Here is a 72,089-nt window from a genome sequence, read left to right on the forward strand (position 1 = left end):
TCGTTAACATGTAAATAAAAATGTTTTCTTAAATGATTAACCTTGCTACACTTGCTATTGATATTTTTGGCTTGTTGAAGTTATGAGATGTTTTTTAAATATGTCTTTAAAAATAAAATAACTTCTTCCAACGATAAAAGCTTGTCGCCTTGTGTATTCCTGGCGGGGGGAGTGTGGGCCGTTTTGGAGGCCTCCGGATCCTAGGGAAAAGCGCCCACACCGAAGTGGGGGGGCGCGGCCCATTAGGAGTCGGGGCCTCCAAGGCCCTGGGGCACTCCCCCTTTTCCCTTTCGCCTACATTCTCGCCGGGAGTACATTGGGGTCGGCCGGGTTTCCGCCCTCGTGCGGCGTTGGGGCAGAAGTCAGTCCAGCGGGGGGCATGTCGTGGGGCCGACGTTCGCTGTGGGCCGGATCCGGCCTCCGCATACTGGTGGGGGGCTATTTAAGGGCCCCCGCAAGAAGGCTAGTCCTTCTTTACCTGTGTGCGGCGGCCGGACCTGCGCTGCAGCCCGCGATTGTCCCACCGACCCTCTCCTTTATGTTAGCAGTTTAGAAGGAAGGTTGAAATTGAGATATAAATGTGACTAGAAACAATAGGAGGGGGTCCCCAAGGTGGGGCCCCCAGGAGGACATCTGGGATAGGATCCTGAAGTTCTGAGCCAACCAGCGGATGTACACACCAGATCAGGGGGTAAGAGACCTCAGATCGCTGGGGGAGAACATGGGGCTCCAGCTCTTGGCTCCCCCATTACACCCCAGGGTTGATTGGTGTTTGGAGGGGGGGCGGAACCCAAAACTTGAGGACAAGGTACCATGTAGTCAGGGTAACCGTCCCTCCTACGGATACAGGTGAGACATGGGTCACCTGTGTGGTCCAAATGGTGGTTCAGGACAGGAAGGGATCCTGTCAGATTGATTTATGGTCATAAGAATTAATCGTTAACATGTAAATAAAAATGTTTTCTTAAATGATTAACCTTGCTATACTTGCTATTGATATTTTTGGCTTGTTGAAGTTATGAGATGTTTTTGAAATATGTCTTTAAAAATAAAATAACTTCTTCCAACGATAAAAGCTTGTCGCCTTGTGTATTCCTGGCGGGGGGAGTGTGGGCCGTTTTGGAGGCCTTCGGATCCTATGTAGTTATGGTTTCTTTTGTTGCTGTGGGGCTGGGGCTGCGGGGAATGCGGGGGACACTTGCATTATCTGAGCCTCCTCGTCCTGATATAGAATCAAGCCAGTGCATTGCTAGAACTCACTCATTCACTAGGGCGAGCTACCACACAGTAAGCGATACAGAATCCACTATCAGATCTGTGAATATGATAGTTAACCCGCCATTTAACTAACAGGCATGAGCTGTGGTACAGGCACTCTGGTGTGTTCATGTGCTCTAGAGTCCACACCTCAAGCACCACTGATACATATAGGTGAGCTTCAGAAACTGTCTCAACTGTACACTGCCACAGCTCTGACCTCTAACCTGTGAACTTCCTGCCAAGGTTGTAGAGCCTTGAACGGTACATTTGTATCCAAACCATCCTGTGATGTGTGCACCCCTTCAGATACTGAACTACGTCATTGTGGTGTTAGTTTTCTGGAGGTGCGCTGGGGGCATGGCTTGTTCAAATATATATGCCCATATTCTTCATAGTGGAGCTTTGCAGGGGGCTACTTTCAAACAGGGATCAAAGGCACAATGCTTTAGTGTTTTCCTCATCTGCTCTTCATTCAATGGGCATTCTGCTTCTAAGTATGATACAACCTTTGCACTTCCTGTTTCCTGATGAAGTACCCCACTACTGGGGAACATATGTTATGGTGTAACACATATTCACCTTAACACAGTGGTGTAGGATGTTTATTGCCTGTTTATCCCTTATTAAGGAGGCTGTGTATACAGCCACGTGGGAGAAGGAGCTCCCTGCTAAATGGATACGATTGGATGATGACTCTGAGGAGCAGGAAGCCTCTAGAGCAGGGGTCTCCAACCTTTTCTGTAGCGAGAGCCACTTCTGGTCAGTGAAAATCATTGTGAGGTACTGAAAGCTAAACATCTTGTGCATTATTACCAGACACATTATTACTGCAGCTTCCTAGACTTTAAGCCTAATGTCCATAGAGCCAGATACCATGGTTTGAATAAAATACTTTGACTAGGGGCGCTATGGCAAGGCTGCCATGTGTGTCAGTGTGTGGTTGATCTTTGCGAATGTATGAACATGTGTGCATATCAATGGATGTATGGGTAACTGAGAGCCTGTGTTATATGTACTTGTGACACAGGACATACCTTTTGCCATATGTGGCACCGTTACATATATAACACAAACATACAACCATTTTGTTAAATGGGAGAAATTTAAGGTGCAAAAATAGTCATAATTATGCACTTTAAATTTCTCCCATTTAAAAAATTACTGTATTTTTCAGTTATAAATATGGCAGTGTTCAACTGGCCACCGGGAGCAAAAGGCCTGCTATTTGTAAATGCAACACTTTAAAATAAATTGAGAAAATTAAAAGTAAACGTAATTATACAGTAACTTTTCATTTTGATTATGTGGGATTTAAAAGTATTGCGAAAACTCATTTTGTTCTAAACTCAAATACTGAGTTGAGAAGGACTTTTATTTGAGAGTTAAATACCTTAGTGCTTCAATTCTTCAACTTTGTGCCCTGGGTCATAAATATGACTACAGCACTGCCCTTATCAGGCCCTTCTATCTGCAGCCTGATGATAGTGGTGTAAAATAAACACAGCCTTCACTTAACATTAAAAGGAAAATCTGACTCTGTGCCTATTTAAAAATGAACTCCAGGCTGTGAGCTACTCTGAAGGGGTCTGTGAGCTACACTGTAGCTCACGATCGACTGGTTGAAGATACCTGCTATAGTGGCAGCTGTATTCAACCAGGTAAGCTGAAAGAGGCTCTAGCTCATATAAGAGACTTACTGGGCTTTGCTACTCCATCTTTTGACAAGGAAGAGTTCCTGGCACAATATAACTCTATTATTGTAGACACCTTATCTTTGCACAATATCATCCAATCTCTGATACACAGAGAATGGAAGGACGTTGATAAGGCTGCTGTACCCAGGTTTCTCGACAAACGTTATGTATTGGAAGGGTTTGAGGATCAGTTTCCATACAATCCAAAGACTAACACTACATTGGCTTCTATGTAATCTTTGGTTTCAGTGGCTGCGTTATTGAATGATCCTGTGGATAAGAAAGGGGAAATGGCCTTGAAAAGAGCATATGCAGCTTTAACTTATGGTATCAGGGCAAACACATGTGCGGTATATGCTACTCAGAATCTTCTCAAAGATTTTCATACACTTTTTAATTGTCTCCAGGCTAAAAATGATCCTACTGCTCTTTTGGCCAGTATGAAACTAGTGATTCAATTCTTGTCAATTCTAGCTCATACTTTCCTAATCATAGCTGTTCCTATATATGATATTCACTGTGTTCTTTCCCATGTTCCAGGTAGAGTCATACGAATAGTGGTATTCATACACACATTCCACCACCTGGAAGAGGGTATGACCAGGTATTTAGAAAAGGGTTGATGGGTCCTAGTAAAGGGGTTTTCACACATGTTTTAAAAGGTAAATCACTGTCTTGTTTAATTTACAGGAGAAACTGAAAAGACAGTGGGTGACCCAGAAGTAGGACATGCTGGACTTTGGAAACATCTTCTTCTTTTCTTTCCCGACCTTCCCCTTTTCCCCAATGGGCAGGTTTGACTTTGACAAACATTGTTGGGTGTTCCTGACTGACAGGGAGGTTGGGACTTATCCTTGGGACCACATTTCACTCCCATGAAAAATATCCGGTAAGATCCTGACAGTATGGCAAGCCCATGTGGAGTTTTTGCCTGAGTGAAATGGAGGCACGTGAAATTTCCTTGATAGACTTGGCTCATATGATAGGTAACTTGCAGAAGAGACTCAGGCCTTAACACAAAGTTGATGCATTTTAGGGAATAGGAAAAGCAGGTCCAGGTGGTCAAGGAGTTAGATCATCAGTAGACATGTTTACTACTTTTTCTCCAGGGAGTGCAAATCAGGGTTCTAGGACCCCTAGCATTCAAGTCACAACTCCTACTATTCCTTTGGCTCCTCCTTAATGGTTTTCTGGGGACCTTGCTAAATTTGACACTTTTGTGAAACAGTGTCAATTAAATTTCATGTTTAAACTAGCATGTTTTTCCAACGAGCAGTCAAAGGTAGCCTTTGTATTATAATAATTGGTGGGGCACCGCAGCTACTAGGTCCATTCCCGTAGTGGACTATTCGGCCTTTAGGGCTGAACTAAAGTAAATGTTTTATTGTCATTCTTTTATTTAATCTGCGTCTACCAAGCTGTTAAACCTACGTCAAGACAGTAAAGTTCCTATGACCTATATATCCACTTTTAATAGACTTGTGGCAGAAGCAGGGTGACCAGAAACTAAAAAGAGCTCTTTATTTTATCAAGGACTCAAAGATGAGCTAAAATATCTTTTAGCTCAAGTTATAGATCATGAAACCTTTTGTGATTTAATAGATTAAGTGGTGAAGCTAGACCACCATCTTTCTGAACGTCGACAAATAGGGGGAGGTATGATACTAGAGTTATTGTGTTTCTGGAAAGATGGACAGACCCAGAAAAATCCAGTAATGAATCTGAGCCTATGCAGACAGGGAGTGCCAAAAGCCCTTTAACCGGGGAAGCACAACAAAGGAGTTGTGACATGAAACTATGCTTATACTGTGGAGGGGAAAAATATGTCATTTGTTTGGAGAATGTCCTCTAAAGACAAAAAGAAAAGGGGAGTCTGGAAACTAGTTGACCCAAGACCTTTGGAGACAAGGGTTTCGACTCCACCATCTCCTAGTTTTTGCCTAGATTACTCCAATCCATGTGTACCAACATTTTTATGTCACTGCTCGATTGACCTGGGATGATGGCTCTGCGTGATTTCAGTTAATTGATTCAGAAGTGACTGGAAACTTTATTAATAAGTCCTTGCCCGCTCACTATGGGTTAGAAATCCTGCCTAAGGACCACATGGATGAGGATAAGAATGTAGATGGTAGTGCTTTGAAGTCTGGTTCCAATACACACTCCACTGGTGAAACGTAGTTCTGTATTCAGGAGAGACATAAGGAAAACATATGATTTGATTTAATCCAAGCCCTGTAAATTCTAGTTATATTGGGTATTCCTTGGTTGGAGACTCAAAACCCCGACATTGACTAGGAAAAACATTCTATAACTTTTCATTCTAGTTTATGGAAGAAGCAGTGCCTATCTCCTGTCCCTGAATCGCAGGATATAAAAATCATGAAGACAGCTGCGGAAACAACCATCCCTCCCTTGCCCTCCTGTTATCAAGATCTGGCAGATGTTTTTGACAAGCAAAAGCCAACTAGTCTTTCACCAGATTGCCAGGCTGATTCCCCAGGGGCTCACATTTCTTACAGTAGAATTTATGCATTAACAGAAAAGGAGAACCTTAACCGTAGGGAAGTGGGCTTCAAACTTTTTAATGCCGCACCCCCCCCATTGGAAAAAATAAATCATCAGGGCCCCCCCCTCAGAATTTTTCATAATTATTCTATTAAATTGCCAGTGTTTAAATATGCCTAAGCTTGTTTAAACACTGCAGTTAAGTTCTGTTATCTTTTTTTTTAATGCAATCGAATACATTAACAAACATACTATTCTGGTCAGACCGGCCTTACTAAGGTGTAAAAGTATCCACAGCATAATTATTAGAAACGGGGGTGTTTTTTTTTAAGGGTATTTGGAGTCCTTTCCCTTTTGACACATATTCAAAGCTAGAAAATAAATGACAGAACATGTTAACGATGGACCATTACAGAGCCATTTGGTGCTGATCATTTCTTTCAGCTTGAAAAAAAAGCCATGTTATCACCATAATGCCTTTTTTTGGCCAGAGTCTGTCCCTTTCCCTCCCCCCCCCCGGGATCACTAGAGGCCCCCCTAGAGGGGCCTGCCCCTGAGTTTGAAGACCCCTGCCTTGGGGTATACTTAGATGAGATGCTTTGCACTGGGTTCATCAGATCATCATGTTCTCCGGCTTCTTCTCCCTTGTTTTTGTACCAAGACAGGGAGGAGATCTGCGAACGTGATCAACTATAGAACACTCAACGAGGTTGCTGTTAAAAACTGTTACCCCTACTTCCCACTTTGTTGGATCAAATAAAGGATGTTAAGGTGTTTACGAAATTGAACCTTAGGGACGTGTACCATCTAGTATGTGTTCTGTACTAAGTAAGGGTTATATGAATATTTGATCATGCCTTTTGGGCTGTGCAATGTTAATGCTGCTTTTCCATTTGTTTTAATAATGAGGTCCTGGGATAATTTTCAGATATCTATGCAGTGGCATACATTGACGACATATTAGTATATTCTTCCTCTATGCCAGCATATTAAAAACATATCAGGGCTATCTTACAATGATTAAGAGACTACAAACGGTTTGTGAAATTGGAAAAATGTGAGTTTCATGTTCTCAAAGAGTCTTTTCTATGTTACATCTTGTCAGCACAGGATGTTAGTGTGGACTCCCAGAAGGTATCAGCAATCACTCAATGGAAGACAATGGATGTTAAAGTAGTACAATGTTTCTTGGGATTCACCAATTTTTATTGTAAGTTCATAGACCACTTTTGTACTCTGTTAGCTCCCATTACCAAGTTATTAAAAAAGCAACTACGTTTCAACGGTCCGAAACAGCAGAATGAGATTTTCAACAGTTGAAATATGCATTTATTAGTGCACAATCCTGCAACATCCACACACCACAAGACCATTATATTTGAAGGGGATGCTGCTCAAGTGGCACTGGGGAGGGTTCTTTCTCAAAGATATCCAGAGACTGGGCAACTCCATCCAGTAGCATATTTTTCCATAAATCAAATCCAGCAGACGTGAACTGCTCCATGGTGGAAGGAGAGATACTGGCCTTTAAAAAGGCTATTGAAGAATGGACACATTACCTTTTGGGCTCCTTACATATAATTTCAGTTGTCACAGACCACAGAAACTTGAAATTTCTAAAGTCAGCTAAAGCCTTGTCCATGTGACAGTTGCATTGGAAATACCTTTTTAATTAAATTTCAATCTGCTCGTCAACATGGCAAAGCTGATGTTCTTTCCCGACTGGGTTAGGAGGTGCATGAACAAGTGACTGGCCATCCTTCCATGATCCCTACAGAATGAATCTTGGGGACTGTGTTTTCTGAAGAAAGCTTTATAGCAGAGATAGCTAAGGCACAAGCAACTCGAGAAGCCAAGGGCATTGTTCTCAATCATAGTAGTAAAAAGGTGAATGATTCACACTACCTACAGGAAGGGCTCCTTGTGACTACAAAATCTTGGCAACAACAGGCCTTAAAATGGCATCACACACAAGTTCAAGCGTGTCACCCTGGGGAAAAGAAAACAGGTGAGTTACTAAAAAGATGCTTCTAGTGGTCTTCGCTCACTGCCGATAAAAAACAGTTCATACACAAGTGTAGAATTTGTGCTCAGAGTAAAGAAAATGATCAGATGCCCACAGGTTTATTAATCCCTCTTCCCACTCCTTCTGTCCCATTGATTTCATTGTGGAAGTACTTAAATCAGAACAAGGGAGCACCACAATCATGGTTATTGTGGATATGTTGACCAAGATGACACATTTCACCCCTTTACACGGTTTACCTCCATCTAAGAAACTTGCAAATACTTTTCTACAAACTATTGTAAGCTTACATGGTGTTCCTTCTGTTTTAGAGTCTGCTCATGGTCCTCAATTTGTTTCTAAGTTCTACTTTGTGAGGTTTTGCAAATCGAAGTCTGATAGTCCATAGGTTACCATCCCCAAACAGATGGACAGACGTAGAGGATGAACCAATGTCTTGAACAGTACATAAGGTGTCAAGTATTACATAATTCCTCACATTGTGATGAGTTTATATGGGCAGCAGAATTTGCTTATAACAATGTTATACATAGTTCTACTAGATCTTCACCTTTCAATTGTAAGTATGGTTTTCATCCTTGCTTTATGATTATTTCTTCCTTTCCCAATTCTGGTGTGCCAGCAGTTAAAAAACATCTTGAAACACTAAGGGAGACACAACAATTGACTCAAGACAATTTAAAACAGGCCAAGGATACATACAAAAGGAATGCTGACCGGCATCACAGGGCTAGTCCAGACTATCAAATTGGGGATGAAGTGTGGTTGTCTACTAGACATATTTCCTTAAAAGGACCTCATAAGTTTCACCTGAGATTTACTGGTCCTTATAAAATTGTGAAGAGGATCAATGAAGTGGCAATGAAGCTGGATCTACTTCTTAATATGCAAATTCATCCTGTGTTCCATGTATCCTTGTTAAAACCAGTCACCCCCGGTACCATTTTCCCTGCAAGACCTCCAGCCATTGTGATCAATAATGAACCTGAATTTGAGATTGAATCCATTCTAGATTCAAAATGGATACGACACTGGCTCCATTGCCTGATATACTGAAAGAGATATAGGGGGTCATTCTGACCCTGGCGGTCTTGGACCGCCAGGGCCACGAATGACGGAAGCACCGCCAACAAGCTGGCGGTGCTTCAATCCCCATTCCGACCGCGGCGGTAAAGCCGCCGTCGGATTGCCGGGGCCGGCGGTCATCTGCCGTTTTTGCCCCGGCTGGGAGAATCCGCCAGGGCAGCGCTGCAGCGCTGCCCTGGGGATTCTGACCCCCGTACCGCCAGCCTGTTTCTGGCGGTTTTCACTGCCAGGAAGAGGCTGACGGTAACGGGTGTCCTGGGGCCCCTGGGGGCCCCTGCACTGCCCATGCCAGTGCCAGTGGCATGGGCAGTGCAGGGGCCCCCTAACAGGGCCCCGGCCTGCTTTTCACTGTCTGAATGGCAGACAGTGAAAAGCGCGACGGGTGCAACTGCACCCATCGCACCACCTCAACACCGCCGGCTCCATTCGGAGCCGGCTCCTGTGTTGCGGCCTCATTCCCGCCGGCCCAGCGGGAATGTCAGAATGGGGGCTGCGGAATTTTGGCCGCATGGCGCCGCCCGCCAGAGTTGGAATCCCCCCCATAGTCCCGAAGATTGTACCTAGAAACCTGTGGGCCATGTGCATGCCCCTTGCTTGCTACGTTAATTCCATCGAAGGTATCCGAATAAATCCATACCTAGGGGAAGAAAAGGAGCTGTAGGAGGGGTGTACTGTTGGGCCAGCCCTGATAATGGGCTCAGTACTCCATGCGCAGTACCTGGGCAGAGAGTGTGGCCTCTAAAGCTGCGCAGTCCACCACCGGACCCATGACTTCCTGTTACTATGTGCCTGACGTTGCTCCGTCCTGTTCCTCTGCTTCCTTGTGGTCAGCGCTGGTGTCTCGGCATTCTGGCATTTTTCTGGCATCCTTATATTTCTCCGGCGTTCTTGGATCATTTGTTGAGGCTGCATCATCGGGTCGCTCTCTGTCCTCATTTCCTTGCGACGCACTCCTGACCTGGAAAACTAAAAGAGACAGGAAAAGAACTCACCTTGTGAACCATTCCTTATGTAATGCACTATGTGCACTCAGTATTCTTATTGAACTAAGAGACACATATCTGATACATTTTCATGGTGACTGCAATACTGATTCCTTGTTCCATGCTTTAGGTCTGTAAAGAATATCAGCGCATGACCTTTAATGTATGCAAGACAATATGATTCACAAAATTTACAGAACTGTAATGCTTACCTGAACTTACTGCGTTCTGAGATGTGGGATATTGCAGTACATAATTGTTTCTGATATTTGATGTATGAAGTAATGCATATGATTGCATAGGTTTATGTTTTTTACTGCTTCAACTTTTCACCTTGCAAGTTTCTAGATGATTTCCAATTAAGCTTATTCAATGATAATTTCGGTATGCTACATTATTTTTTAGCTCCTACTTACCTAATCATACCTATTCCTACATATGATATTCACAGGGATATTTTTCATGTTCTATGTAGAGTCATACAAACAGTGGTATTCCTACACACATTTTACAAGCCGGAAGAGGGGATCATCAGGGTTGGGGTAGGTTTTAGGGTTCAGGGCAGGGGGTGATTTTTAGGACAGGGCAGGGTAAATTTTAAGGTTCGGGCAGGGTGGGTCAGGGTAGTTTTTATGACAGGGTGGAGTAGGTTTGGATCATTTTCACTAACCTGATAAGACACAATTGGTGAGGGGAATTGGATGAGCTAATCCAAAGTAGTTGAAGTCATCTTTAGTTTAAATAACATTTATTTGGTTATTTTGTAGCCCTGATAAAGCCGTAGGTTACCAGGTGTGTGGAATTTAACAAATTATCTACTTGTCCACGGGACAGGTTGTTTCAAAAATCTACTTGTCCTGTAAAAAAATCTGCTTGTACCTTTGGTGCCATGTAGTGCAGCGACAAATTATGGCAGCACTGTCATTATGTAATAGCTCTGATAATAGCCTCTCTGATTATGCCAGGGCTAATACTGTAGTAGGGCTTGAATGCTGGCAATTTCAAGCCCTACTATAGCAATTTGCTTATTTTGCCACCTTTCTGCCTATCTACATCCTTGGGCTGGAGGAAGCAGTAAGCAATTGTTCCAGGGCTGGAATGCCTTTGAGTCTGTGCAAACCTACTAACTTGCATGTTTTAAGAATTTTCACCAGATCTTCCCTAATCGTTTCCCCATACTGAGAAAAGCTTAAAATGTACTTCTGACAAGGTCAGAAGTAGAAGTTATTTCAGTGTTGGCAAAAATGTGGTTGGAGGGAAAGTGAACTTGCAAACACACAATAGATTCTTGCATGAGCTAATCTACACAAGCTCATTTGCTTGTGCTAATATACAGTTCACAAATAATTTCTAAGTGTACAATTTCCTCGTCTACTTCTGTAAATTCATAACAGCCACTAATGTAAAGACATACACCATTTTAAGAATTAGGCCACTAATTAGGTCTGGTGTTAACCAAGACATTTGTTTTTTATTAAAATTCTATTTCTCTCTCAATCCTTCTGATGGCTGGCTTTACTGTGAGTGACAGCATCCTGCTCTCCCACAAGAAGCATATTGGCACACAAAGTAGTTTTTTTCAGTGCCAGAAACTACTGTACCAATGTGCTTTTTCAGACCCAAAATGTGTTTTTGCTAATGTCTGGTACAATGGCGAGGGCCTGGCAGCTCCCACGCCAATAAAGTGTTACAAAAGATATGTAAAAACAAGACACGCATTGACAAAACCAAAAGACTGACCACCAATGTCGGATGGGTTGATTTTGCCAGTAATTGCTTATTTTCATGTTTCCCATAATCTTGTTGAAAACGGTTACACTGATTTTCCATTATGAATATTTCTTGAAAATACTAGCATGCATCAACACATTTTACTAAATGAAGCTTCCAAAAAACCTCCTTCTTGCATTTTTGTCTGAACATCTTATTTTGAAAGGAGATCAAACTTGCTTACAAGCTTCTGCAAACATTTGCATCTAATCAGAGAGCATTCTGGGAGCATTATATGTAGCCTCATAGTGTTAAACTTTTCAAACGTGTGTATATGCCTTTTTACTGGAACCACTGTCAGTAGTGCAGTGTGACCTTACAACGTTCATTTAGAGTGCTCACACTCATAGTAAAGGCTTTGCATTAATGAACCATAAATACAAGTTTGAACAGTATTAGCATATGAACACATATCTCAACTGCAGACAGTTTCCTTTCTTGTAAACTGGAAACCAAAGGGTTTGTGCTGTAGAGGGATTAGGTCTACTTGTCCAAAGAACAAATTAACATGAAAACTTGTTGTCCTTGACCCCAAACAATATGTCCTGGGTGTACTGTATGTATTGGTTACATTGTTGTATGTACAATCAAAAGAATGGAACTGTATTCCCACTCCTTGGGATATACTGCTGTAATTGGAGCAGGACTGTGTGGTCAGAACAAACTATGGCCCTCATTCTGACCTTGGCGGGCGGCGGAGGCCGCCCGCCAAAGTCCCGCCGTCAGGTTACCGTTCCGCGGTCGAAAGACCGCGGCGGTAATTCTGACTTTCCCGCTGGGCTGGCGGGCGGTCTCCTTCAGACCGCCAGCCAGCCCAGCGGGAAAGAGGCTTCCACGATGAAGCCGGCTCGGAATCGAGCCGGCGGAGTGGAAGCTGTGCGACGGGTGCAGTTGCACCCGTCGCGTATTTCACTGTCTGCGCAGCAGACAGTGAAATACATGTAGGGGCCCTCTTACGGGGGCCCCTGCAATGCCCATGCCAGTGGCATGGGCACTGCAGGGGCCCCCAGGGGCCCCGCGACCCCCCCTACCGCCATCCGGATCTCGGCGGTCCGACCGCCGGGATCTGGATGGCGGTAGGGGGGGTCAGAATCCCCGCGGCGGTGCAGCAAGCTGCGCCGCCGCGGAGGATTCAATGGGGCCGCGGTACACTGGCGGGACCCCGCCAGTGGTGCCGGTCCGACCGCGGCTTTACCGCCGCGGTCGGAATCCCCATTGGAGCACCGCCGGCTTGTCGGCGGTGCTCCCGCGGTCCTCCGCCCTGGCGGTCAAAGACCGCCAGGGTCAGAATGAGGGCCTATGTTTCCTTTTGGATCAACATTATAAATAAAGGACAGTTTTACAACATTTATGAACCTATGAATGTTATGGTACTGTTTTGGTTGCTCAGAAGGCTGAATTACTTTTCAGGAGCAGTTGAAAGGGCAGAAGGTTGTGGTAAGGACGGACAATCGAGTTGTGAGAGCTTATTTGAACAGACTGGAGGGTACAAGGAGGAATTACCTTAATCAGAGATGCATCTTTATTTTGTGCTTAGGAGGAGGCTCATTTTCTGGAATGCAGGGCCATTCACATTCCGGGGAGGATTTAAACTTCTGGTCAGGCAGTCTATGCAGGAGCATGTCCCCTTCAGTGAGGTACACTTGTCCTTTCCTCGGTTCCACCTTTTCTGTCACAAATATGGGATCCAGTGGTTGAACCTTTTTGCTTCCCTGGACAATGCATTGTGTCTCCTTTTTTGCACAGGCACACTGTGACCTCAGGTGTGGGCAGTGGATGCACTGGCAATCCCTTGGCCCCTGGGGTTGCTGTATGCTTCACCCCCACATCCCCCTTTTAAAAGATCTCCAGAAGATCAGATGAAGTTGGCTCATGTGATCCTGACTGTGCCTTTTTATCCCAGGCATTGTTGGTTTTCTCTCCTTCTCTCTCTGTCCAGGGATTGTTTTTTTTGTCTCTATCACAGTCAATCTTCCCTTCAGTCTCCAGGGTCATTCCCCCTGTTCAAACTGATGTGTCTGACAGCTTGGCTGTTGAGCGAATTGGTTTGGAGAATTTGGGTTGCTCTACACAAGTTTCTCTTGAGATTCAGTCTGCTCATAAGCAATCTACTTTAAGGTCATAAGAAAATACCGGAACTCTTTTTCCAAATGGTGCTCATATTTCTATGTGAATCCAACAATGATTGATTCCTTTAAATCCTATATTTTTTTAAGCTGTAGATTTGTGTAGGGATTGGCACCTAGGATAAGTTCTACTCATGGTTTGTCCACATTTGCTCCCTTGGATTTAGGTTATTTAAGAGTTCCAGATTGCAGGGACCTTCAATTTGCAAGAACATTCTGTCTTGAGATTTGTCAGTTGTTCTGCTGGCATTGCAAGGTGTTCCCTTTGAATCTCTGGAGGGGGCAGAGTTGTTGTGGTTATATGCTAACGTGGTATTCTTGGTAGCCATAACTTCAGCATGGCGATTGAAGAAATTGGGTGCGCTAATGTCAGCTTTTTTTTCGTATCTCAGATGCTTCCATGATCTTGTGGTTCTCAAAGTGGACCTCAAGTTTATCCCTAAGGTCGTTTCTTCCTTTCGTTGTGCTTAGGAAGGTATTTTGCCAGTACTTACAGACCCTTCTTCAGATTCACTACTCTCTACTTAGGATGTCAGGAGGGCTCTTCTGATTTATCTGGCACACACTAAGCCTTTTGTTTTGTCTAACTACGTTTACTGCCTCCATTGGGGTGGTCTGCACCTCCTTCGCTAAGGCAGTGGGAGTTTCCTTACTTGACCTCTCCTGAGTGGCTGCTTAGCCCTTATTAAACATTATCGTCTTTTGTGTTTATGATGATTGGCATGGTAATTTTGGTTCCAAGGTTCTGACTATAAAGTCATTGTTGATCTTCTAATAAACAAAAGTTGCTTGTGTATGGAGTGGTGCAAGTTTTTTTCTTTTTTTTTACTGTTTGGATACACCCTCAGGACTGGAGTTGGGAGATCCTGGGGGAACACTAAAACACGTAGGTCACAGGGCATTCAGAAACCTGGTGTTTCCAAGGTCTGGGCACATATGCGCACATTCTTAGTATTTCAGTTTTCTGGGTTCAAGAAGAAAGTTCTCTCACCTCTCAAATGTGATGCTCTACCATGACCACCGTTTCTAGATCCTGGCATCTAGGTAAGAGTTGGTCCACAGCTGATCTATTATTTAGAGTTTCTGCTTCTCTTAAGGCACATCTATTTGACAACTTTCTCCTCTAAACTTGGTCCGAACATGTATGTTTCAATTTTACATTCAATTCTGTACATATGTATATTCGAGTCGCGATTGTTCATAACTTCATTTTTCTACCAAATTTACAGCGTTCTGATATCAACTTGACGCGATCTCAAATCCATAAAGGAAATTAAATGTGCACAACCCCACCCTCTAGTAGTTCGTCTGAACCCTCCATCATGGAGCCGAGCCCATGGATGTCCCCTCCCTGTAGTCGTTTGTGCTTAGACCTCTGAGCTGGGTCCTCCTGCTGCGCTGTCTGCATCGATCCCTTGAGCCTGCCGGGCGGTTATCGAGCTGCTTGTAAGAGGCGATGTTCCTCTGCTCTCCTGTGATCTGTATGGATTCGTAGCCTGGGGCTTCTTGGCGCTACCGTGAAGGAGATGTACGACGGCACAGAATGGGTACTATCACTTACTTCAACTGGGCTCACTCAGTGGGGCTGGCTGGATCGAGGCCCCCCCCCCCCCCCCCCCCCCTCCATCCCTCACTTTCAACAAGCACGCAGGTGGGATTGGCGGGTGTGTGACTTGTGATCTCACAGTACCGTACACATCCCCCTAAGCCTGCAGCTTGACCCCAGACACAGAACGGTCTAAGACGTACAGCTCAATAACGCTGTTTCTTATATACAATAATTAATTAATTAATAACAACGCTTATATATTGCAACACCTCATTAACAGACCGGTTCTTACGCACACCACCTCCAGTAACTGACTGTCAACATGTTGATTGTAACGTAGAGCATATAATTAATAAGGCATTCCTTGCCTACTTAGAAAACAGGCCTTGCTTGTAACGTTGAACATCAGAGACAGACCGCTCATAATGGAATCTTAACAGGGGAGCCGCGTGATTTGGAGGCCTGGGGATAGATCCCCGCACTGCCCGGGGGCCACAGACACTGGTCTTGGAACACTAGCTCCCAATTGGAGGGTTCACTTTCGGCCCCTGTAGCCGGTTCCGGTTTTGTGACAGTGGCCCGGAAGTAATGCGTGGTTTTGTGGCGTATTAAGTTGCATACACAGGTGTAAATTATAAAGGCCTATTACGGTGGCCTTTACCCCTCACAGGATTGCGTGGGTGCGTTTTAGCGGTGAATCTGAGGTTACTAAGGATTGCCGCTAAGCGTGTTCTTGGGGTGGCACAGCGATTTAAGCACAAATCTCAATATTCAGTTAATATTTTCGAAGAACCAAGGGTTTTCTCTGGCCGCTTTAAACATATGCAGTATGCCGTGAAATATCAATGTTAAGTTTAAATAAGAATTGAGATTTCTGTAACTGATTTTAATTTACCTTGTATTAATCGGGGGCAGTGTTGTGCAATTATAGAAGTTGTCGCTGTATTCTTCGTGTCAGGAGGGTGTAGGAAACCTCAACGGGTCATAGGTACATAAAGTACCTCATTAACGAGCCACTCTCTATATACCGCACCACGTTGACAGACAGATCGGTTCTTATTACTGCGCCTAATTTACAGACAGGCCCTTACTTACAGTAGCTCATAACTGAGGAGTGTCTTACTTAAAGTGCCTTGTACAGAAAATCTCCCTAATAGACAAGCGCTTTCTAACTTAATCGGCACCACATTGAAATGCCGGACTTTAAATACTGTTTTCTCTGACCGGGTCGTCCTTTCAGTGTGTTATCAGCAGAGCGGCCCTTGCTTAGAGCGCCGCGATCACAGCGGCCCTGGAAGCAGGTGAAAGCTGCCTCCGGGGTGGACCCAGGCCTCGTGCACTCACTGTTGCCCTGAGTGTGGCTTTTGCTAAGTCCCTGACCCCCCTACCTCACACACACACACGCACAGACACCGCTCCCACTCTGGGATAGGCAGCCGCTACACGGGCCTTCTGCCCTCGGTGTCAGGCGATTAATCGAGATATGCGGACACTGTTCTGTCTGATTTGACAGACCCTCGAACGTTCTTCCTTGTCTCAGCCATGTTTGTCAGCATACACGAGGGGTCGGTTTAAGGGATGTAATACCTACACATGAAGAAAGAGATCTCAGGCAGATCAGCGGGATCTGCAAACTGCTCAGGGTGGCGTTGGGGAGTACCAAGATCGGAGATCCTGTCAGTGGCGCCATAGTTTTTAAGAGAAGGACTTTGCCCTCATAATTTCCATTAATGCCCATAGTATGCTTGGGTTAGGGGGAGGCAGACTAGCTTCACTTTCCCAGAGCCCTTACTGCCCACCTGCCTGGATTTTAAGGCCCTGGTGGCAGAGACCAGTGGAAGCCCCCCTGACTAGCTCCACAGACTGATGCCTGTTGCCCAGTGCATACCGCATGCCCGACTCTTCCACAGCCTGGTGTCCGGTGGGTGATCAAATCAAATCAAATCATTAACATTTATAAAGCGCGCTACTCACCCGTGCGGGTCTCAAGGCGCTAGGGGAAAAAGGGGGGGTTAACGCTGCTGGAACAGCCAGGTCTTTAGGAGTCTCCGGAAAGCGGAGTGGTCCTGGGTGGTCCTGAGGCTGGTGGGGAGGGAGTTCCAGGTCTTGGCCGCCAGGAAGGAGAAAGATCTCCCACCCGCCGTGGAGCGGCGGATGCGAGGGACAGCAGCAAGTGCGAGGCCAGAGGAGTGCAGGTGGCGGGAGGGGATGTAGAAGCTGAGGCGTCTGTTGAGTTATTCCGGTCCCTTGTCGTGGAGGGCTTTGTGTGCGTGGGTGAGAAGTCGGAAGGTGATCCTTTTGCTGACTGGGAGCCAATGCAGGTGTCTCAGGTGTGCGGAGATGTGGCTGCTGCGAGGTACGTCTAGGATGAGGCGGGCCGAGGCGATCACCTGCCTCACTCCCCTAAAGTCCGCGGCCTGCCGTTCACCTCCATGACTCTCCCACAGCTTGGTGCCCACCGTGTGCCAGCCCTCAAACTTCCCTCAGCCTGGTCCCTGGTGACCAAGGGATCCAGGCATGACTTTCCCGCATCCTGGTATCACACCTGCTTCACCCTCCCACAGCCTGAGTCTCCCACAACCTGGTGCTCAGCAGGTACCGCCTGCCTGATATCCCTCACCCTGATTGGTCCCGGGTGTCCACCAGCTGTGACTCTCCCACAGCCTCGTGCCCGACAGCTAGTCTGTACCCTGCTGCCTGGGCGCCATTCTTTCATCAGCTCGACGGGTAGTGGAGCCTCTGTCTGCGCTGTACATCGCTGATTGCGAAAACACAGGTCTTCTAGTGTGTGTTATCTTCCGAATTGTGCCTAGCTATTCCTAGGAAAGGCATTTGCGTGAACTTGAAAAGAATTGTCGTCGTCGCAGGAGCCTTGATAATTCGAGGTTAAGGCGCCCCAGAGATACTTCAGAAAGCGCCAAAAGGTCAAGAGCGCGGAAGAAGCGCACTTTCTTGCCAGCACATTTTCAGCCATTATGGCCGCCCGAAGCACTCCTGTGGGCGCGGATTATGCCAGTTAGTAAAGACATTATTACTACTATTTACCCAGCACGGACACACGCACCTATGTGCTTCATATAGCATTGCGCTTGTCATAAAACGCGCTTCGAATCGGTCAGTAGACACGCAAGTACCGCGCAAAACACCGTGATTGACAAACGTGTGTGTTTCTATAATAATATTACACACTTCTGTTTGTGTATACAGGGACACGTATACTGATGACGTCTGTGTGCTCTACTTACACATAGATAGGTATATAAGTTGAACACTTGCTGCTGAGCTGTGCGGCGGTCTGTCGGTCACAAATTCGAACCTCGGCATGGTCGATTTAGCCTTTCGCCCACCTATAGTCTGCACATTGAGTATCTTTAAATTGGCTAATAATAATCTGTGGTTTACAGCGCTTAGATGTAGTAGAAGAACGCCACGAAGCGCTGCATACATTATGATTAGGTTCATTAACCGAGAGGTATTTACTGAGATGTATTGCACACCTCTACACACAGCAGCTCACATACCGCAAGTGTATTGCCACAATGTACGCGCGCACGCATCGGTTTCGAGCGTAAAACTCTCAGTCCCGGGACGCACAATCTGCAGTCATCGTCAGCACTGCGCGCTCCTCCCCGTGGGACACCCCGTCAATGGATGTCTGAGCCCCCCCGGGCTTGTTATCAGAATTAACCAATAAATCCTAATCGATCAACCCTCTGTGCGCGAGCTTGACACCTACACGCCCGTGCGGTCGTCATTGTTTTCGCGCCTGCGTCCCTTTTCTGTTCACTGCTGATATTCAATGAGCTATACAAGTATCCCTCTTATTTAATCGGGATGACGATTTATTATTAAGAGTCATTTATTGTGTTTTTTTCTCAGCAATTGTTGGCACCCGACTCTACCTCGGAAGTCGGTAAAAATCTCACGTTATAAATAATGTGCGTGCTATTAATGAGTTACAGTAAATGTTCCTCATATTAAATTCTTCGATTCTAGATCCTGAACTCGCTGATGAAACAACGAAACATGCATTCTCTTCCTGCTGCTATTTCTTTGATGCTATTGTCTTGCTAAAGTATGTGGCACTTTGCTTATCTACTAGCTGTTCCCAACACCCTCCCGAGATAAAAGATATTTACTAGCAACAAGGGAAAAAGAAGATTTCTATCAATTGGGCGAAAAAAAAACTTCCTTTGAGGAGACAAAGGGTCCGGTCTTTTGAAACAAAAAGAAACAAAGATATTTGAATCATACAAGCCTTTGAAAAAATCGCGATCTACTCAGATTTAATTATTTTATTACCAATAATAATATTTTTTTCACAAGACTGTTTTTCCTGTTCAAACGCCATAACTTATAAAACAAACGAAAGGCGTGGGAATAAGTTAAACACAACATAGGAGGAATGTTCTACAGCTGAAAACTAAAGAGAAAAGTCCCTCCTGTTTTCCGTAGAAATATAAAATAAAAATGCGATAGAACCAGGCAAAAATAAGGAAAAAATTGAACTGGCAAAGTTATATATTTTCCCTTTTGTGTTGTTGTTTTATTTTTACCTTTCCGATAAAGAGAACACGAAAGAAAAGACGAGGGAAAAGCAGATGCAGTCTTTACTTATTACATTTTTTCTCCCTCGCCTGGAATGCGATGCTAGTGTATTTTTGGTCCCACTAAAGTCCAGATATGAAATCCATTATTTACAGAGAACGAACAACGGGCAAATAAATACGAAATGTCTTTTTACGTGGTCATCTTCCTGTGTCTCTTTTAGGGCTGTTGAGAGGTTCTGTACACTTCGGGGTTTGTTCCCAGGAGGTAGCAGCTCTTTGCCCCACAAGCGTTCCACGTGTTGGGGTACAGCCTTTTTAACAGCAAACGAGGTGCGGGGATTTAAGGGACCCTCGCGCCACACATTTGGGGTTTCAGCTTGTTGAGCAGCGATCATGGTGTGGGGGGTAATAAGAGTCGATGTAGTCCTAAAATCAGGGCACAATTGAAAGTAATGTTGTTGGCTTAAAAGTTGTGAGGAAGTAACAGTCCTGTGCCAATCACATTTGGGGTACCTATTTTGAACGGAAACGTAGACTGGGGGGCAGGGAATTCATGGGTTACGAGGGGACCAGAGCCCGGCCAGGCAAAGTTGTTGAGGTTGACGGGTTTATTGGGACGCTCTGGTCCAAGCATGCGCCCGTGGTCAAAATATCTAAGGGGCCACGAGGATTTTTTGAGGGACTCTCTGACTGTCTGAGCGTGTGCAGGGAGCTGAGGTCATTAGGGGACCCCGAAGGCCAGTGCTTCTGTCTGCTGTTAATGCAGATGTGTGAGGGGGGTGGGGGTGAGGCGGGCGTTCTCTTACAAACAATACTCCGTTTTTTTAAATAAAATATGAGGTACCCCTCCCAAGTCCTTAGACTGCTCCAGCTGTGGATGGGGTGAAGGATCGGGATGTACCTTAAAATCGGACCTGCTCCAGCTATTGCTGGAATGTTGTGCGTGTGTGTTTGGGGGAGGGAGGGTGTCTCGTAGTGCCTGACCTGCTGTAGCTGAGATGAAGAGGGGCCGTAGTGCCTGACCTGCTGTAGCTGAGGTGAAGGGTGGGCCTTAGTGCCCGACCTTGTGCATTTGTAGCTGGGGTGTAACATGGCAGACTCCCTTAGTGCCTGACGTGCTGCAGATGGGGTGTACGTTGGGGGTCCCCCTTAGTGCCTGGCCTGCCAAGGCCGTTGCTGGGGTGTGGTTCTTGGGGCTCTCAGGGTCTGCTCTAACTGTTCAGGGGTGTGCGGCTAGGGCCTGATTAGTGACTGCTCCAGCTGTTGAAATGGTGTTGCTCAGCGCCAGGCCCGTCTTCGCTGTTACTGGGGTATGAGTGCTACCGGCCCCTCTCAGGACCCAGCCTGCTCCAGCCCTCCATTGGTGAGGGGCAATGGGGCCTCTCTCAGGCCTGCTCCAGCTGTCCATGGGTGTGAGGCGTTGGGGCCCCCCTATGGCATGCTGCGACTGTTCACGGGGAGTCCCTGCTAGGCCCCATCATGGCCGGGCCTGCTCCAGCTGCTGGTGCTGGCTCCGGATGGCGAACCTGCTGACGTGCACGGGGATGGGCACCACGATTTTGGGGTTACGAGAGGGCTCCCCGGTCTTGGAGTTTGCGTTTCCCGCCTTGACCCTCTTCCACTTGGCCCGACGGTTCTGGAACCAGATTTTGACCTGCACCTCGCTGAGCTTGAGGGCGTGGGCGATCTGGGAGCGCTCGGTCAGGGAGAGGTATTTTTTGCAGTGGAATTCTTTCTCTAGTTCCAGGAGCTGCTCCGAGGTGAAGGCAGTCCGCCGCCTCCGGTTCTTACCACCGCCAGAGGAGGGTGGCCCGGTCCCCGGCGGGGCCTCCTCGGGCCCGGGCTCATCGTCCTTCTGTGAGGGCTGGCATGGCAGGGTGTCGTCCGAGCTGTAGTCCAGCTCGCTGTCCATGGAAAAGACTTCCTCCCGGCCTTTGGGGTCCTCCTCTGCTTTGGGGTCCTCCTTGGCCTGGTGCCCCCTGGAGACTCCTGGAGGGAAAACAGACAGATCGTTAGAGAGGTGCAACGCTGCAGCAGCGGCCATTACTGAACACAGGTGACATGACTGAAGTACAACGCAAGGCAACAGCAAGTGACAGTTCACGTCTGTGGAGCCGGAAGTCGTGGCTTAGCCAGGGAGTAAGGGACCGGAAGCTGTGGTCTAGGGGCCCACTTGAGGACTGTAACATTAGAGACGGTTTTAAGGAGCTACCCATTGTGGAACCGGAAGCTGTGGTTTAGGGGCTAAATTGGCAACCAGGAACTGTGGCCTCCTGGCTGAGGTGATGAGTGTGAAACTGGAAAATGCGATCTAGTGTCTAGACTGCAGAGAAAGAGCTGGTTCCAGTCCCACCTGCACAACGTCCCCAAAATTGTAACATCCAGGCGAGTCGCCTCATCATTTAGTGCCTCTGATTCCATTTTGTACCAAAATTGCGAGTTATTAGATTAACGCTAAACCCAGCGATTCACTGCTATTCTCTTTCCGTGGGTTGCTTACAAGCAATGCAGTTCAAATTATGCCGTACACGAGTCTACTCATTCACGACAAATAAATAACTATTTACATGTAACTTTTCACAGAGGCACAGACAGAGAACCTCGACAGGGAAACAGCACATCGCATACACGTGCAAATACATAAAGGTGCATCCAGAAATATATATTTGTGTGTATACGTAAGCACACCTATACGCGGGTATTATTTCTCATGTACAGATATACACACCCCAGCTATGTTAGCACGTGCAGTGCCATTTTATGTTAGACGAACTAACACATTTATGTAATGAATTGTATTTGTGTATTCAAACGCATGTAATTAAATACATTTAAATGCTCACATACATATGCGCGCGTGCACACTTACTGATGTATATTTTATATTAAGATATGTGGCATGTATGGGATATATATATATATATATATATATATAGCCTCATAAGCAAATACAGGTAGCTGCACGTCATGTATGTATATATTGTTTTACATCTATCGGTGTATACATAGACACATGTTGAAGCAAACAGCTGCCTAAGCATAGACCTGTATGTGCGCTCATATGCGGATTCGTATGCAGAGACAATTGGAACTGTTTAGAGGAGGTCATCTGCCAGTATTTAGCGCTAGTTAAATAACAGGAATGTATGTGCCTTTATGTACATTGTACGTTCACAGTGACATATACCTGTCTATGCATATGCAAACGGACACGCCACCATGTGTAGAAACAAACAGCGCGTGGCTTGTATGTAACAGCTAATCAATTCTACACATATTAATAGGAGTATACGCTTCTTCGATTGAAGTTTCCCGTTGTAGCCGCTCTTCTAGCGCCTGCGTGAAATGAACATCTGTAGGACGGAAGCCTAGCACGCCCACTGTTTAAAACATTCCTGATGTTTGACAGCAGTGACGTGTTGCACGGACAGATGTTTATACAACTCCGAGTTTACGGGGCACATTAGTTCAAGTGTTTGACAAGTATTCGCTCTTCGCGAGGCACCTATAGCAGGAACATTTAGGGGCTCACGGGATGTATTTGTTGTGTAGAATTGCATTTACATTTGTCTCCGTGGAACGAATCGCTCGCTGCTTTTATTCACTTACAAAAATACAAGTGGAGTCAGCGCTCCTAGTACCGAGGGTTAGGTGGCCTATAGGAGAGGATAACATATGTTTAGGAGTGGGCGCGGAAGTATTAGATTATTCGCTTTTGTATAGCGCTGACTGGCATTGTTTTGGCTTCGTGGCGCATCCTCTCTGTGGGCGCATTTTCGGGCTGATTTGAGAGACCCATCTCTCCATTATGTCTGATTGTTTTGTGCTCCGAGGCCCGAGCGATACAGACAACGCGCTGAATTTTACGAGCCGCACTTTGTTTTTCCACTTTTTGCTTTGTGTGGTGTTCAGTCGGGAAATGCAATCGCCACTGTGTCGGTGTCTTATATTTACACCTGCAACATCCTGCCCGGTTACAATCTTTGCAATGGGCGGGGGAGGGTAGATGTTGTTTCTTCGCCAATGGAAATAGCGAAATGTGTGTTTCTTGTAAAAATAGACCCCTGCCGACATTTAGGTGAGAGCTGAGCAGACATAGAAGCCCCTAAGACGGCGTTTCAAAACTTTTATATTTTGTGTTTATATTTCGCGATGCTTGGGACATGTTTGTCACACACAAACACAAACGAACAAAGTCTCGTTCTCTGGAAATGACGGTGAGTGTCAATCAGACAGAGGGCCACGGGTCAGTCTTCTATGCGCTATCATTTGGCCCACTGTCAAATTCCATCTGTTTAGGTACAGCTGATCTGAGTGTAACGCCCGTTTTCTTTCTCGGTAGTTTAATAACCTGCCCCAGTCCTTCTTATTTATAGCGAAAATGCGCTATTTAATGGGGTTCACTTTAGTTCTTCTCACGTTGGGAGTCTTGCGAACTTTTCGCTGGTGGCCTGTCGCGCCCGGGTGTTCGCTGTACCCCCTTCTCCCTGGAGAGGAGGACCCTACCCACCACCTCACAGCTGGACCGTGGGATGTAGCACCTATTCTGTACAGGCGCAGACTCATGCACAGCACTATGTAGCGCGCTGCTGCAGACAGCGGCCACCTTTCCTGTTCTGGGGGAGTCTGAGCCCCCGAATCAATCAGAAAACACAGTCCGTGGGTGTCAGGTCTAACGTCGCACCCAGGGCAGCCACAGTGTGTGATTATACAACACATATGGAATACATTTTAATGTCCTGCTGTTGGCTGTCCCAGGGTGTGCTCCAGGACTCTCTGATCTCCATATCACAACACCCCCGTTGCGCTATGTGCCCTGGCGCATAGAAAGACCGAGCTGCTCTAAGGCGTTCTACATATCGCCCCCACTCAGGTGGGGCCCCTGGTCCGTCTGCACTCTGGGAAGGCCAGGCGGTTGGAGACTGTCACCCACAACACCCTGTTCTCCATATGTCCCACTCAGAGGTATGTCCCCCTGTAGGGACGCCTGCCACGCTGGACTGCACTCTTAAAAGTTCGGGCTTTCTGGAATGTGATCTAGAACACATGGTTCCCCACAGCCCCCGCTGAGGTGCGCATCCCGGGAAAGGCCGCCCGCCCCGGGGGACTGCCCCGTAGGAAGTCGGCTGTGTTTGGTTGCTAAGAGGCACAGTACCTCCCCGGTGTCAGACTATGACACACGTTTGGAGTTAGAGCCTGTTTTACCCCTCCCTTTCTCCCTCCTATCTGGGCTGGGACACCGCCTCTGGAATCACGAGCTCCATTCAAAGTACACTGGGGATCAAGCACCCCGCGTTTGTACCACCGAGCAGGTTCGGTCTGGAACTAAGATGCCCCTTTAGAACATTACCCCAGCCCCACCCGGCAGTATCTGCCATGCACATGCCAGAGACTCCATCCAGTACAGGAGACCGCTTGTTTACTGGGGACCCCCAGCGATGTGATGTCGAGTCGCACACGTGTATCTCTGACTTGAACATACCACGTGCTGCGACTCCCCTGAATCCGGGAGACCGCTTGTGCACCGAAGACCGCCCGGATGTGATGCCGAGGAGCGCGCGCACACACACACATAAATATATGTCATGAACATGCACTGTGCCGGAGGCTCCATCCAACATAGGAGACTGTTTACCGAGGACCCCCCTCCGTGTGATGCCGAGGCGCACACGTGCATATATGACATAAACATGCACAGTCCCGGAGACTCCTCGTGAAGCCTGCAGACTCGTGTTACATGTTGCAGAATGTGACATAAATATGTACAGTACCAAACACTCGCTGAACACGGTAGAGTGCTTCGGTGTGATGCCGAGGAGCACACTTGCATGACATGTGACATCCACAGCCACGGTGCCGTGCCGGAGACCCCCCTCTGAAGCCTATAGACTCGTGTACCGTGATGCTGCGGTGCAGATTCAGCTGTGAACCCCCCCCCCCGTGCAGCCCCTGAAAGTCAGGCGACTCCTATAAATAACTGTTGGGGGGAAAGGGGCACATGTGTACAATAACTAAGAGCTGTGGCTACCTTAATCCCCCCCCCGCAAGCCAGGAGAGGGATATGACACTGGGGAACACATATTACAAGTTAGAAAATCTGATGTAAACAAGCAGTCTCACGCGCCCGGGAGACCCTTTGGATGTTATGTTGTGGGTGCATGGGTGTCATAAAACGCACAGTGCCGGACTCTCCTTTCGTGGCCAAAAACATAGTATTATTTGTGAGCCAGAGAGTGGCGACTCTCCCTGAACCCAGGAGACCCCTCGTGATGTTCACAGTCACACTGCTCAATGTCTACCACCCAGAATCCCGGTACCACCCAGCCAGGCCCCTGTTAGATGTTGAGGATCACACATTCAGAAGTGTTCGCTTACTTACCCAGGGCCGCCTCGGCAGAGCTGAAGGCCAGCATGGAGCTTTCCTTGCCCAGGTAGGTCTTGCCCTCCTCGCCGTCGCTCTGCAGCGCCTCGGCCCGGTCCAGGGCCCCCTGCAGGCTCTGGGAGCCGAACTTGCGGAGCGCCTCCTGGTGCTGCTGGGAGCCGGGGAACCCCCCGGGCAGGGAGGCCATGAGAGTGGAGGTGAGCGCCATGCCCTGCGCCAGGCTGGAGCAGAAACCCGCAGCCAGGCTGGGCATCTGGTGGTGAGGGTGCCCGGCATGGGGCAGGCTGGGTGGGGGCGGGGGCGGCGGGGGCAGCACCACCGGCCGGTAGGGCATGAACATGGGGTACCCGGTGTAGACGAAGTGCCCGGGGCTGGGCTGCGGGGGGCTCCCTATGAGAGAGTCTATGCTGAAGGCAGAGCTGCTTCCGAGGGGGCGATGCATCATCGTCAGGGGAGGGGGGAAGGCTGCACTCATAGGGGGCCGGGGGCGAGGGTAGCTCGGAGAACAAGCGGGGGGCACGGCTTCAGCCTCTGCGGCCGACCATCGGGGGCAGGAGCGCAGGCAGCAGTCAGGCGAGGGCCATAGGAGGCAGCGGAGGGAGCAGGCAGAGGGGGGTCCTGGGTAGTGCAGGTGCACCAGGGGGCAGTCCTCGGGGAGTGCTGTAGAGCAGTGCGGCAGGCAGGACGGGCTCGCGAGTTTCCTGGCCTGCCTTCTTTCTCCAGGTGCCTGCGGTGGCCACGGGGATCTCTGCCCCTATCAGCCCTGAGCCTCAGTGGCCCCTGTTCAGGCGCTAGCCCCTGCTCTCTGTCCGTGCGCTCAAGCACCTCTCAGCCCCTCGGAGCAGGCGAGCCCTGGCGCCTCCGCAGGCAGGGATGTCCTCTGAACCGTCTGTGCAGGCAGCGGGGGCTTCCCTCGACCACTAAGTGCAGGCAGCGACCTTCACTTCGGAGAGCCCCGGCAGCAGCAGCCCCTCAGTGCAGGCAGAAGTCCTTTCAGTCTGGGGTGCAGGCAGTGCCTCTTCTGTTTGTCAGCTCGCCCTGGCAGTGGATGTCTCCCTGCTTCAGTCTCGTCTGTACAAGAAGCCTTGCTCCGTCTCAGCCCCCGTGGACGGCAGATAGTGGTCAGCTCGTGTGCACAGTCAGTGCTCTTCCTCTCCGCCTCCTCCGTGTACGAGAGGTCCGTGCTCTCGCCCTCCTGTGTGTACAGGCAATGAATGGACAGTGTGTGTGTGCGCAGGCAGCCGCTGCCCTCCCTCTCAGCCTCCCCCGTCTACGAGAGTCTGCGCTCAGTCGGTGTGTGCAGGCAGTCAGTGCTCGAGCAGCCGGCGTGCACTCTCTTCTTCCAGGACGTCAGAATCGCGCTCCTTTTTTTGCAATCACATTTTGACAGTTTTCAGATCTTTCCCTGCCACACAGGAGCCCCTCTGCGCTCGCGCCTATTGGCCAGCTCGAGAAGGGAGGTACATGTGTAATGAGGGCGGGCGGAACCACGACAGAAGCCCCCACCTCCTCCCCGAGGGGAGAAGATACAAATTAAATGAGAAGAAAGAACGTGTGTACTGTTAGACAATTATTAATAACACACACGCATGAACACACACTCAAAGCTGAACAATATTGGCCATGAGATGAGTAATTTGATCACATTAGAAAATTAGATGTGACTGAATGGGAAACTGTTCTCTATGGACACGAAACTCTAGCACGCTCTCAATATATGAATACCATGCATAGGTATAACTGTGGCGCGATAGCTTGTTATTTGGAGTAAATGTGCTTAAACACATTCACATATTTAGTACTGCCGTGCAAAGATCAAATTCCATGTTATTACAATTGTATTGTGTGTCCCTGACCGAAAGAAACAAGGCTTACGAATAAACAAATGCATGTTAAAATACTTTACAAAGAAACAAAACAACCAAGACTTATTCCATGACTATTTCTCGGTGCTTCAATTTAAACCCTTGCATCCTGGTTCCAGAAAATACGTTTGTTTATAACTAATATACCTTCACACAGACTTGCAAAATACGGAAAATATTTCACTTGTCCCTTTAAATTATGGTTTCATCACCATAAGGACAGCCCCGAACTATTTCATATAGCTTTACCACTGTTAATCATTTAATATATATTTTCATTGTTGAAAAAAACACACGTTTTAGGCCCACATTAAACATGTATTTTAAGAAATACACAACAGGTAACATGTAGGTCCATTAGTACCATTACAGGGTTTTGGTGACACTTACAAACCACTCAGCTGTTTTTCACATAAATATAATTTACCAAAAAACATAGTATTACATCATTGTTGTTGACACTTGACATAGTGTCACATGTGCATTGCCTTCACCTAGACCTAAAATGCGAGTCATTTTTATTAGATTTAAAAGCAGGCACCTGTAAATATTCTTCTCACAGCATCAGTCTCTTTATAATTTCCTACATCCCTAGCCATACTTTTATCTCTCTCTCACTGTGTATGCATGGTACATGCATATGATATGGTAAACCCTACTATATGGGGCAGTCGTAGCATGACATCTGGCAGTTTATTTCTGGAGTGCCTTTGTGTGAGGGCATTACATCATACCTGGCTGTCCAGTGCTGTTGAGCCTCTGAGTGAGGGCATTTCATCACCATGCACATGCACAGTGTTGTCATCAATGATGTAATTTCAGATGTTGTAGACCAGTGGTTCTGAACCTTCTGACTTCTATGGACCCCCACTTGATCATTACTGGAACCCGGGGACCTCCACTGATTCATTACTGGAATCAGGGGACCGCCACTGAGTCGTTACGGGAAGTTGGTGACCCAAGACTAAACACTGTTGATGATTTGAACCGCAAAAAAATACATAAAATACAGATACTAATTTAATTTTTAGCTTCTAATCTCAAGTTCCTTGACATTTACAGTGCATTTTTAAAATTGCAGTTGTACATTTAGCCATTTTATTTATATACATCTTATTATTCTGTTAATATTTGTTAATTTTTTAAGCAGTCACAGACCCCCTGAGGAGGCTTTGTGGACCTCAGGTGTCCCTGGACCACAGATTGGGAAACATTGTTGTAGACATGTTATCAGTGATGTCATACACATGTCATGAGTGATGTAATATGTGAAGTAATTAGCAGTGCATGACAAGGGCCTAGTTATAGCTACTTTAGTGCATAAGTTATAGTTACTTGACATAACTATAAGTGGTGAATTTCAGTGGTTTTGTTTGTTTAAAAGAGTATGTTTTAATAGAAATTTTCACTTGACTATAACACCCCTTTGTCTTTTGCTTTTTTCAGTAAATTTCTAAGTTTTTTATTATAAAGTAAGATATTATTACAATTCCTAACTATAACGTCACTTTCACCTTAGATTTTTTCAGTGAATTTCTAAGTATTTTTTTAATGTAAAGTATGATGTTCATCACCGTGCATGGTGTGGAGTTGGGCACCAAAACCCCAACCGCACATTGCATTTGGCCATATGCAGCATGGGGCTGGGTGCACAGTCCCCTTATTAAATGTGTTATTGTTCCGTTAGTCCACTGTGATGCCCATTATGACACTCTTGGGGATTTGCTCCAGATCTGTGGATCCACCACGAAGCCTGAAGGATGTTGCACGGGGCATCGCTTTGGATCAGTGGATCCACAGAACCACCACAAGTTTTGTGCTTTTTAAAGAATTTTAACACCCAGTGGGGGTGAGGTCCCTCTGGGAACACCCCATAGGGCTGGGAGGAGGGGCTCACGGTGTCCCTACCCCGATCCTTTATATCTTAATTTGTTTTATTTTTTAGGGTTTGGGGACTGAGTCCCCAAGTCCTAAGATGACATCTACAACTTTTCCTTCAGGCTGCAGCCAGCCAGTCACAATACGGGGGTTTAGCTCTCGGATCGACCACGGCGTGACATATCTATATTTTTTGCACCTTAATTTCTCAAAAACTATTAAACGGAACTACACCAAATTACAAAAATAGCACTTTTTCTTTACCAAGATCTTGCTTTCTGCCAAAGTTGGTGTCATTTTGTTCAGCCTTTTTTGGGTGTAGCTGTCTGTAATCTTTCTATGCAAAGTGAATGGGGAAAACGCATTTTAGGACCCACCCCTTTTTTCTTGGCCCCTGCCTGACAGATCACTCAGAAACTTTTGAGGAAGGAGCTGAGGTGGATGAGAGTTTTTTTTGGAAACTTTTGTGAAGATTTGTCAAATGGTGCTAAAGTTATTTGCTAACCAAGAATGCTTTTCCTATGGAAACATCCTTCTAACTATAACTACCCAGTGGTGATGGACAAAGGATAATACTATAACTACCCAGCGGCGACCGGTACTGGGTAATTGGTTTACATATATATATATATGTAAACAAGGCGTTGAGGCAGCAGCATGCCGGTGTGATGTTGGCTGTGCACCAATAACCCTTTTGAGAAGTACATTTTGCCCTGAGTGAGCGTGTTTTTACTTCTGTGGATGTGTTGCTATTTTTTGCTGGGTAACTTCCCCAGCATGACACCCTGGTGTCCAGAGTTGAAGAGACAATAGAAACAGTAGCTGCAAAATCTACTATCTGTAACATGACAATTCCACATTACTTTAATATGTTTGAGTCTACTATTGGTATAAATGAGTTATTAGAAGAGGCTGAGGTCTGTAGGCAGATTCCTACAACGTAAGTAACATATAAGAAATAAAGACAGAGAGAGGTTGGTTTTGGGAGGAATTGTCAGCTTACCCACTTAAGATGTGTAAATGACAGGTTTGCTCCAGACATTCCTGCAAGTACTAAGCATTGTGCCCATGGTAGAGGTGAACCTTTGGACTTTATTTTTATTCTAATGTTGATCTTTCAATTCATATTCTTATTTACCATATTCGACAGCAATAAAGTGATCATAGATAGCAGTTGATTTTTGTTAATTCAGTGAAAAAGAAGCTTTCTTGTTTACAGATGGTGGGAGAAATGTTCGGGCAAACTGTACTTAAGAGAGTAAAATGGTCTGTGAAACTGGAATGCCATCTTAAAACGTGGAACATCATGGCTGACCAATAGCTACAACATACATTGTAAATCGCTACACAACTTGTGTCATGGTACAGGATTCTTGAAAATCTGTTGAAATTCTTTCACAAAATAGCCCAGTATTAATTTAATACTAGGAACAATAGAAATAGATGAACCGATTTTTAATCTTGGTTTATACCATCAATGGGGGAAATATGCTTAATTTCCAATACCTGAAATAAATAAACAACTTTTGACTTTAGCTGGTAAGATCACAGAAAACATTTTTAAAAAGAGGGTATTATGGTAGCAAAGAAAATTTGTATTCTAATGGATAGTCTATGTACTAGAACAAACATACTCTCATGATACTAAAAAGTTTGGGACTTAGTAAACCATTTGGATGGGAAAAGTAATACCGAACACAATAGCAGAAGACACACGAGTGCAACATCCATCAACATTATACTTTTCGTAAAAGACACCTGTTTGGGATCCTTTTGACAGAACAATACAATATGGAAAAAAATGAAAGCACACGTTCTTCAGGTGCCCATGGACTGAATGTTTTTCCTATCGCAACCCTTCAATTGGACTTCCCCATTTGGAAACAACCATTAACAACACTGGTTACAGCCTTTCTGCAACTTAGATTAGTATACATTTATGGCATGGATCTATCTTGCTATTTCAAGGAAGGAGATTCAAACAACCCCCTTGTATACAGGGGTCTTGTACTTAAATATTTGAATATAGTATAAAAAATGACCACGTTGCCAGTGTAAAAAAAGCTAAAATAATAATTTATGCTAGACACAATAGGACTGTTAGATGGACACTGTGTGGAGAAAGAATTGAGTTAGGTGATTCAGACAACTAATTGGGAGTATGGCTGGAAAGGTGAGAAAGCTTCAAAAGACATAATTGCAATAAAAACAAAGGATTCTTATCTTCAATATACAGTATAGAAACTGTATAAATTGGCCAACAAAATGTGTACTAGTGGCTACTTCTGGCGCTTTGACATGTGGACACAGGATGACTGTTCCATTAGAAAAGATATTGGGCAACTGTCACAAATGTATTTTCTCTTCCAATATCATGTGTTTTAATGTAATTAAGATTGGAGCTTGGTTTGACCAAAGTGGTGTTGATCTTGGACTTCCTTTTTTTAATTAATTATTGTTACTGATTGTGGCCAACACCACAAGGTACACTTAAGTCCTTTCTGTGGTTGGAATTAAATGGGAATAACAGTTACACCACATAGAGGGCAGGGTACTACAATAGAAAGCCGATTCCCCTAACTAGAATAGAGAAAGAAAGTCATGATTTCATTAACGACAGAGAGATTAAAATTATGCTTAATTACAAATTTTATTATAGCAGTCCTGAATCACAAAAAAGCACTCTCCCAGTAAACCTGTGTCCCAAACTAGAGATTAAAGGGTAAATTTACAAGAAAGTCACACATCAGCTATGAAGCACCACTTTTCTTGTGCACCCCTAAAGTCACATGGTAGCACTTTATTTTCAATACAGCGCACCATGGCGCATGTTAGCGTAAAAAATGTTGACGCTATTGTAGCGCATTGATCTACGAGTGCCAAAAACTATGGCACTGGTCCAGCAATGCATGGGGAGGCCCATTGGAATCAATGGGTGCATCACTTTAATGCCTGCCTTGGGCATGTGTTAAAAATGACAGGAAAAGTGCGCGGTGAAATCTCGTACATTTCACTGCGCCATTTTTCTAGGCCTCATAATGAGAAAACGCCCCTGGCATACTATGCCTGGTTCAGGCAAAATGTGGCACAAGAGGTTACAAAGTGCTGCAATGCCACGTTTGATACAAGGTTTTCTGGTTTCAGACAGTACTTAATATGAGCTGGTGGTTTCTGGTGTGGGACATGGCCCCTTATTTTTGAGGGCCGGCACTTATTTTTTTGACTCAAGCATTTACTACGAGCAAAAGACACGTATGGGAAAGACAGAAGAAGAGAAAAAGGAAAAAGCGTCACAAAGGAAGAAAGCTAAAAGCTGCAAGAGTGAGCTGAAGGGGCAGGGAGTGGCTGTAAATGGACTAAAGAGGCCAAGATCGCTTCAGAATTACATTGCCTCAGTATTCTCTGCTCCCATATTTCATTGCAGAAACCGTGTGTTTCAGAGAAGAGCTTTGGGCACCGGCACGTTTTTATGTACAAAATAACCACTGATTTCACAGTGTGAATTTCAGCGACTATATCACTATCTTGTTCTTCTGTTTTACATCAAAGAGTAATGCTTTGGCTTTCAGTCTTAGTGCTTAAGTTTAGAGCTGGATGGCAGGCAGAAGCCACACGAAAGCTCTGACAGTTTTGGGCTCGAATGTCCAAGAGGACCACATCCTGAGCCCGGCATCTGGCACCAGCCTGTTTCGAGTTTTCAGTGGTTCACCCACCTCTACATAAACCTGCTTAAACTACCATCTATACACCAATAGTGCATGCTTCCTCTTCTTCTTTCCCACAGGCTAAATTGGTGTATTGAGGTCTCAGGGTCACGCTTAAGTTCTACCATGCCATTCATCTGTTGTCCCCTAGTATTTGTTGTTCTATCCATTTCCCTAAACAACCGCATACACCCAGCTCCACCACCTAGACCTACACAGCCACTTATACTTTACATCACCAACTACACATTACACCTGCTACACCTCACACTACAATGTAGGTCCTCCACATACACCACTAGATTACCCCTACATGGCCACCTACACCAAATAGCGATATTGCCTAAAAGCACACCCTACCCTAGCACTACATAACTTCACAGCAAAAACTACACCAATACCTTCACTCTACTGCCCTACAGGACCATTTACACTATCATCTAGATCCTTCAGCACCTACACCCTAAACAACCACCCACATACCAACCTCCACCACAAACGACACCTTATTCCACCACCTACACCCCCCACAGCATCTTTGCATCCTAAATCACCAGCTGCATTCATCTCTTACCCCCTGTGAGAGCTGGGTCGGTGGGGAGAGCTGTCAGAGCAGTCAGGTGCTAATGGACTCCAAAGGTAACAAACTGAGTTGTTTACATCTGCTGGCATCCTTCCTGTTTGAACACAATTAGAGACCAAGTACACCCCTTTAGAAGATGTAATAATTGTACGATAGCCATACCAACACAATACAACGAAGTACAAATCCTAAATAAAATATAGCATACATTTCCAGCACATTTGGTTACAATAATACCAAAAGCTACATAAAAAGACCGGCCTATTTTAATGTATGTATAAATATATGTGTGCACAAGAATGTATCCCATTGCACACTTTGAACCACTACAGACCAGCCTTCACCATTTAGCAGCACTGTTTGTGAGGTCGACGTGCAGTCACAGCTAATTTTCTGAGTTTAGTGTCTAGAGCTGCATATAGGTAGAACAACACCCAGAGTGCATAGGGTTAGGATCACATCCAAAGTTGCACATTGGTAAAGTCAACTGAAAGCTGCACATAGTTAGAACCACATCCAAAGCTGCACACAGGTGGAAATACACACAAAGCTGATGCTCACACCAAAGTCACATACAACTTGAGCCCCATCACTGGCCTCCCTGACTTGATACATATTGGTGAAATATGCTAGGTAAGACAGTTAAATGAATGCAATAATTAATGTCAACTCATTGGCCCTTTTCAGTCAGGTTTTTGATCAGGCCACAGAACAGAAACATACCTTTTCAAGATAGCTGATAACACACTCCAACTAGCTGATAAAGGAAACTCATGCTTGCTCGGTCTACTACATCTATCACCAGCCACTAACTTGATCAGCAACGTCATTCTCATATCCCTCATACATAAGATATGTACCAGTTGTATCTGTGGCCCAATGTGTGCCTCCCTCTCAAATTCAGTTCTAGAGACAACATTGAGCAGAAGAGGAAGCAGAAGGAAATTAAACCAGAAAAGCGAGGACGCTGAGTTGATGTTACCTTTAAAAACGAGCTTCAACATCTAGACATTTTACCTTGAACACATAACGGCATATTGATGTGCCCAGTATGGGCAGCTTACCTGTAAATGGAATTTTCTGCTGCTCATACCCCAGAAATGGTGACGTCACAGACATACGTCGCTGCATTGCCAGTGTTGGATACGTGCTCACGCAGAAACCCCCACCGAAGCTTCGATCGTCCTCCAAATTTCTCAAAAACAATCATTTTTTCAAGCAGCACATCGGGGACTTGGTGAATGTGTCCCGAGGCCCAATTTACAAATGATTCATAAGTCGTCCCAACAGAAGGGTGCATAGTGTTTGCCGAGCACCTTCAGATCTCAGGAGACGAAGAGCAGTGCTCTGTAGTTCGTGTAAGTGGCTCAGGGTACTAATTGGACATTTTTTTTGCCTTAGCACTGGATGCTTCTCTTTTTCTCTCCCTTTTAATATCGACCATTCTTCTGTTCATCTCAACTTCCTCCTACCCTTTTGCCTTTCTCCATGAAACATAGATGTCATTCCTTTTTGTTTTTACATGACAATGTATGCTACTTTGATCTTTAAACTTGTTAAGGATCCGTGTCGGACTACGAAAGAAAATAGTCCCGGCACCAAAATAAAAGTGCCCCCATTAGTGAATTATATATCTAAAGATGTGGCTTAGTTTGCAAATTGAGACAGTTATGAACTTGTAGAGACATGTTGTACAGCGCTTAAAAAAATATGGAACACTGCAAGGATTTGAGCATACTGTTAGGCAATATTTATTTTACTATCAAGGAAATCAACAATAAAAAGCAGCCCGCCAGACCATAAAATCGTCCACAAGAGGCCCACACACTGACCAGTCAGACCACCCTATCAGTCACTCCCTGACTTCCCTGCAGGCCAGTCCGATCCCATTAAAAATAACCCACCAGAAAAAAGGGCTGCTACTTTAATGCAAAAACATTCAGATTCTCAAAAGTGCACTTCCGTGACATTAACATTACAATTCAAAACCTTAAAACTAAAACTAAATGATATGTAAGGTGGCTTTTGCCATTTTTATTCTGAAAGACCCTTGTGTCTCTTGATACAGGACAAGCACATTATCCTTCTTGTGCCTTGTTTTGATTTTTATCTGCCTTCTAATTCCATTGTAACTGAATCTACTGGAGAGGCTAGATATATTATTCCCAGTCTAATCTAAGGAAAAGTCGAGAAAGTGTTGACTCAGGAAACATTGGATTTATTAGTCCCACTCCAATCTAAGCAATATTAGGGAAACATGATGGACTTTTGGAAGGGTTAAATTTACTATTCCCACTCCAACATAAGCAAAAGCAGAAAACAAATGCTGGACTATGAAAGGATTTGATATACTATTCCCACCCCAGTTTAAACATCATTAAGGAAAGTATTGGGCTTTGGAAGGATTAGGTTTACTATTTCTAGTCACACATAAGTAAAACCAGTGAAAGTGTTGGCGTTGGACTTTGGAGGGGTTCGATTTAGTAATTCCACTATAATCTAAGCAAATACAGGGAAAGTGTTGGGTTTTGGAGGGATTATAGTTACTGCTCTAACTCCAATATAAGCAACAGTAGAGAAAGTGTTGAACTTTGATGGTGGGGTTTAGATTCACCATTCTTACTACAATCAAAGCAGCAATAAGGAAAGTATTAGACTTTGGAGGAGTTAGATTTACTATTCCTACTCCAACGTAGGCAAGAGCAAGGAAAGTGTTGGACTTGGAAAGGATTAGATATACCTTTCCAATTCCTAATCATTTTTTGAAAAACAATTAAATACCCAACAACATAACATTTTGAAAACATTAAAAATAAAACAGTAATGATATAAAAAAGTAGGAAAATACCTCTTTTTGAATGAGCATCACAACTGTTTTTACTGCTAATGCTTTTTTTTTTTATCTACGAGACTCTTCTAACTGTGCCTCAATACATGCCCTCTGTCCCCTAAACATGTTGAAACTGGCTATACTCCTAATTGGCAAATTTAACTTACCTATAAGTCCCTGGTATTTGGTACCAATAGGACCCAGGGCCTGCAAGTTAATGTCACTAGAAGACTTCAACATTCATTGTGCCACCCACTGCAGTGAGAGTGCATACATGACTGCAGACTTACCACAGTAAAGGACAAGAAAAAAAGGGGGAATGGGGGTAATCAGTTCTAGCACATATATTCCCTCTTCTATAGTGATTAACAAAATAATAAGCCGGGCAGGGTTAACAACAATTGTATAACCTAACCAATCACGGGGCAGATGGGATATTGAACAAATTGGTGCAAGAGCCCTCACCCACCTCTAGGGGTGGCATGCTTTATCATTGATCAAGCTCCTTGTTGGTCAGCACTGCAAGGAGCCAGGAGTCACCCCCATGCACAGGTGAGTGCCAGGCATAAATATGGCACCCCTGGACACCCTTTTCAGAACTCTACTGTACCTGTGGAAGACAGGACTGTACCTACTATCGAGAACTGTAAGGAGACCTGAAAGGCTGAACTTGCTCCCACTTGCACCTAAGACAAACGAGTGGGCTCCAAAGGTCAATTGGCTGACCTCCTGTCAAGCTACAGGGACACTCAAGTCTGCTGGAGGCCCTTTTCCTGAAGAGCCCAGTTGACTAGTTCCAACGGGACCTCTCATGGGCTCTGCTGGTGGATTATACTTGAGTGAGTTTTGCCTCCCAATTGCTGTTCCTGAGGTCCTGGAAACCTTGGCTGTGTCAAAGTGTACTCCTCCTAATGTCCTGAAAAACCCCGGACTTAGACATCTTTTGGCTCCAAAGCAGTGCTTTAAATGGGCTGGTACTGTCTGGTACTGAGTAACGGCACTTTTTTATTTTGAGAGGAAGAGTACCTGAACTTCTCAAGAAAACATAATAATTTTAATTGGAAAGTACTGGCACTTCTCAGAAACAAACAGGTACTCTGGTACAGAATACCTGCACTTCTATTTTTTCATTTCAAGCACCGCTCCAAAGGCCTCAGAAAGACTGGGATAAACCTATCAAGTCAAACTGAAGAAGGTGCATTGCTCCTGGGCCAAAGATTCGGGTTGTTTGCACCTGGAGCTTTTTTGCATCTAAAAATCCATTTCAGTGGGAAGTCACACAGAGAGTATCCGGCCTCGTGGAGTCCTGTTAGGCTACATATTGCAGGCTTGCTCTAGTGTAGGATTTGGAGTTCCAAAAAAGTGTTTAAGTCCGAATGTAGAAGTCTTTTCAGGGTGAAGGAGCCAAAAATATCCGGCCAGCGAGGGATCTTCCTCTCAGCTTTTCCGCCAAAAGTTATTCGGCTTCACTGCAACCTCATGCAACATCTGTCCCACAACTCATGGAGCCTTCTTCCCTCCAGCTTATTGCTTTGCCCCGCTGAGGATTTCTGACTCCCATTTCAAAGCTAAATCAAAAGGTAAAACATCGGGTACAGGTTGAACCTCGTTTCTGTATGCTGCTGGGTCAATCCTGGTTGCGCTGTAACACAGTTGACCTTAAATTGTGCCTAGATACTGGTCAAGGGCAACCAGATGTCGGCAGTTGGCTTTTAAAACATTTTGGCACTGTTTTGAAATTTAAACTTAAAAAATTCATATCTAAGATTCCCCTTGTTAGATTTTTCTCATTTTTGTGCCATTTTGTGAATTAAATTACTCTCTAATTTTATGTTGAGCGTGCAAGCGATTTGACCTGTTGTTATTATTGTGGGCGTTTAACCACGCCCATCGCACGTCCATCACTTTCACTCGTTCGTAGGCTTGCCTTTCAGAACTTACTTGATGTCATTGGTAAATCCTTTACCTGTGTCCCACCTTGAGGCTGTTTTTGTCACGCCTTGCAGTTTGCCCCCATTAGATGGATAATTGCACAATTGCCGATGTACAGCAGCATGGGCAAACTATTTTTTTTCTTTTGTCTCACTGCTTCTTACTGCATGGCGGTCAAGGTGCTCACAGCGCGAACAGGCATAACAGCGTGAACTCGTTGTATAAATCCTACCTGTTTATTCAGAATATTTTGTAAGTAGACAATGCACTTTTAATTTTCCTTCCACCCTCATGAAAATAAGATACGCCTCTTTATTCAGTATACTTTTTATGCTGTTACGCCCTTGGGGGGCCTCGAACGTGTTATAGAGGTTCACAAAATAAAAATAAAAACAAAGTGCCTGTGCCGTCAGCTGACACAAAGCATAGCATAACATAACGTAACACAATATAACACAATATTGCATAGCATAACATAGCATAGCATAACATAACGCAACATAGCATAACACAACATAGCATAACATTACACAACATAGCATAACACAACATAACAAAACATAGCATAACATAATATAACACAACATAGCATAGCAGAAGATAACACAATATAACACAACATAACATAGCATTACATAACACAACATAGCATAGCAACACATAACACAACATGACACAACACAACATATCGTAACATGCATAACATTTTAACACAACATAGCATAGCATAAGGCAACAGAGCATACCATAACAATATAACACAACATAGCATAACAGAACATAGCATAGTACAACATAGCATAACATAACAGAACATAACACAACATAGCATAAGATAAAACAGCATAGCATAACATAACAGAACATAGCATAGCATAACATAACACAGCATAGCATAGCATACCATAACATAGCATAGACTAGCATAGAATAGCACAACATAACACAACATACCATAGCATAACATAACAACATATATAACACAACATAGCATAGCATAACACAACATAACATAGCATAAATCAACATAACGTAGCATAACATAACATAACACAACATAGCATAACACAACATAACACAGCATAACATAACATAACACAACATAGCATGCCATAGCATAAGATAACACAACATAGCATTGTATGACAAAACACAACACAGTATAACATAATACAACATAGCATAGCATAACATAGCACACAACATAGCATAACATAACATGACACACCATAACACAGCCTAGTATAGCATAACATAACAGAACAAGGCATAACATAGCATAACATGGCACTATGTAACACAACATAGCATAGTATAACATAACATAACATAATATAACACAATATAGCATAGCATAACACAACATAACACAACATAAGATGGCACAACATAACCCAACATAGTATAGTATAACATAACACAATATAACATAACATAGCATAGCATAACATAACCCAATATTACACAACATAGCATAACACAATAAAACACAACATAGCATAACATAACACAACATAACACAACATAGCATAGCATAACATAACATAACATAGTATTGCACAATATAACACAATATGACACAACACATCTTAGCATAACATAACACAATATAACACAAAATAGCATAGCATAACTATCACAATATAACACAACATAACACAGCATAACATAACATAACATAGCATAGCATAACATAACATAACACAACCAGAATAGCATAACATAACACAACTAGCATAACACAACACAATATAACACAAGATAGTGCAGCATACAATAGCACTAAACAGCATAGCATAACATAACAGTAAATAGCATAGCCTAACATAACACAACACAACATAGCATAGCATAGCATAGCCTAACATAACAAAACATAACACAACATAGCACAGCATAACATAACATAACACAACATAGCATAGCATAATATAACACAACATAGCAAGCATAATATAACACAACATAGCACAACATAGCATAGCATAACATAACACATCATAACATAGCATAACATAACACATTCTAGCATAGAGTAACACAACATCACATAACGCAGCATAGCATAACATAACAAAATATAACATAACATAACACAATATAACATAACATAGCATAACATAACACTACATAGCATAGCATAATATAACACAAAATAACACAACATAGTATAGCATAACATAACAAAACATAACATAATACAACATAACATAGCATAACATAACACAACATAAGATGGCATAACATAACTTAACACAATATATCATAACACAACATAACACAATAAAACACAACATAGCAAAGCATAACAACACAATGTAGCATAAGATAACACAACATAGCATAACACAACACAACATAGCATAGCGTAGCATAACATAGCACAATATACCACACCACAGCATAGCATAAGACAACATAGCATAGCATAACGTAGCACAACATAAAACAACATGGCATAGCATAACATAACATAACACAACATGGCACAACATGACATTGCATAGCATAGCATAACAATATAACACAACATTACATAGCATAAATGACATTAACATAGCATAACATAACACAACATAGTATAACACAACATAACACAGCATAACATAATGTAACATAACATAACACACCATCGCATAATGTAGCATAACATAACAGAACATAGCATAGCATGGGATAATACAAAACAGCATACCATAATACAACATAGCATAGAGTAACATAACACAACATAACACAACATAGCAAAACCTACCATAACATAACACAACATAACACAACCTAGCATAGCATAACATAACACAACATGGTATAACATAGCATAACATAGCACAATGTCACACAATAAGGCATAACATAACAAAATATAACAATATAGCATAGCATAACACAACATAACATAACATAACATGGCACAGCATAACACAACATAGCATAGTATAACATAACAGAATATAACACAACATAGCATAGCATTACATAACACAAAATAGCATAGCATAATTTAACACAATAAAACACAACATAGTATAACATAACACAATAAAACACAACATAGCATAACTTAACACAACACAACATAGCATAACATAACAATATAACACAACATAGCATAATACAACATAGCATAGCATAACATAACACAATATAACACAGCATAGCATAACATAACACAATATAACACAATATGGTATAGCGTAACTCTCATAATAACACAATGCAGCATAGCATAACATAACAGCATAACATAACACAAATAGCATAACTTAACACAATATAACACACAATAGCATAGCATAACACTAAATAGCATAACCTAACACTAAATAGCGTAGCATACCATTACACAACATAGCATAAAATAACACAACATAGCATAGCATAACATACAATAACATAACACAACATAGCATAGTATATTATAACACAACATAGCATAACACAACATAACACAACATAGCATAGCATAACACAATATAACACACCATTGCATAACATAACACATTATAGCATAGCATAACATAACACAAGATAGCATGACATAACATGGCATAACGTAACACGCCATAGCATAGCATAACATAACATAACACAACATAGCATAACACAACATAACACAACATTGCATAGCATAACATAACAACACAATATAGCATATCATAACATAAAACAACATAGCATGGCATAACATAACACAACATAGAATACCTTAACACAACATAGCATAGCATAACATGACAACATAACACAACATAGCAAAGCACAATATAACACAACATAGCATAATGTAACACAACATAGGATAACATCCCACAACATAGTATAGCATAACATAACACAACATAGCAAAACATTACATAACACAACATGTCTTAGCATAACATAACACAACATAGCATAAGATATCATTGCATAACATAACACAATATAACACAGTATAGCATATCATAACATAATATAGCATAGCATAACATAGCACAACATAGTATAACGTAACACAACATAGCATAACATAACATAACATAATGTAACATAGCACAGCATAACATAACACACCATAGCATAGCACAACATAACACGATATAACACAACAAAGCACAACACAACATAGCATAGCATAACATAATACAATATAACACAGCATAACATAACACAATACAACACAACACAGTATAGCAAAACATAACACTACATAATACTACATACCATAGATTAACATAACACAACATAGCATAGCACAACATAACATAGCGTAACATACCACAACATAGCATAACATAACCCAACAAAACATACAATAACATAACACAACATAATATAACACAACATAACACAACATAGCATACCATAACATAAATCAACATAACACAACATAGCATAACAAAACAAAACATGGCATAGCATAACATAACGCATCGTAACACAACATAACACAGCATAGCATAGCATAACATAATACAACATAACATAACATAACAAAGCATAACACAACATAGCATAAGGTAACACAACACAACACAGCATAGCATAACATAACACAACATAGCATAGCATAATATAACACCTCATAACGCAAAATAGCATACCATAACATGACATAGCATAGCATAACACAACACAGCCTAGCATGAGACAACATAAAACAACATAGCCCACCATAGCATAACACAGCATAAGACAACATAACACAACATACAACACAACATAGCATAACATAACACAACATAGCATAGCATAACACAACATAGCATAATATAACACAATACAACATAAGACAGCATATCATAACACAACATAAGATAACATAGCATAACACAACACAACTTACAACATAGCATAGCATAGCATAACATAACACAACACAGCATAGCATAAAATAACACAACATAGCATGGCATAACATAACACAACATAGCATAACACAACATAGCATAACATAACACAAGATAGCATAGCACAATATAAAACAACATAGCATAGAATAATATAACACAACATAGCATAACATAACACAATCTAGCAAAACAAAACATTGCACAACATAACACAATATAACACAACGTAGCATAGCATAGCATAACATAACACAACATAGCATAGCATAACACAACATAGCATAGCATAAAATATCACAATATAACACAATAGCCTAGCAGAACACATGACAACATAGCCTACCATAGCATAACAGAACATAAGATAACATAGCATAGCATAACATAAGACAACATACAACATAGCATAGGATAACATAACACAACATAGCATAACATAACACAACATAGCCTATCATTGCATAACACAACATAAGACAACATAGCATAACATAACACAACATACAACACAACTTAGCATAACATAACACAACATAGCATAGCATTACACAACATACAACACATCTTAGCATAACAACACAACATAGCATAGCATAGCACAACATAAGACAACATAACATAACACAACATAGCATAACATAACACAACATAAGACATAGCCTAGCAGAGCACAACATAAGGCAACATACCCTATCATAGCATAGCACAACGTAAGACAACATAGCATAGCATAACATAACATACAACATAGCATAGCATAGCTTAACACAACAGAACATACCATAACATAACACAACATAACCCACATAATTCCACGCCACACCACATACATCCACTCCATTTCAAACCAAAAGACATGGGTAAAAAACATTGTCATTTACAATGGCAATAGCTCTAACTCTGACAAATGCAAGACCGATTACATTGCAAATAATTGTTATAAATGGGAATGTGATTTTTAGTGGGTAGTATTTTTGACCTTCTAACTGTTTTGGTATTTCTAAATGTTTTATACATTTGTCTAAGTTAAGCCGCTGTGCTGCAGGTACCAGGGTTTCACCTCAAGTTTCAATGGCTGAAACCTTAACTGGACCTGACAAGAATAAAGACCTTATTACTTGAGGTGGACTACTTCCCACCCCAAACTAATAATCACCTTTCCCACAGTAATTAAATAAAACAAATGGAATAAAAGATACAATGCATTTTACAAAAGGAATTATTCAATACACTCATCAATGAATTAACATTGAATTACAAGTTAATAAATAATTTACATAACCATTAAATAATGTATATATTTAATTACAATTAAATATTTAATGAACATTAAACATAAATTTGTAAAAAAAATGTAAATATTTATAATTTAAATAACTTACCACCTACACATCGAACAATCTACTACTTAATTATAGTTCAGTAATTAAACTATAAAAAAGAATTAAACTACAGAAACAACTTAATTAAAAATCACAAACTGCGCTTAAAAATTCAAATACCAATCTATTATTCTAATAAACAATTTGTGCAATAATGATTAATTAAGTATTAACTTACCTTGGAAAATATTTCAAAATAAAAAAAATGAAAAATAATATTTTATCATTGAAATAATGTCACACCCAAACACAACCTACTTCTAAATTACGAATTACAAATTAAATGCTAAAAAAAAAAAAAATTACACATTAAAAAGTACAAACAATACTAGAAAACAATATCTTATTAATAATATTAATTCCTAAAAATAATATCATAGCTACTACATATAAAATTAATTTAAAACAATATTTAATACAGCTATATGAAAGCAAACAACAGTACATGTAACAATATGTTTAAAAACAATATTAAAGACATACAAAATCGATATTCTTGCATTCTATATTCTGTTCATTGATATTTTATGGACAATATTTTTGACGCAATATTTATGCCACACAATATTTTTGAAGCAATATTTTTGCCATTCACCACCTGAGTTTGGTACAGAGGCACCTGATTTCAGCGCCCATGAAAGAATGTGAATAATAACTACCTTGAAGGGTCGTTTTCTGCTGACAGGGCACAAAGTTCAGGTAGACTTCTGGGTAAGTATATGAGGAAAGTCAAATCTCCACTCACCCTGCAAGAAAAGATGTAAATGGACATATTCATAAGGGAACGGAGTAGAACGTAGTCATAGTATGCTGGCCCTGCTGACAGGGATCTAATGCGTGTGAGTCCCATTACATTCATATGGCCCTTTGCTGCCATTAGAGTGCCACAAAGGTATTGTTGCCATGCCCTCAAACCCCACGCTTGTGCTTCCATGGGTGGATCAGAAGGAGATTGGTTCATGGAGCCCTTGTGTTGGAGAAAGAGTTGTTGGCGGTGGGGGTCTAGAGAAGTGATTCAGTTGCATTTAAAGGCGGATTTAGGACATAAACTGGTGGGTGCACGTGGGGGAGGAAGTGTGGAGAAGCTGTATAGGTTTGTAGCATGGCATTGATGCTGCAGTCTGAGTCATGTGATGGACGTGTGCAGTGATGTCAAGCAGGCTATATATCTATGTTTAGGGGATGCGCATGAGGAACAAAGACATGCTCCAATCAAGGCACTGTCACTGGTAGGTCAGGTATGTCAGTGCGAGGTATGTGTTGAATGTCTTCCATAGTAGTCCAGGTTGTTTGGAGTGTTCTTGCAGTGGCACACAGTTAGACAGAGAGAAACGGATCTTCTGTGTATACTGGTGCATATGAGTACATGACCAAGTGGTAAGGCAACCTTGCTGGTTACCCAGTGAGCGAAATACGCTCCACTGAGCAGCTAATGTGAATTTTACTGAACGTGTGGCCTTTATCTCATAGACCACCAGACAGATTACATACTAGCTACTCTTTAGCCCACCTGCCAGCCCCTTAGACCTAGCTAGCACTTGTGTAGTCTCTGTGCAGGGTGAAGAAATATGAAAGGGGCAACTTTGGTGTGGGGAGGGGCGTAACATATCAGCAAGAAAGAGAACTGTGGCAGTGTGCTCCGAACTTTCATCTTTCTTGTGATTAAAGAAATTAGCGTTTTTCATTTTTTTTCCCTTGAGGAACCCTAGCAATCCATGCGGGCTGAACATTAGTTTGCGTGCTGTATAGCCAGACTGAGGTTGTGATGTTGTGATGTAATACCTCCGAATTGATCAGTAAGTCACAAATTGGAAGACATTATTTTACTGGAACAATGGAGAGATTATTGATGGCTCAGCAGAGGAAGTAGAACTTACTGCTTCCTGACTATAGGCATAGGATGGATTGCAGGCAGCTTTTTCAGAAAACCCCAGGTCTAACATACTTCTGGAATTACTGAATGATGCACTCATAACACAGAGATAATTAGCAGTCTGTCTGAAAAATCTGTGCATTGCACTTTGTCATACCACGTAAATGTATGCATAAAGAGTGAGCAGGAGAACATTCTTGCCATGTGGGTGAATGAACCTTCTAGTCTGTGAGGAATTCTTGTTGTATAATTCTAAAACTCGATATGGACAGATTTAGGTTCTGCAATGACTACATGGAGTTTGAAGGGTGTCACAAAGACAGACGCCCACCCCCTTCCTGGGGATGATGGAATGAGTGCACAGTTAGGCGGTGGCATCATTTTGAACGTTTTGGACCTCACAAGTGGATATCAGTAAAGAGCTCTGGCAGCCATGGCCAAGGAGAGGTCTGTTTTCTGCACTCCACTTAGCCGCTATCAGTTTAGCATGCCATGCTTTGGGTGAACAATGCAACCTCCACTTATTGGCTGAATAATTATCAGGGCTTGCAAGTGCAAATATAGTGTGGCTTCTCTGGGTGATATGACTGGGTTTGGTTCTAGCTCATAGGAGCACTTGTAACATAGAGACAGTGAACTCCAGGCATTTATGTCAGGAAACCCTACCATATACGTCTCAAGTTCCATATGACCCAACAACACCAGGTCATGGCTCAGCTTTTCCAGATTGGAATATGGAACGCTGGTCAGGGCTTCCGTCAATATTAGTGACTGTTACCTGTGATATGTATGCCTTGTTTTTGGGTCTTTGTTTACCTTTTTCACAGTTGACATTCAACAGTAGATCAGTCAAACGCCTCTCGTTCTTTGTAAGATAGTACTTCTGCTTTAGTACGATTTTCAAAGCTCTTGATTTTACTTACATGTTTTTTAAACTTGTGCTTCAAATACTGTGCTGGGGATTTTTATATCACTTAAGTCTTGCCAAGGCTAGGTGGAAAGGGGCTCTGTTGGAAAATGGGTTATTGATAAGGGCAGGTAAGTACCTACACTTAGCAATAGGCTACTAATCTCCACTTATGTCCAGTTAGGTCTCAATAAATTAAAACCAGCTCAACCCTTGGTAGCTTGGCAACGAGTGACAAGGCTTAACTTAGGAGACATATGTGTAAAGCATTTAAAAATCACAAAACAGTAAATAAGTAAAACAGAAAACACAAAAAAATCCAAAACCAATTCATAAAAATAGATTATACTTTTATCTTTATAATGACACCAAAACAAATAAAATTGGATAAGGGGAACCGGAGATATGAATTTTTAAAGAATGAATGCTTTTTAGCGCTTCGAAACGAACCTCGCCAATCTGGTCATCTGATCGCACCTCGACTGGGGCAAAGTCACAGTTTAAGGCTGACCGCGATGGAGCCCTGCTAGGCTACAGCACGCGGGAGGCCTCAGTCAAAAGTTTACCTTTGGACTTAGTTGTTTTCTTGAAGGTTTTCTTCAGCGGGACCAAGTCACCAGTCCAATCCGACCACCTGGAACTCTTCCTCGGATACATGTTGCTGGAGTCCTCTGTGGAGATTTTTACCTTTGGACTTAGTCGTTTTTTCGAGATGAAAATCCTTCGACCGGGGCACACCTGCATCTTGAGCCGACGTCCTTGGAGCCCTCTTTGAATAGACTTCCTGGGAGGTCCCGGTCAACTTTCTAAGTTCGGACGTAGTCACTTTTTCGGAGATTTTCTTCACCGGGATGAACCTGCAAGTCAGGCCAGGACGCGGTTGAGGCAAGCCGGCTAGAATTGCCTCAGCGAGTCGGTCCCTTTCTGGAGCTTTTTTTCCAAAAGTTATCCAAGCTTCTCCAAATTCTGGATCTTCTCCTAGATGTTCTTTTAAGGTTTGAGGTCCACAGCTCACCCCAAGGTTCCAGAAGCTCTGAGAAGCTCCTTGAGGGTGCGTACTACGACTACCAGAATGCACCTGATGCAAACTCCAAATTAGCCACTGGACGGTGGTCAACTGGTCAGTTTCTTCATGAGTTGGTGCAGGGGACTCTGGTTAGCAATTTTCCACTTGTAGCAAACAGGGAGTCCCTCCTTGAACCAGTTGAAGCCAGGCAAAGTCCTTCTTGTGGTGAAGCCCAAGTGTGCAGCTGATGCAGTCCTCCAGAGTGCAGTGTCCAGGTGCAGGTCAGGGGTCCAGCAGGGCAGTCCTTCGTCTCCTGTAGTTCCAACTTGTTGGAATCTGGTAGGGATCTGAGGTGTGGGTGCAGCTCTGCCAGTGTTATCCTTGCTCCTGGGTGAAAAACAGGGAGGTCTTGGTTCTCCAATCAGATTCAGGGTTCCCTCTGTGACAACCACTTCCTGGGAAGTGTGGCAAAAATCAATCCCAGGGAACAACATTCCTCCAAAATCCATCATGGTTGAAACTGATTTTTGGAGGTTACATCTGGCTGAGCCCACCCACTGGTGTGGCTAAAAATCTTAAACACACCCTTCTCCTGTCCTCTCCTAATCTACTCAGGGGGGCACCTAATTGTCTGGGTTTTCAGGATGTGAGGGAGTTGCTGGGTTGCTCCAAATGTCCTTCCCTGCCTTTGAAGACAAGTTTGGCAGCCCTCCCCACTTCCTGCTTCTCCATCTGCTGGGGGAAGTTCTCCTCCCCCAGGCACATATCTTTGTGTTCAGCCCAGGCTACTTCACACCTCATCAAGGCTGCCTGGCCAGGCTGCCAGAGGCTGGCCAATCAGAGCAGAGCACTATAGGGCTGAAGTTGGTAACGTTTTAGGTAGAGTTTCAAACTCTTTACCTGAACAAGTTATATTAACTCCAACAATTGTAAGTTGTGGGATTTATTATAACAATTAATTTGATACCAAACGTGTGGTGTCTGACACTTAAGGGGACTTTATAAATTAAAATAAAGTGTCCCCATTCTATGGAGGCCATTCGCTACAATCAGGGAAAAACAAATTTGGCTGTTTTACCTCACCAGTGCTTCTAAAATTATTTTTATAAGGTTCCTGCTTATAGTTACATGGCACCCAGCCCTAGGGGCACATAGGGCACACCTAGGGGTGACTTATATGTAAAAAAATAAGGTAGTTTAAGATTTTGGAAGTACTTTTAATTCCAAAGTCAAATTTGCATGGAAGTTTAATTTAAAAGCAGCCAGCAAAGCAGGCCTGCCTTTACAATGACACTGGCACCTTAGCAGTGCACCCATGGGTGCACCACAAATGCTGGGGTCTTTAAACCTACATGCCCTCCCCTATACTAGGGACTTATAGGTAGGTTGACTTAGCTAATTATAATTGGCTGAATTTGCATACTCATTTCATACAGACCACAGGCCCTGGGACTGGTTAGCAGTATCCAGGGTACCATCAGAGTCAGGAAAACAACAGCAAAAAGTGAAAAATGGGGACAAAACGTTAGGGGGCCTCTGCAATCAGCCCTGTTTTCTCACAGGCCCCATGTCATGTGTGTCTTCTTCAGCCAATGCTGTTGTTTGAGCTAATGACATATTAGATGCTGAGATATTTATGTTCACTAAAAGTATAAGGCAGCCTGAGAGTATGATGTATCACATCACACGGGGACGCTTGACAAGCATGCCAAGGGCAGTGGAACTTTGTCTACACATTGATGTTATAAAAGCCACATCAGAAGGCGTTTGAGACTGGTTACTATATAAGAAGTTTTGGTGCATCTTGTTTTACCATATTAATATCACATTCACCTAACTGGGAACAACTACAATAAGTGTCAATTAGTGAAACAGGAAAATAACAACTAAGGCAAATAAAAGTTACTTTAGTTCCCAACTATATATTAAGAGGATGTTGCTATGATATAACATTAATGTGACCATTACAGGCAAGGGGCACAGCCATATTAGGCCAGATGAAGCCACCCATGCTAAGTTGGAGTACTATTCCAAAGTACAGACATTATGGCCCTCATTACAAGTTTGGCGGTTTTTGGGAAAGACCGCCATGTGAAATGGTGCCACCATACCAACTGTGGTGGCGGTATAGCGACCGCCGGATCATAAGTCATAAAACATAAACCGCCCAAAAACAGACACAAACCTACACCGCCAGTCTAACCCATGGCGAAATAGTGACTGAACAAATGCCGGACCGCCATGCCGACACCATTTCGACCCCCAGCACATCGGTACATGTACGGCAGTAAACTGTAGGCGGTTCGCACCGCAGCGGTACGAAAAGGCACAGCTGAAAGTAGCCAACACCACATTGGCCAGTTTGAATATCCCACACCTAAAACTCATACACACACCACGCTCACCTGCACACGCCACCATATAACACCCCCACACACACACCCACAATCTCTAGCGACAAATACGAGCAGACACACTCGACATGAAGCACACCCCAAACACAACAAAGACAATCACACTGCAACAATTGCACACATTTTCAACACAGCCCACCAGCACCCACAGCCAAACATCCCCACATCACCACATACCCCACACTGCACATACCCACTGCACAACATGTCACGCCAGAAGCACCCACGTTTCACCGACAATGAGTTGCAGGTCATGGTGGACGAGATCATCAGAGTAGAGCCACAGCTCATGGGAGTCCAGGTACAGCAAACATCCATGTGTAGGAAAACTGAGTTATGGGAGAGGATAGTCGACAGGGTCAATGCAGTCGGCACCTACCCACTCACAAGGGAAGACATCAGGAAGAGGTGGAATGACCTCAGGGGGAAGGTCCATTCCATGGCATCCAGGCATCAGATAGCCAGCGACAAGACTGGCGGTGGGCCCCCACTTCCTCCCCTTTACTTGTCATCCTGGGAGGAGAAGGTCCTGGACATCATGCAACCCAAGGGCCTGACTGGCATCAGCGGAGGGCTCGACTCTGGTAAGTCAGCATTAACCCCCAAGCACCAACCACCCTTGCCCTGCATGCCTCCGCACCACCCTCCAACCTACTACAACCCACCCCACTGCACCTGTCCCAATCACCCCAGGCCCCTCCTCTGCATGCCACCCCACCCCACTCCCACCATCCCCACTCCCTCACTCCTAATGCACGGATGTCAACCACAATATGGAGAACCACAGCTCCCACAATCCAGCTCAACCCACACTGCAACACATCACAGACCCACTGCACAGTGGAACATGTGCATGGACAACCATACCACAGCCCACACCAACTGGCTGCCACAACTTCGTCCCAGCACATGACAATGACAGCAATGCCAACCACCATCCATAACCTCCTACGCCACATGAAAACCATGCCACAAACCCCTACACTTAATCAATGTCTGTAGTGCAGCAGCTGTCATTGACATCACTGGGAAGCAAGTCGAGCCACTGCATGCATCACAACAGGGACCACAGGCCCTCCCCAGAATGAATGCACCACTGGATGTCTGGATGGGGAGGACTTGCCTGGGCAATCTGGGGCCACTGGACAGCAGACCTCCAGTGCCCCCACCCATGTGGCAACAACACCACAGCCAGCCCCTGTACTTCAAACCTGTGCTCACAATCAGAGGTGTGCCCCATAGTACAGGGGCCAGAGTCAAGAGCACACACCCCAGACAATGAAGGTCCAGCTACTACTGGGAGTGGGCACACTATGCCAGGGGCACAGGCACAGGGCCCAGGGTTAGTGTGAGGGTGAACCGTGGTTCAAGGTTCGGGGCAGCCACACCAACTGACTGCCCAGGAGGCCCTCAACCAAGTCCTGGGTGTATACCAGCAGACCCAGGACACAGTGGCCCAGATCCTCGCTACTGTGCAGGAGACCCAGAGGCTGCAGGGGGGAATACCATCAGGAGGCCATGCAACAGTGGCAGGCCCACAGTGCTACCAAGGACACCATAGCAGGGGTGTTCAAGGACCTGACCACCATCATACTTGAGCCCACCACCCACCAACAGGCCCCATCCCATCCGTGCCCTCATGTCAGCGCCAGCCAGTGATATGGAGGGCCCACCACAGGACCCGCAGGACTCTAGCACCCCTACCCTTGTAGCTGAGGAACCCCCACGCAAGCGAGGACATCCAACCAGACATCTAGCCAGACATGATGCCAAGACCACGACCACCACTAGGAAGTGACCCTCTCCTGAACATTCTCCCTTGAGTGTGACTGAGACACCCTGTCCACTGTCCACCATGTGTCTGTTTTCCCATGGCCGGCATACTGGACCTGGACTACCCACAGCTGGCCTCACCATTCAATCAATCAATCAACAAATTTCTTAAGCGCACTACTCACCCAGTAGGGTCTCCAGGTGCTGGGGGTGGGTGGAATCTGCTCGAAAAGACATGTTTTGAGGTGCTTTCTGAAGGTTAGGAGGTCCTGGGTCTTGTGTAGGTTGGTGGGGAGGGAGTTCCAGGTTTTGGCGGCGAGGTGGGAGAAGGATCTGCCGCCAGAGGAGGTGCGTTGGATGCGGGGGACTGTAGTGAGGGCGAAGTCAGCGGAGCGGAGCTGTCGAGTTGGTTTGTGGAAGTTGATTAGTTCGTTGAGGTAGGCCGGTCCGGTGTCGTAGGGGACTTTGTGAGCGTGGACAAGGATTTTGAAAATGATCCTTTTGTTGATGGGCAGCCAGTGTAGGGATCTGAGGTCGGCGGAGATGTGTTCATGGTGAGGGAGGTTGAGGATGAGTCGTGCGGCTGCGTTCTGGATGCGCTGGAGTTTTCTATGAAGCTTTGCTGTGGTCCCTGTGTAGAGGGCGTTGTCGTAGTCCAGTCTGCTGCTTATGAGGGTGTGGGTGACTGTTCTTCTTTCTAAAGGAATCCATTTGAAAGTCTTGCATAGCATGCAGAGGGTGTTAAAGCAGGAGGATGATATGGCGTTGATTTGCTGAATCATGGAGAGAGATGAGTCCAGTATGATGCCGAGATTGCGTGTGTGGGTGGTGGGGGTGGTCCAAAGGTGGCGGGCCATCAAGAGTCGTTCCATGCTGTCTTGTTGGGACCAAAGATGATGATCTCGTTTTTTTCTGAGTTCAATTTGAGGTGGCTTGCTGGAGGAGGAGTCCGGCGTGTAGGTTTTTCTTGGTGGTAGATGGGTTCCTCGTGAGGGAGATGATGAGCTGGGTGTTGTCAGCGTATGAAATGATGGTGAGGCCGTGGGGGTGGATGATGTTGGCGAGTGGAGCCATGTAGATATTGAAAAGGGTGGGGCTGAGGGAGGATCCTTGGGGAACCCCACAGATGGTCTTGGTGGCTGTAGACCGGAAAGGAGGAAGGCAAACTCATTCTGATGATCTCTGCTGCCATGACCCCACTCATCAGCCCTTGCACTAGTCCCTCCCAAATAAACACCATTGAGCACAGTTACTGCCTAGGTCTTGAGTGCGATGGAACTGCCGATACATGTGTAACTGGCAACCCATCGCCCAGCACATGCATGTGAGGGTGACAGAGGGGGTAGCAAAATGCAGGGAGGTCGATCGTGGAGAAGTCAGTGGTTGGAGATATGTGTCAAGGGAGGCAACAGGTCAGGCATGGACCAGCGTACACCACTACAATGTCCTAAAAGTAGGGAAAGTCAGGGACAACAATCACTGTAGGAGTCACAGATGCCCACTCAACACAAATACACAGTAGGAACAGAAATCCAGGGCAGATATGGCAGTCAAGTCCACAACCATATGGCCAGTACCAACAAACAAAAGCAACACATACCAACCCTATGGTACCACCCTCACAGCACCCAGCGCCAAACCTGACCTCATACCCACTGCCACCAACAACAATGTAGCACTGCCACCCAATGTCGACTCCTAGGATGGATGCTGCACAGATGCAACAACCCTGTGTGGCACACACATAGCACTTGAACTGCCAGCTCAGGGAACATTGTACATAAATGTTGATGGCACTAGTGCACAAGCACAACAGCTGCCTAATTATAGGCCTGACCTGTACACTGTGACTACCTAAGTGATAGGCACATGTGACACTCACCAACCCAGACAGGGCAGAGCTGAAACCAATACTGTCAGTGGTCACAGACAACAGGTGGTAGCAGGGACAAGGCAGACAGTCATTGAGGCAACATACCAGAGAGTTGACACACACACCTGCATCTCAGTTGAAGTACTGTTGAATCAGCTCTGGCCTGGAGTCAGCTGCATCCTCATCATCTTCCTCTTCATCACTCCCCATGTCCCCTTCAATCACTGCTGGTAGAGCTACCACTTCCACTGCATCCAGCAATGGGATGTGACACCTCAGGGCCAGATTGTGCAGCATGCAGCAGGCCACAATGATATGTCACACCTTCTGTGGGTTGTAGAGCAGGGCACCCCCGGAGATATGCAGACACCGACTTCAGCAGGCCGAAGCACCTCTCAGTGACCCATCTGGTACGACTGTGGGCCTCACTGTAACGGTCCTCTGCATCTGTAGCTGGATGCCTCACGTGTGTCAAAAGCCAGAGCAGGTTGGGATAGCCAGAGTCACCTGTGTGCACAGAGGCAATAGGCATTTCAAGACCGGCGGTGCGATAAGGCAGGGACACAAGAGTGCAGAGAGCTGAGGGGCACACATATGCATGGGGTACATACCGATGAGCAAGGCCTGGTCCCTCATAAGTGGTGCCATCATGTGTGGGATGCTACTGTTCTGCAGGATGAAGGATTTATGCACAGAGCCTGGGATCCAGAGCATCACCTGGGAGATGTATTTATCCGCGAGACACACCAGCAGCACGTTAACTGAATGACATTTTTTGCGGTTCCTATAGACTTGTTCACTCCTCCTGGGTGGCACCAAGACAATGTGGGTGCCATCAATGGCCCCAATGACATGAGGGATGTGTGCCACTCCATAGAGCGCAGCCTTGACAGTGGACAATTCTGCAAGTTGGGGGAACCGGATGTAGCTGCCCAGATGTTTGAGCAGGACACATAGTACATCCCTCAGGACGTTGCTAAACATGGGCTGCAACATCCCTGTTGCCAGGCCCACTGTGACCTGGAAGGAGCCTGAGGCAAGGTTGTGGAGGACTGACAACACCTGCACTGTGCAAGGTATGGCATTGGGATGGCGAATGGCAGGTAACAGATTTGGCTCCAACTGGGCCACCAGTTCCATAATGGTAGCACGGTTCAGGTGATAGGTCTGGATGACATGACGCTCCTCCAGGGTGGCAAGGTCGACTAGGGGCCTGTACACCGGTGCATTCCTCATCCTCAACCTTACATCGTACCTGGAAACAGGAGAGAGTGGGTATAATGTCGTGCACCATAGACTGTGTAGACTGTGTTGATGTGGCCACAGGCCACCAAAAGTCACCCATGACGCACTAACATTTCACCCACAACACACACTGGACAAGTAAAATGGCAGCCGCCTGTCCTGCATGCATGGGAAAGGTGGAAGTGAGCTCATCCTGCCGGCGTAACACGTCACGGTGGTAGGCGGTCACGACCGCCGTGCAACTTACCATTGGTTAACACTGTTGCTTATGAGAGGCAGGAGCCAATGGTGCTCGCCACTGGTGGTGAGAGTGATGTCAGCGGCAGCCGTGACCGCCATCTCATGTGCTCATGCTCACTTGACTCCTGAATCTCATGCACTGAAGACCTCCACTGCGTGTGCTACTGTCTTCTGACTCTGGTAGCCAAGATGCTGCAGGAGACAGGGCCCAAGCCTTAACCCAGGAGGAGTTGGAGTGGCTCGTGGATAGGGTCCTGCCCCTGTATGTACAATTGTATGGAGCACCAGACCAGCAGGTGAGCTCAATGTCATTGTCCTGAATGGGAGTTGTGCACTTGGGGATGGGGGCCTTGTTGGGTGGCAGTGTGTCTGGAGCATGGGCATGGGTGAGGGGCCTAAGGCTACATTGGGGATGTGTGGGTGTGGAAGTGTGATGTGTGCTGTCCACTGCTGTCCCAGGGATGCCACTCTACATGACTGTGTCTTTCTGTCTGTGTCACCCATGCAGGTCAGCGCCTATCAGAAGAAGGGGATTTGGCATGCCATCGCCAAGCAAGTGCAGACCCTGGGGGTCCATTCCCTGTGGAGCACCCACTGCAGAAAACGATGGGAGGACCTGTGATGCTGGGCCCGGAACCACGGAGGCCCAGCTGGGGACGTCCTCCCAACGAGGGAGGGGTGATCGTCAGACCCTGACTCTCCTAACGGCCCACATATTGGCAGTGGCCTACCCTGAGGTGGATGGGTGCTTGAGGGCAGCACAGCAGCCACATGGGGGTCAGTACCCACTCTCACTTGCTACATGTGTCGCTATAGTGGCTCTGGGTGGGCACCATTGGGTAGCTGTGGCATGGGTGCTTGGTACAATGATGTCCACTGTAGGTAGTGTCCATCTGGGCAGGATTGGCATCTCAGGTGTGGGCAATGCTATGCTCTCAGTGGTAGCAGGGCAGCTTCCTTCAATGTTGAAACTGTGTGGCCACCTACTAGTTAGATGTGCTTGCCAGCTCATGGCAACAGGATGATTGAACATGGGGTGTCAGGCCATTGTGATGAGTCTGTGCCAAACACTGTGCCAGGGGTGGATCCCAGAACCTCAATAAGCTGACAGGCACTGCATGTGTAGTGGGGATGGGTGTGCCAAGTGGTGAAAGTGCTAATTGACAATAGCCAAGTAGGCCTGCCATGTGCATTGTTGAGTGCCACAAGGGAGACAGGGAGACAGGATTGAGCACACCATCTTCAGATTCCTCTTCCGATGGCAGCTCCCTGGCGGTGGCAAACCCATCTGGCACCACCCCAGCACCATCCTTGCCCACCCCCCCCCCTACCAGCACCACCCTCCCTTTAGCTCCCCACCCAGTTGCCCGTCCCGCTCACCAAAGAGGGTGTCCATCTCCTTCACCGCAGGCACCTTTGCTCCGGCCCCAGGCAGCCCTGCTGCCCTCATTGAGGAGGCTATTGACCTCCGGAGGTCCATCTCTGTGGGGCAGACAACTATTGTGAATGCCATCCAGAGACTGGCATCCCAGATGCAACAGACCAATGCGTTCCTGGAAGGCATTCACTGTGCCTTGTCTGGCCTACAGAATTCATTTTAGGCTCTGGCTTCCTCCTTGATGACAGCCAGTGTGCCTTCTTCTTCCGTCCCCACTCCAGCTTCCTGTTCCCAAACCCACATCCCTCTCCCCAAACCCATCCAAGGCACACCTACTAACCCACATGCATCCACATCAACAGACACGTTATGCAAGGACAGACATAAGCACCACAGACGCCACCACCGCCATGCACACACACAACAGACACATGCAAACATGACAATATCCACACCCTGCACCGACTCCCCCACCACCTCCCCCCTCACAGTCAGTACACCACTCACACCTGCAGTCAGCACCACATCATTCACTGATCCTGCCACATGTGCCCTCACTGCCACCATCACCACATTGTCTGACCCCATTCATGCACCCCATACACCACTGGCACAGACACCACAACTGTCAACACACCCACATGCAGCACATCCACCCTACCTGCAGACACCACACCAACATACACTTACAAGTCCCCCCTGCCATCTCCCTGCATCTCCTCCCCACCTCCTCCTAGTACATCTAAATGCCCGCACTCACCCACCCTACAGTCCCCCAGCACACACATTTCATCCACCCACGCACCTGCACACCTCACCTCACAACCATACCCACTCCCTCCACTCCCAAATGTCCTTACCCTGACCTCCCTTTTGTCTCCAAAAAAACATTTCCTCAGGGAGTTTTCCCTGTTCCCCACCACTTCCCCAGTCCCTGTTCCCCCTCATTGCCTTGCTAACCTTCCGAGGCCCCTGACTTCTGCCTCTCAGTCCACCACTGCCCCTCGACGTTCCCCTCCACCACCTGCCACTTCCACCCCTGTCACGTCCACTGCTCCTCCTGCCAAACCCAAGCCCGCTCCCTCCATATCCAAGGCCAAGTCCACTTCTTCCGCTTCCAAGGCCAAGCCCACTCCCTCCACTTCCAAGGCCAAGCCCAACCCCCCCAGCTAAGCCCACCCCCTCCAAGGGTAAGCCCAAGGACACCCCTCCTAGCCCAGACCAAAGGACCCCCCTCCAAGCCCAAAGTCTCCCCCTGCCCCACTCCTGAGGTACCTGTATACCCCATTGATGCCCCTGCCCTGTGGAGTTCTGCACTTTGCATTCAGGACTCAAGTTGGGGCATCACCTTGTGCCCAGTGAACTCGGGGCACTGTTGGACTTTTGGACTGGCCCTTGGGCCTGTATGTTCATAGTTTTATAAACAGTTTTAATATTTATTATATCTATGCGGCACAACACCGTTGGTGTCAATGGTACCTACCTAGTCCTGGATTTCCTTCCACATGTATGTGTAGTGCTTGTGGGTATTTGCGTGTATGCATGTGTGTGTGTGTTGGTATGGATGTTTGTTTGCCCGTGTGTGTGGGCATGGCTTCCAGTGTCATGTGTGTGTACTAACGTCTTTCCCTCCAGTGTGTGCTAGGCCGGTGTACTTACGGTTGGTGTCTTGGTCGCCGTCGCTGGTCGGGAGTTGCATGGCCAGGTAGAGTATTGGGAGGAGCTGCAATTTGCATCCTGAAGGTGGGTATTCCCTTTTATATTGTTCATTTCCGCCAGGCTTTTGGTGGCGGTGGATCCGCCCCAGAAATCCTGGCTAATGCCAACCTAGTAATGTGGTTGTGGGATACTGCCTGACCACCGCCCTTGGAGATGGCTGCCGCCAGCCACGCTGGCCCCTCCGCTGTGGCGGGCCAAACAGTAACTTGGCTGTGTTCTGCAGGTGCCTTCCCAGTACTTGTGATATGGCGGTCTTCACCGCCAGGCACATGGCGGTGTGACCGCCAACTCCACTGCGGCGATCCACTGACTGCCAAACTCATAATGAGGGCCTATATGCCAGAAACTCTAACAGAGCCATCACATGCCTAAGCAACACCTTGTGTTCCTGGGTACAGGCTTGTGTGCCTAGATATATGTCCATATACCCAGCACAACCTCATAATCACAAGAATACCCTCTAACGCCTAAGTATAACATAAAATCACCAGATGGGCAACATGTAATATTCATCCAAATAGACACACATACCCTACATAAGTGCAACCTCATATACCAGGTATAATCTCATTTCACCAGCAAAGAATAATATGCCTAAGAACATCCTCATGTGTCCAGCTGTAGCCTCTTAGGACATGCTTATTTATGGCCTTGTGCCTGGATATACTCATATATTACCAGTAGAGCCTTGTCTATCTAGGTATAACTCCACATTACCAGGCATAGATGTCCAGTCCCATGCGGAGGTGAATAGTCAAGTTATAACCCCATATGCCCATGGATGAATAGATTGATATGTTCTACCATTGTGTGAGCAGTTATTGACTTATCTACTCACCTTAGTTTTGTATAGATCCACTCTCCCATTTCTGCCCCTTTGAGTCCTTGTTCCTGGAGAGAGTCAAGAGATGTGCCTGTTTTTAGGGGAGAGTGGTGGCCATTGGGAGCAGAAAAGGTTTCTCCCGGTATGTCACTCCTGCTCTCCTCTGTTTTGCTCCATAGAATGAGATGCTTAGGACGCTAGTGTCTATTAGGGGGAGGTGAAAGACAAAGGGTGAAACTGCACTGAGGTTATAGAAACTCTCAGCAGTGAGGTATCTTTCCCCTTTGTGTGGTTGTTCTGCACTCTTCTGCCACTGTTCCATGCCATATACCAGTGCAATGAGGTACAACTGAAAGGAGAACGACTTGGGTTGTAAAGTTGGTGCCTGCACTGAATGGAACACATTTTGTGCAGTTGGTTGCATGGATTTGGTGTACAAATGGCACACCATATGAACGTGTACTCTGGTGCAAACAGTGAGTGACCATGCATATGGTTTGGTAGCACAGTGCCTAGAGGAATAACAGAGGACAGCAATAAACTCGTGTGTGGGTGAAATGTACACAGAACTACATGCAGCACTCTTACTTGAGTGAGGATCTTTTCTCACCATGAACAATATGTCTTCTTGATAGGAGACATTGATGAATCCAGTTTTTTTCTCACAGTCATTGTATAGAAACCTATTTATTTGTTACTATCTTTAAACGATCAGTTATTTCCACTAAATCAAACCGTAGTAACCATTGATTCTTCAGCATTAGTCATACTTAGGTTCCAGGGAATACTGTATAATCCCCCCAATCTGTGTAGCAGACATCTGACATTGGTACTGCTTTGTGGCACTTGTGGCCACCTCGAATGCAAATTTCTGCATGTGCTCGGGCTTTCATGCAGACAAGAGTTTTTTTTTAAACGTTTATTTTGAATTTTCAAATAACAACATGCAGCAGTCAATGAGACGTCATACACAGTACCAATAACCTTATGAGAGGTAGAGTCTATCATCTTGATCATACATTTTTACAATCCTCCATTGCCTCCAGTTTACATCAGCATGTGAGTTGCTCCAATTGCATTTTCCCCCTCTAGCCCCTCTAATCTTCCCGTGTGTCCCCCAGTGGTGTCTGCGTCCCCATCCTCGCCTGTGAATGACTCGTCATTACTCGCTGCCACCTCATCTGAAGCTGGGGCCAGAAGGACTATGCAGATGTCTCCCCATGCCTGGAGATGTTCTGCCAATTTGTCATTCCGCCTACTCCGCCTCATGTGGACCTCTTCCTCCAACCCCCATTCCTGGACATCCCTATGCCAGAGTTCTATTGTTGGGGCTCTCTGTCCCATCCATGGGATAGCCACACGACGTCGCGCCAGCACCAAAGCCAGCTGGAGGAATTTATAAGCCACCCTGCTGTTTTTGTATTTTTTGATAAGAGCTAGCAGGCACTACAATGGGGTGCAGGCGATAGGCATGCATGTTGCTCTATTGAATTCGGTCACTACCTGTGTCCAGAATGCCTGAACTGCCTCACAGAACCAAGCTAAATGCATGAAGTCCGCTTTGTCCTTATTGTATCTCGGGCATTTATCTTGCCTAGTAGGTGTTATGCGTTGCAGCTTCCTGCGTGTTAGATATGTTCTGTGAAGAACGTTATAATGCACTAGATTGAAGTGTGCATTGCTTGACACTGCATGGTTATGACTGCAGATGTTGGCCCAGTCTCCATCATTCAGCGGCACTGTTAAATCAGAGTCCCATGCGGTGCTCGCTCTGCTTGGGGGCACTGACATGTCTTTTTTCATTGCTCTGTACAATAGCATTATAAGGTGTCGCTCTAAGCCACAGTTCAGAAGGATGTCCAGTCTGTGTGGTTTGTGGTGTGCCTGAGTAAGAGGGACAAGTTCCTTTTGCCCTTTGTACCACCCAGCATAATGTAGGAAGTTTCGTGTCCCAGGGAAAAAGCCTTGCATGATTGCTCATATGTAAAGAAGTACTTGCCTGGATATAGGTCTCATGCAGACTACAGATAGGGTTGTGGCTTGTTGGTGTATCTAATAGGCAGTTAGAACTTTAAATGTTGTGTACTGTGCTCTTTGTGTGAAATTGTTGTTGGATCCTAAAACTCATATGAGTTGATGGAGGGCCACTGACTCTCTGTTTGATGTCTTGAATGGCTTGTAGTATTTTCTTCTTTGGAAGGAGTGCATCTGTGTCTGGAATGGTGAAGGAGGAGCCAGAGTGTCTTCCCTTTGGGGGGGTTTATTCTAATAAGTGATGGTTTCCCGCTGCTTAGCAAGTTCATTTAGACTGTTTGTAATCTACTTTTGCAAATGCAGTATTTTCTGCTGTGCTACTTGTTATTATTTAATGTGTTGAGTGTAGTATTGTTTCTGATTTGTTACATTTTATATAATGGTTTTGGAAAATGTTATATGATGGTCTAAGTGTTTTCTCTTGTTTTGAATTAAGCACTCTGGGCAAGTAAAGTAATCGAAAATAGCTTCATGAAATCCTTCTATGGCTGTATATTTACCTATTCATATATTACATAGAAATTAATTCTAATGCAGCTTAGGTGCTTTGTTGGCGTCATGTGTGTCTCACATTGATGAGTTCGTGTGTTCAGTAATGATTGTCATTGTAGTCATTCGGGTGTGGAGTGAGTTCATTGTTGTGTTTCGTGTTCTAGAAGTGGCGTTTTATGTCTGATAAAGTATATTTATAATGGTGTTACTGTTGAGAACTGCACTACCACCTTTATAATGTTTGTTACTGTGCATATTGCATGAGGGTGTTGTTGGTTGGTCTAATTTCTTCTGTATGGTTTGATGAAGTTGTAAGTTGGAATGGTAGGTGTACACTCTAGCATTGCTGGTGATATAAGAGAAGGAGCTCTCCACAAGAAAACATATTCCCTTTGTACAAAAAAGGTTTTCATGTAGAATACAGACACAACAAAGAAGCACCTGTTGCATTAACACATGCAGAAATGCTTATGTATGTGAATACTATTGGAAGTGTACAACTGTCACAGCTTCTCAGGAATGTTTCTGGGTATTTTGAAGATTCTAACATAATTGTAAATGTACTCTAAATGTAGGAATTTTTGTGTCCAGGCCTATTTTCTGATGTGTTGTTAGAGACCTACATTTAGCTGTTATATTTTGCCTCTTCTACTATATTCGTTGCATGAACGTGTGGGTTGTTGGATCTAAAATGTTCTGTTGATACAATTTGACAATTGTTTAATACAAGCTTGGTGAGATGGGGTTTGCAGCATTGGATTTGCTATGATAGGTCACTGTTTTGTTGCAGATATTGAGGTTTTTTCTTGTGTTTAGTGCTTTTGGGGATGAACTATTTTGTGCATATGGCAGTAGTGAATGTGCTGCTGTGTCAAAGAATGGTCCTGGTGTACTCAAGGTGTTCAATTGTGCTGGTTGCTGTTTTGCTGGTGTGTGGTTGAGTTCATGGTTCATGTTGTATTGATTGTGGCATTCTAATATAGAGTTTTTGATGCTGATCTGTGGTCACAGTAATCACAATTTACCTCTTTCTAGTCCTTGTTATTATTCATATTTCATAATGTGTCAAGAAATTCCAACAGCTTTGTTCTTCAGGGAGTGTTGTCTGTTTACCTGTTTTGTGGCTGCCTTCCTAGAGAATAACGCGTCATAGTCAATAGTTATACTAGACAGTACAGTCCATGGCTCTTGGGGAGCCTTCTTTAAGATGGCATGGGTTAAGATTAATTTCATCCCCCAATAGGAAATGTATAACCCAAGATTGAATGAGTTACAATCACAAGGATTTAAGCTCCTGTTAAAGGAGGTTGGGATCCATGGGCTAGCAGGTTCAAGCAGGAACCCAAGTAAGAATGGAGGACATATGTGACAGCCAGCGCCAGGCTGGTGGGACCTTTGTTCATGCCATACTGAACGTCACCTGGTCATGCTGAGGAAGGTGGAGTGCTGGGAGTTAAACTAGGGGTCAATGGTGTTGTGAGGGTTGTATTCAACCACTTGAGAGGTTAAATGACAAGAATATTGTTTCCAAAAAAGAATATTTTGTCCACAATACCATTAGTACAAAATCTCAAGGAACACAAAATAAAAGGTGAGAATATTATTTTATACATATAAAATATTTTTAGAAGTGTCTTTGTGTATCATATTTTTTCCTTTAATATAGTTGTATTGATTAATGTTTTAATTAAGTTGATTTATAATTATTATATTATTAATTCAAAGTATTTGTATTATTATTATTATTATTTTTTAGCATTGTTTTTAATTTAAATGTGTAGTTACCATTTTTATGTGATTTAAGTATTGATTTGGTAAATAATTATGTAAATTATTTAATTGTTTGTTATTGTAATAATTTGAGCACATTTTGTGATCTGAATATGTTATTTTTTCTGTTAGTACCAAGTGGCAGTGTTTGTAGGGGTATAATGTGGGGCGTTATTTAAAGTATACATTTTTATTTTGTATTCATTTTTTGTGTTAGTTAATCATTTAACGGGTAATTAGGTATGTAATTTTTTTAACTGTTTATTAGTTATGCAAACTATTTGTTGTGTTTAATAATGCACTTTCCTATATGCATTTTATAATTATTACTGGTTTCAGTTTTATTTGTTTATTCAGTTACTATTGTAATGTTATTAATGTCTATTAAATGTATGTCTTTACTTATTTATTTGCTAAATTATTTTTGTATTTTTTGTCAATTACATTTTATTTTGCTTTTATATTTTTTATTTTGAATATGTTTTAACAATTTTATGTTGCTAGATATTTAAATGATATATGTAATCCTTTCTAAGTCCAAAAATGTCTACTGTTTCTTAGATTTAAGTGGGAGTAGTACATCTAATGCCTCAAAAGTCCAACACTTTCCCTACTGGCGTTTAGATTGAAGTGTGTATAGGAAATCCAACCCCTCCAAAATCCAACACTTTCAATGATTTTGGTAAATGTTCGAGTCAGAATAGTAAATCTAACTGCTCCAAAGGTCAACGCTTTCCCAGATTTTGCTTACATGGCAATAGAAATTGTAAATCTAACACTGCAAAGTTCAACACTTTCCCTGATTATACTGCTTATGCAGGAGAAGGAATAGTGAATTTACCCACTCTAAATATTATAACTTTCCCCTACTCAAATACTAGGAATAGTAAATGTAACCCCTCCAAAGTCCAGCACTTTCCATACTGCTGCTTAGATTAGACTTGGAATAGTAAATCTAACCTCTCCAAAGTCAGACATTTTCCCTGCTGTTGCTTATGTTGGTGTGGGTATAGTGAACCTAGCCCCTCCAAAGCCAAACACGTTCATTGCTTTTGATTACATTGGAGTGGGAATAGTAAATCTAACACGTCTAAAGTTGAACACTTTCTCTGCTTTAGCTTACATTAGAGTGGAAATAGTAAATCTAACCCTTCAAAAGTCCAACACTTTTCCCTACATTTGGTTATATGGGAGTTAAAATATGTAATCAGAATCCTTTGAAGGCCAGCACTTTTACTACTGTTGTTTTTTTATTGTTATGTTTTTTATTATTTGATATTGTCTTCAATGTTTGTATTATTTATAAATAAAATAAATATTGTATTTAAGTTTTAATAAAGTGTGACATATTTTATTCATGATTGTTAGTTTAAATCTTGCTGTTTTATATATATATATATATATATATATATATATATATATATATATATATATATATATGCATAAATATATATGTATTACCGGGTGGCTGTATAGTTAGGCCAAACTTTCCATTGAAAGAACATTTTTTTATTTTGCTAATAACTTTGGTGGTATGTAATTAATCTTAAGGTACGTTTAAAAAAAGTTCAGCCACTTCACCTACTTCCTGAGAAGTTTCGGAGTGATCTGTAAAGCGGAGGGCAAGAATAAAAGGATTCTGAAATAGAGCTTCCTCATGCAATTTCCATAAGAAGTTACACTATATTTGGTACACAGCTAGATATTTACACAGAAAGCATCCTGTTTTCTTTGGTATACATCTGTTCAACAGCTTTTGAAAAATTAAGGTTCTCAATTTAAAGATATATTGACAGTTGTGCTCGAATTTAAAAATCCAAGTGTTCTAATTGGCTGAGGGGGCTTTTTGGAGTGAGCACTCTGATTGGCTAGATGCAACATCAGAAGAAATGTTGCGGCTGCCATTACAGTTTGGATTGACACAATCCCTGTGTCCTGACAAAGTTAAAAAATACCATAGAAGAGTATAAGGAAAAAATGGGGAGGTCATCACTATCCTGTGGGACTCCTGAGGGACCAGGAAAATTACTTTAAAAACAAATGTGGGGTGGATATCCTTGAGGAGGGTTGGCAGCGAGCAGGGGGCTAGGTTTTAGGGCATGGATCAGAGCCAACATGCTCTGCTTATGATCTCACAGACTGCACCACACTTGACATATTCAATTACATCATTGATGACATCACAGATAACATCACAAATTACATCATTGATGATAACATGGTGGAAGCACAAGCTTTAGTTAGCTCAGTAAACTAAAATTGGTTAATTTAAGTTGCTTTTTTACTTTATAATGTTATGTTTTAACTGACATTTTAACCTAATATGTCACTTTAGCCTTTGCTTTTCAGTGAGTGCACGTATATATATATATATATATATGTATATATATATATATATATATATATATATATTTTGTCCGAAGAGTCCCGAAATACTGAGGCTCAAAGTTGTGGCGGTCCGACCATGGATTCGGGAATTTCCATGAAATATGTCAAACATTTTCTTGTAATCACAGAAAAGGTCAGGACACTTCCAGTCAATTGTACCAACATTTACTGTCACACAGAGTGTTCCTCCCAACACGTTTCAGCCGTAGCCTTGTTCATGGATGGGGGAAATAAGCACATTAACCCTTCAAATACCTAAATACATCAAAACTAAAAACAGACAACTCACATAAATCAAAACAAACTACTCAAGAAGAGCAGCGGCCATGTTAGAGTGGTATATAGTATCTCTACCTTAGATCACATAAAGCACTGGTAAATCTATTATATTGTTTGTTTATCTGCTTAATATTTTTGTTCAAAACTGATTATGGGGCACCACTAAGAAAAAGATCATTAACATCCCAGAGTCATAATTCACCTGTTAATATACATGAATAACATACTTCATACTTACTGAGATAAATATATATTTCTTAACAGTACCCCACACATGCCTCCAAATTACACAAGCGCATTATTGTTTGTTTACATATAACATAGGTATACTTACACACATCCACATTCCACTGCATTAGAGTCTATGTTTAAATGTGGCCAATAAAATCCCACACTCCGTATTCAAAGCCCTGTGCAAAACCACAATAAATATATAATTAAATGCACAATCATGTTGACATAACCAAAATATATACCTTAACTAATACCCAGAATTTCTATCCAAGATGACTACTCATCTCCTCACTGGAGTTTAATACCCCAGGGGAGAGAGTCATGAATCTGATGATATATTTGGATTCCAAAGTTTGCAAAATGTTTTGTCTGTAACCACCCCGTATATCCGATTTTACTTGATCACACACAAAATAGCTAAGCAGTTTTTCATTACCATGATGCTCTTCTTGGAAGGGTCTTGCTACCGGATAATTCCAATCATTATTGCAGATGGCTCTTATGTGTTCAAGAATTCTCTTTTTTGCCTTATGTATGGTGCTTCTCACATATAGCTTGTTACACGGACACTTCAAACAATAAACACAGAATTCAGTATTAAAGTTGTAAAGACCCAGAATCCTGTACTTATTCTGTCCATTGCCCCAAATGACATCCGAGCAATTAGCACTGTATCTGCAACCCTTACATTGCTGACAGCAGTAGAAGCCTAAAACAAGAGAACCATTCTGCATCCCATTGTTCGAACTAACCACCATATTGTGACATAAGTTACCACGTATAGATCTCCCTCTGCGGAAGGTGATAGATGACGAATCATGAACAAAATTCATCAGGTGAGGATCTGTCTGCAAAATAAGCCAACTTTTGCTCAGAATCTGTCTCAACCTAAAAGCTTGGCTTGAAAAGGTCGGAATAAATCTCATTTTTTGATCATTGTCATTTATGTTATAAGAAGGATAAAGAAGATCCAATCTAGTTCTACACTCCACCTTCTTCCTGGCTATACTGATAATTTTATCACTATAACCTCTTTCTGCAAGTCGTTGGCACATAACCGTGCATTCGTGTTGGTAATTATCATTAGTGCTACAAATTTGTTTGGTGCGCAGTAATTTGCCTTATGGAATACTTCTAATTGAATTAGGGGGATGAGCACTATTTGCATTTAACAGACTATTGCCTGTTGTTGCTTTCCTGTACAATTTAGTTCTTACACAATCCTTATCATACTCACTTCAACATCCAAAAACTGGATTACTGTCTTACTGTGTTGTTCACTCAATTGTAAGTTGTATTTATTTGTATTTAACACCACTACAAATTCCATGGCTGACTTTTCATCACCTTTCCATATTACAAAGATGTCGTCAATATACCGACACCATAGTACAACTTTGTCCTCATAGTCAGTGACATCAAGCGATATCTGCTCCTCCCACCAGCCCATGAACAAATTTTCATAGCTGGTAGCGAAGCAAGTACCCATTGCTGTCCCTTGTAGTTGTTTATATATTTGGCTTTCGAAAAGAAAAAAGTTATTAGTGAGACAGAACCAAATCACATCACAAATCATCTCCGTATGCCTAAGATGTGAAATAAATCTAGCTCTCATAAAATGCCTAACCGCCCTAAGGCCCAGCTCATGTTGAATACAAGTATATAAGCTTGTGACATCCATAGTTAAGAGCAAAAAATCATCTTCCCAACTTAAGCCATCCATTAGTTTTAGAAACTGTGTAGTATCCTTAACATAGGAGAGTAAACTCTCCACAAATGGTTGTAAAAAATAATCAATATATCTAGATGTGTTTTCCAGTAACGAACCCATTGCTGACACAATAGGTCTGCCTGGGGGGTTAAGACTGTCCTTGTGAAGCTTTGGTAATAGGTACAGAATTGGTGTCCTAGGATGGTCACATTTGAGGAATTGATATTCTTCCCACTCTATAAGACCCATCTCTCTCCATTCCATTAACATTTCATGATACTTCACAGTAGAAAACTTCAAGTCTGACTGCTCAGATTTATGTGAGTTGTCTGTTTTTGGTTTTGATGTATTTAGGTATTTGAAGGGTTATTGTGCTTATTTCCCCCATCCGTGAACAAGGCTACGGCTGAAACGCGTTGGGAGGAACACTCCGTGTGACAGTACATTTTTGTACAATTGACTGGAAGTGTCCTGACCTTTTCTGTGATTACAAGAAAATGTTTGACATATATATATATATATAAAATATTTCGCTCACCGTTTTAATGAAAACCATATTCATTTTAATATTTAAATTAAGTTACATATGCTTTGTTCATATATATGTTTGTTCATTTTTACTTTTAAGTTAGTGTTAATATTTTTAATGTAATGCTTGATTACTCGTTTGAATATTGTTTTTGTATTTTTGAAGAATATACATACCGTTAATTTACATTACATAGTAAACCAATGTATGTTATTATTTAGTATTTTAATATTTTAAATATATTACATATAATGATATATTAATTTTTCAGTTTAATTAGTTTATATATATATTTTATCTTCTGTTTCACAATATTTTTGAGTTAATATTTTGGTAGTTGACATAAAATTATGCAAACTCAATATTTTGTAGATTATATTTTTCACAAAATATTCTGGTTTGTCAATATTGTTGTTCTCAAAATTCTGTCATACAACTAGCTGAGAGAGTAAATCACTGTGGCACTGTCAGCTCAACTCCACATGGTTATCTTCCGCAAGGTATTCTCTCTCTCTCCTTCAATATGCATGCTGCAAACGTATAGGAAAGAAAGAACAACTATTTACATTAATCAAACTGGTAAATCTTCCAAATAACTAATAAAGACTGTGCACCATAGAAATCCCCCACTATAAATGGGATCTTATTGCAAGAACTACATTCAGAATTAATCTACCAGTCAGTTATAATTTATCATTTCATATGTGTTAAAGTTTGTATCCTCCTAAACTGTGCTCTCTTGAAATGTAAAAACCTGAGCACTGAGAATTTTGCTACGGCAACAGCAAGGAATGAAAAAATGGGTTTTACATTGGCCAGGATATTCCTCTCAACATGCATTGGTTTTCCAACAAATGGATAGTAAAGATATATCAAGCTAAATTCAAAAATGGACTCTTATCAACAATGACGTATCTTCTTTACACTAGGATGCATTGACTGTTCGCCCTTGTTTCAGGTATTGTACATTTTTAATACGTTTTCTAAAGTTGAAATCAGCCCTTGATAGGGTTCTGACATGAAAGATACAGATTCAGCTTGGGTGAAATAGCTTATAAATTCACCCCATTTAGGACACAAATTCCTTATTGTCATTGGATGTATTTTGGCTGTATCACACATACTTTTGACCAGCAATGTGTAGATTCCACAGAGTATCTTGATGACATTTTAAAAAAACTACTGTCTTTACCCAGTCCGGCATAGGATCCCATGTTGGCATTCACAGCATGTCCAGGTGGAGGCACCCAGAAGCAGAACTATATTATTTTGTGTTTATTCCACAAAAGGTTTCTGGGTAGTCTTCTGGATCACATCGGATTGACAATACTGCAGCATACAATACTGGTCATGATTTCAATTAAATTTGTTACATCATTTCACATTTCCTGTTCCTCAAAATTGGTATTTTCACATTTTAATAAAACACACAGCATCCGAATTGTGGTATCTAACACAAATTTTCATATCCGTTAAAGGAGAGAAAATAGTCACAATTTAAAGAAATGAAATGAACACCTTTACTGAAAAAGTACTAAACTAAACTATTAGTAATATTTACGAAGCTTCTCTAAAATGTCAACCCCCTTGTACCTCAATCATCCCATACACTACAACAAGGTTTTTCCATCGAGGTATTAAAAGTAGATAGATTTGCCCCACAATTTCTTAACTCATAGTTGTATTGAGGCTCAGACATAGCCATCTTTGTCAGTGAGATATAATAAGAGGCAACTTCTTAATGACAGGCAACTGGATGGAGTGGCTAAACAGTTGACAGTATCTAAGTGAAAGGATTATTCCAAATGTGGATACATTTTTTTCATTAAAAAGAGTCTGGTGCTCCCCACCCAGACTGAATTCCTTTGGTACTGTTTGTTGTTTATAAATCCAAAATATCCTCATGTTTTCAACTTGAATTTGCATTTAATCCATCTTCCAGATCGGAGTTCGGCATTTAATTTCCTCAAGCCCACATATCAAATGTCCTTCTCAAAACATTTACCTCCATGGAGTATTTTCTGTCTCCGACTCTAATTGCTTGTGTACGTACCCTTCACTTTTTTCTAAGTTGTCTAGTAGTTGAAGCTACATATTGTTTGGGACAGGTACATGTAATGAGGTAAACTCAAAACTTTATATTAAAGTAATGATTTGATGGCATTTCTGATGAGGGCTACTTATGGATACTGAGTGCCCCATCTGTGGTATGTTTACAGCAGGTACATTGTCCACATTTATGAAACCCTGTTGATTTAGCTAGTGGCCAACTATATTATTATTTTCTTTCTTTATATAACCCATTGTTTAATTTAGTCTAAATACTGTGTAAATATTTTCACATTTATTTGAAGTTACCCATGTTTACATGGCGATCAGGCTTGACAAGTTTGAATGTAATTGTCATTCCAGTTCATGTGAACTAGAATTTAAAAAATGTGTTTGCTTGCCATACATT

General features: G+C 43.6%; 1 protein-coding gene across 1 annotated transcript; it reads right to left on the minus strand.

Annotated features, from left to right (window-relative positions):
* Positions 1 to 19,304: 19,304 nt before the first annotated feature.
* On the minus strand, positions 19,305 to 27,349 carry GBX2 (gastrulation brain homeobox 2). The gene is made up of 2 exons (XM_069225554.1): positions 25,932 to 27,349; positions 19,305 to 21,541 (listed from the first exon to the last, which is right to left on the minus strand). Exons 1-2 carry the CDS (start codon positions 26,407 to 26,409, stop codon positions 21,030 to 21,032), a joined length of 990 nt encoding a protein of 329 aa, XP_069081655.1. The 5' UTR covers positions 26,410 to 27,349; the 3' UTR covers positions 19,305 to 21,029.
* Positions 27,350 to 72,089: the final 44,740 nt, after the last annotated feature.

This window comes from Pleurodeles waltl, chromosome 3_1, assembly GCF_031143425.1.
Source record: "Pleurodeles waltl isolate 20211129_DDA chromosome 3_1, aPleWal1.hap1.20221129, whole genome shotgun sequence".
Lineage (NCBI taxonomy): Eukaryota > Metazoa > Chordata > Amphibia > Caudata > Salamandridae > Pleurodeles > Pleurodeles waltl.

Bases quoted from the DNA above. Each gene is read 5' to 3' on its own strand.
- GBX2 (XM_069225554.1), bottom strand. From the start codon at position 26,409: ATGAGTGCAGCCTTCCCCCCTCCCCTGACGATGATGCATCGCCCCCTC. The intron at 21,542-25,931 runs GTAAGTAAGCGA...TTTTCCCTCCAG, and splicing joins CTCTGCCGAGGCGGCCCTGG to GAGTCTCCAGGGGGCACCAG.